The sequence below is a fragment of the Neoarius graeffei genome, chromosome 17, assembly GCF_027579695.1.
Source record: "Neoarius graeffei isolate fNeoGra1 chromosome 17, fNeoGra1.pri, whole genome shotgun sequence".
In the NCBI taxonomy this organism is placed as follows: Eukaryota; Metazoa; Chordata; class Actinopteri; order Siluriformes; family Ariidae; genus Neoarius; species Neoarius graeffei.
This window is the reverse complement of record NC_083585.1, coordinates 27,233,446-27,302,020: the sequence shown is the minus strand read 5'-3', so window position 1 is coordinate 27,302,020 and position 68,575 is coordinate 27,233,446. Positions and strand designations below refer to the sequence as shown.

Sequence of the window (68,575 nt, the reverse complement as noted above, 5' to 3'; positions counted from 1 at the left end):
GTGGAGTTTGCATGTTCTCCGTGTGGGTGTGCTCCAGTTTCATCCAAAGGCATGCAGGTTATAGCCCAAGAGCATTAGCTCAAAATTGAGTCCAACCCGGAACAAATTAGTAACAAGCTGAATTGTTCAGAATACCCTTAGGAATAACATACTAAAAGTCCCCGGGAATCCACCTTGTGCTCTCTGAGAAATTCAAGATGGCATCCAAAATGGCCACCGATTGGAGATTTTTCAATATCTCAGGGATAAAACATAATATAAATGCAATTAAAATGTTAAATTATATGTTCTCTCATACAAGCAATGCAAATTCACCATTGTCACACTGTTAAAATTAAAATTAACCAAGATTACAAGGTCATTAATGTGGAAATTACATGGAATTTGATGGTTGACATGATTGACAGATTAGCTTAGTAGGCTACCTACATACATGAACATAATGTAAGACAACAATTAGACATCAATTTCCTTAATATTTAGTGCATCTTTAAGCTTTGATAAAATATTAAAGGGAAATTAAATTTGAGAACTCTATCTTCTAAAACTACAATGGCAAGCTGTTTCAGTACACTTCTTCAACATTCCGGCGACTTTCATGACAAAAAGGTCTGCCTCAATAAAAGCTCTTGCTTATAAACAATGAGTAGACTTAAACACTTCTCAGTGCCTCAGTTGTAATGCTTGGACCTTTGTTGTACCATCAATGAAGTAGGGAATTTATTCAAGCTTGTTTAAGGGTGGAAAAAAATTAATCTTTGAGTTTCTAGCGCTAGTCTTTACTACTAGCAATGCCAGTGTGTTCGGACAAAAAATGACTAAACTCAGCATGACCTTTTAAAAATGACTGAACTCAGCATGACCTTTTAACATGCCATTTTTCATTTTACACCACCAATTTACTTTAATTAATATTAATGAAAATAAGTGCTCCAACCCCTAGTAATTGTGTTTGTTGTTTTGTGAACAGAATACGATGATATGGAGTGAACAAGTAACCAATGGATCCACACTCTATAATCGGTAGTGTACATTAAATAGCACATGTATCTCATCTCATTCTCATCTCATTATCTCTAGCCGCTTTATCCTTCTACAGGGTCGCAGGCAAGCTGGAGCCTATCCCAGCTGACTACGGGCGAGAGGCGGGGTACACCCTGGACAAGTCGCCAGGTCATCACAGGGCTGACACATAGACACAGACAACCATTCACACTCACATTCACACCTACGGTCAATTTAGAGTCACCAGTTAACCTAACCTGCATGTCTTTGGACTGTGGGGGAAACCGGAGCACCCGGAGGAAACCCACATGGACACGGGGAGAACATGCAAACTCCACACAGAAAGGCCCTCGCCAGCCCCGGGGCTTGAACCCAGGACCTTCTTGCTGTGAGGCGACAGCGCTAACCACTACACCACCGTGCCGCCTAGCACATGTATAGATTTACAATTATAAGTCTGTAATTATTATTGATTGTTGAAGTTGAAAGTTATAGAACAATGACCAGTTGTCTTCTTGTAAATAGGTTCATTATTTGAGGAACACTCAGTCGCCATGATTTATTGTGTTGGATTAGCTTCTTGTTATAATGAACAATATATGTAAATAAATTGTTATAATGGATTGAAGGTAATGTTTTGGAGTTCATGATGTTTTTGGTTTTAGTGAAACTCCCAGTGGCAAAAATATGACAATCTAACCAGACATGGCAAGCGAACACATTATACACAAATATACTGTTATAATAATGTGTACATTGTTATTATATAATGTTAATACACAATGTAATTAATACACACATGTTGGAATTTACTCTCCTACCCTACAAAACATATATTCTGACCTTTTAATTGCATTAATATTTTGTTTTGGGCTTGAGATATGGGCAGATCTCCATTTGGCGGCCATTTTGGACGCCATCTTGAATTTCTCAGAGAGCACAAGGGGGATTTCCGGGGACTTTTAGTATGTTATTCCTAAAGGTATTCTGAACATATTCTGAAATTTTCAGCTTGTTACTAATTTGTTCCGGGTATAACCCTATTACTCCTGGGCTATTAGGCTAATTGGTGGCTTTAAATTGACCGTAGGTGTGAATGTGAGCGTGAATGGTTGTGTCTATGTATTAGCCCTGCGATGACCTGGTGACTTGTCCAGGGTGTACCCTGCCTCTCACCCATAGTCAACTGGGATAGGCTCCTGCGACCCTGTAGGACAGGATAAGCGGCTACAGATAATGGATGGCTCTCCACGTGGCCCTAAATTCTCCGCTATTTTTTCTTGCTTCACCATGGCCCAATTCAAGTTACTGCGTCATGCATCACGTGGTGGGCTTTCCCCGTTCACGCAAGGCATTGTGGGATACAAATTTGAAACAGGAGAGAAAAATGGAGGATGTGAGTGTGCAAATGAAACATGAAAGACCGAAAGCGAGAAGAAAAAACGTTGTTATATATGAAGGAAAGGAAACGCAGGACCAAACTAATAAATATTGGCGGTCAGTGAGCACCTCGGTGTGATCAGCTGTTCGTTTAGCAACAGAATGATAGAACTGTCAGTGCACGGTCAAAGTAAACCTGCAGATGCGCACACACACGGACTTCCTCTGTCTGCTTGATGGCATGAAGCGAGTGATTTCAAGCACATTATTTGCTCCAATCCCCTCAGATTAAATAACTTCCCAGCCACAGAATGGCCTGATATCTTGTGAGATATTATAGAAATAAACATATATCACAATGACCAAATTTCAGAGGGAACTAAATTTCACTGATTTTATGAACTTGAAAGGCCGTCTCTCTTTAATGTATATTTTGTTAATGTACTGTACTGTCCAAAAGTTTTAGACACATGCAAAGAGATGCTGTAAATGCCTGCAAAAATAGTGAAATTAAATTTTCTACATTAGGAAATACCATAAAGAGTAGTAAATAGGGATAAATGAAACAAAGTCGATATTTGGTGTAGTCTCAGGTACAGTTTTATGAAAAAAATTATCTGGTAGGTTTTACTGAGCATCTTACAGAACCAGATACAGTTCTTCTGGACACTTTCACTGTCACACTTGCTTCTTAATTTTGCAGCAAAACCCAGCAGCCTGCTTCTTCTTCTTCTTTTTTTTTTGTCGGAAAAGTGGTCTCGTACATGATACGCTGCTTTCTTTACTGACATTCAAACATTTTTCTGTAACATATAATTTTCTGCTGGAAAACCTAAAAGGTTTTGATACTGACTCGTTCATGAACTCATCTCATCTCATTATCTCTAGCCGCTTTATCCTTCTACAGGGTCGCAGGCAAGCTGGAGCCTATCCCAGCTGACTACGGGCGAAAGGCGGGGTACACCCTGGACAAGTCGCCAGGTCATCACAGGGCTGACACATAGACACAGACAACCATTCACACTCACATTCACACCTACGGTCAATTTAGAGTCACCAGTTAACCTAACCTACATGTCTTTGGACTGTGGGGGAAACCGGAGCACCCGGAGGAAACCCACGCGGACACGGGGAGAACATGCAAACTCCACACAGAAAGGCCCTCGCCGGCCCCGGGGCTCGAACCCAGGACCTTCTTGCTGTGAGGCGACAGCGCTAACCACTACACCACCGTGCCGCCCGTTCATGAACTCGTCATAAAATAAAAATTTATAACAACTAAATAGCATGCCTAAGACTTTTGCACAGTACTGTACATATGGTTTCAATCTAAATCAAATAACACCCAAAGTGAAAGTTATAAATAGGCAAAAATTAATGCACACTGTATGGACATCTGACCATTACACCTGATGTGGTGTACCATTATGTGGTTCTTCCCCATACGGTTGCCACAAATTTGGAAGCACACAATTGTATAGGATGTCTCTATGTGCTGTAGCTTTGCAATTTCCCTCGACTGGGACTAAAAGGCCCAAATCTCTTCCAGTATGGCAACACCCCTTTGCACAAAGCAAGGTCCATGAACAACATGGTTTGCCAAGGTTGGAGTGAAAGAACTCAAGTGGCCTGCATAGAGTTCTGACCTCGACCCCGCTGAACACCTTTGGGATGAACTGGAAGGCCGACTGCACCCCAGACCTCCTTGCCTGCCATCAGTGCCTCACCTCACTAATGATCTTGTGGCTGAATGAGCACAAATCCCCGCGTCCACGCTCCACAATCTTGTGGAAAGCCTTCCTAGAAGAGTGGAGGTTATTATAACAGCAAAGGAGGGATTAATCAAGAACAGGATGTCCACAAAGCAGTAAAGCTGGGATGATCAGGTGTACACAAACATGACTATATAGAGCATTCGTTCAATAGGAGATACTGTATTCGAATGAAATGTAGACAGAGGGTGGAAGTAACAAAAAACAATTATTTTGTTATTTCTTTAACTATTTGTATATTGTAAGTAAGTCTGTTTTTACTTATCTGTACTTTACTTAAGTTTTACTTTTGAATTTTAATTACTGCATTTCAAAAAGATTCATTCATTCATTCATTCTTTTCATCTTAAGTAACCACTTTATCCTTGTCATGGTCATTGTGGATCCAGATCCTATCCTGGGAATGCTGTGCACGAGGTGGGAATTGCTGGGTTTCACGTGACGTCACATCCGACTCATTAGTTATTCGAAACTTTAGCTGGTGGTCTACCAAAGCTCAGTTGACAAAGCGTTTGTACGGAGAAGGTGCACTGCTAGCATGAAAAATGCCTTATGCTTGCGTTGTTTTAGGTTGTTCGAATTGATCAAACTGTGAAACTGATAAAAGTTTCTTCAGGGTTCCCCGTGAACTAATAAAAAAGGGTGAACGAACACAGGATTTCACAAAAAGACATGGAGAAAGGTGGCTTTTGAACCTCTCAGTGAAATCGAAGGGAGCAGAGTCGAAGCATGCTTGAGTTTGCAGTGATCACTTGGTGAAAGGTTTGTATTTCCCTTTCAGCTATGTCCTTAGTACTTTCCCAAGTACTTTTCTTGCTATGTGTGATTATTTTACGGTACTTTTTTTAGTCACGAAGCGCTAAAGTCCCCAGCTGTTTCTTTGTTTACTCCTCACAAAGTCCATGCAGATGAAGGTCATGACAAAATTCTTCCCCGGCTGTACAGTTACAATGCGCCGTGATCACTTCTCCGTCTTGTTTAATTAAGATCCAGGTCTTTAAAGGGGTTTCTGATGATCTTTGTGAATGATTTAGCTGAGAGATAAGAGCCAATACAAGTGAGAATCAAGCAAACTGTTGTTTGTTTATACTTCAACTTGCAGCGCTTCGTTGTAAAGACGCGAACAAAAAGCTTAAAAAAAACCCAAACTTACATGGGCAAAAAGAATACAGGATTCATTCAGCAGCGACTTGATACCGAGGTCCTTTACCCAGCCACATACAAAAAAAAGTTGTAAGCCTGCATACTCTTCCATGCGTTCATCTGTTTTGCGGTGTAGAAGGATGTCTGCAACACCAGATAGTTTGAGATGTCGGGGAACTCGACTGAAGGGTAGTTTTCGAGATCGTATGACAAATCCTTCTTTCCCAGACGGTAGGGGTCGATTCCATTGCACATAGCAATCTTCTGAATAGATCTAAAGCGAGCAGTGGCTTCTAGATTACGAGCATACTCTGATAAGTTATCGCTAGTTGTTTGCACTACGGCAGCTGTTTAGACCACCAGCTATTTCACTTCTGGTAAAACCGCTAAGAAAAGTCACGTGACTGAAACTGAACAATACACCCTGAATCGGACACCATTCACACACAAATTCAGACACAAGTTAAACCTCAGGGCAAACCTTTAGTTTAGCTAGATCACTCACTTACTTACTTAACCGCATCCGACGTGATCGGTGACATGAACGAAATTCTTCCTCCAATTCTCTCGATCCAACATCGCAGTCAATAACTCATCCCCTCTGAGACCAGTGTCTTCTTCCAGAACATTGATTAGAGTTGTTTTGGGTCTCCCAACGTTTCTTTTCGCATCTGGAGTCCATAAAAGAACACGACCGGTAGCTTCTTTGTGTCTTGCCACATGACCAGCTAATGTTAGTCTGCGTTGTTGAATGATGGCAGAAAGGCGAGGATAGTTACCATATAGTGAGTTGTTGGAGGTATGCGATTGCCAAGAGACATTTTGGACCTTTCTCAACATGCGAGTGTATGTTCCATCAAGCTTTCTCCTTAGAGACTTGGTTAATGTCCAGGATTCTGCACCATAAAGAAGAATTGACTCTACGGTTGTCTTGAACAGTCTCATTTTTGTTGATTTTCTAATTGGTGAGAGCTAGACTTTTGACAATGAGTGCAGTGCACCCCACGCTTTGCTGATCTTGGTGTCAGTGTCATGGGCTGTATTGATGTGGCCCCCAAGATATAGGAATTCGTCTACCTTGTCGATTTCCTGCCCATCTAGTGAATTAATTGGCTCCTGCAATGATAGATTTAGGTGAATGAATTTCGTCTTTTGGCATTTAGGTAGAGACCAATATTCTGGGATTGTTCCTCTACACGGTGAAGCAATTCTTCTGCTTTCTTGATTGTGTCTTCAAGAAGAGCAATGTCATCAGCATAAGTGAATTCCGGAAGGACCTCTGCTGGATATCTTCTGCTTAGTTGCCGTTTTAGTGTTAGACCATCAGAGGGAGTGAAAGCTTTCCTCAGTGCATAGCCTAGACAGATGATAAATAAGAATGGGGCTAGTGGATCTCCTTGCAGGACTCCAGTATCGATGTTAAAGTGATCCATATTGCCTGCTGGTGTTATAACTAAAGCAGATGTGTTGATATACATAGTTTTTATCGCTTCAACGATTACAGGAGGGATGCCATAAGCCAGAAGGATTTGCAGCATTTTCTTTCTGTCTATTGAGTCAAAGGCTTTCTTAAAGTTGATGAAAATCAAAACTGCCTCTTTCTTGTGATTGGAGATTTCCTCTACAATTCTTCTTAGAGCCATAATGTGAGATGTTGTAGATCGGGATTTTCTGAAACCATTTTGACCAGGACGGAGAAGTTCATCTACAACTGGTCTAATTCTATTCAGGATCATCCGGTTGTATATTTTGGCTGCAACAGCAGTTAAGCTGATACCTCAGTAGCTATCACATACAGTGAGGTCACCTTTCTTTGGTACTGGAACTATTCCCGAAATTCCCCACTCATCTGTAGAATAGAAATACATGAATTACACTTACCAACATGTTATTTGGGAGTTCAGAGGAAACCAGAGAACCAGGAGGAAACCCACACAGACACGGAGAGAACTTGCAAAGCTTTGTACAGACAGGAAGTTCAAGCTCAGGACAGAACCTGGGATCCTGGAGCTCTGAGGCAGCAATTCCACCCACTGAATGACCAGTTTGACTAAAATATAAACTAGAAATGTCTCTGCTTTCTACTCATTCTATTTCATGTCACATCACTCACTACATTTCTGTATAATCATGTATGTGTAAAGACATGAGGTGATTTTATTTTTGCATCAGACAGCTTTAATTAATCAGCTAAAACTACAGAAATTAAAGTAAATTATTGGCAAATTAAAAATAACAAGACCCATCCCTGTACACATCCCTGTAATCTACCTGTTGCTACATACAATATGTATTTATGAAGGCAATTTGTATTGTCACAGCTTGCTATTATGGGGGGGAGCCATGGCCTAATGGTTAGAGTTGTAGCTTTGGGACCAAAAGGTTGCCGGTTTGATTCCCTGGACCAACAGGAATGGCTGAAGTGCCTTTGAGTAAGGTACCTAACCCCCAACTGCTCTGGATAAGAGTGTCTGCTAAATGTCATTAATGTAATATTAGTATTCAGCTAGGTTGGATTGTCATAGCTAATGTTTGAGAGATTAATAATAAAGCTGTAGTTAATTAGCCTTAGCTATATAGTTCCCTGGGGAAAAAATTGCATCAATTTGGATATTTTTACTTCCCCAAATGTATATCACAAGGCTTGTTTACATGTAACAACTTTCTTGTTGCACACTTCATTCACATTCATCAAGCACAAATGTTACTGTAGTTATGACATGGGAACCAAATGAGGGCAGTAGTGTACATGACATGTTCTTATACTACGTTATAGTGTTAATCATGAAACATAAACATGTGCTTTTCTTATCATTCTTGCCATTTCTTGTGATGTCATTCTTATATCATCTACTGTAAATTGATGTATTTTTGATACTTTAAAAAAATACAGTATATATTCTGCAATTTTCAGAAGAAAATACAACCCCGATTCCAAAAAAGTTGGGACAAAGTACAAATTGTAAATAAAAATGGAATGCAATGATGTGGAAGTTTCAAAATTCCATATTTTATTCAGAATAGAACATAGATGACATATCAAATGTTTAAACTGAGAAAATGTATCATTTAAAGAGAAAAATTAGGTGATTTTAAATTTCATGACAACACATCTCAAAAAAGTTGGGACAAGGCCATGTTTACCACTGTGAGACATCCCCTTTTCTCTTTACAACAGTCTGTAAACGTCTGGGGACTGAGGAGATAAGTTGCTCAAGTTTAGGGATAGGAATGTTAACCCATTCTTGTCTAATGTAGGATTCTAGTTGCTCAACTGTCTTAGGTCTTTTTTGTCGTATCTTCCGTTTTATGATGCGCCAAATGTTTTCTATGGGTGAAAGATCTGGACTGCAGGCTGGCCAGTTCAGTACCCGGACCCTTCTTCTACACAGCCATGATGCTGTAATTGATGCAGTATGTGGTTTGGCATTGTCATGTTGGAAAATGCAAGGTCTTCCCTGAAAGAGACGTCGTCTGGATGGGAGCATATGTTGCTCTAGAACTTGGATATACCTTTCAGCATTGATGGTGTCTTTCCAGATGTGTAAGCTGCCCATGCCACACGCACTAATGCAACCCCATACCATCAGAGATGCAGGCTTCTGAACTGAGCGCTGATAACAACTTGGGTCGTCCTTCTCCTCTTTAGTTTGAATGACATGGCGTCCCTGATTTCCATAAAGAACTTCAAATTTTGATTCGTCTGACCACAGAACAGTTTTCCACTTTGCCAGTCCATTTTAAACGAGCCTTGGCCCAGAGAAGACGTCTGCGCTTCTGGATCATGTTTAGATACGGCTTCTTCTTTGAACTATAGAGTTTTAGCTGGCAACGGCAGATGGCACGGTGAATTGTGTTCACAGATAATGTTCTCTGGAAATATTCCTGAGCCCATTTTGTGATTTCCAATACAGAAGCATGCCTGTATGTGATGCAGTGCCATCTAAGGGCCCGAAGATCAAGGGCACCCAGTATGGTTTTCCGGCCTTGACCCTTACGCACAGAGATTCTTCCAGATTCTCTGAATCTTTTGATGATATTATGCACTGTAGATGATGATATGTTCAAACTCTTTGCAATTTTACACTGTCGAACTCCTTTCTGATATTGCTCCACTATTTGTCGGTGCAGAATTAGGGGGATTGGTGATCCTCTTCCCATCTTTACTTCTGAGAGCCGCTGCCACTACAAGATGCTCTTTTTATACCCAGTCATGTTAATGACCTATTGCCAATTGACCTAATGAGTTGCAATTTGGTCCTCCAGCTGTTCCTTTTTTGTACCTTTAACTTTTCCAGCCTCTTATTGCCCCTGTCCCAACTTTTTTGAGATGTGTTGCTGTCATGAAATTTCAAATGAGCCAATATTTGGCATGAAATTTCAAAATGTCTCACTTTCGACATGTGATATGTTGTCTATGTTCTATTGTGAATACAATATCAGTTTTTGAGATTTGTAAATTATTGCATTCCGTTTTTATTTACAATTTGTACTTTGTCCCAACTTTTTTGGAATCGGGGTTGTAGTTTGTTTAGGGCAAATTTTTCATTTCTGTCAGTTTGTCAGGGAAGCCATGGTCTAATGGTTAGAGAAGCAGATTTGGGACCAAAAGGTCACTGGTTTGATTCCCTGGACCAGTAGGAATGGCTGAAGTGCCCTTGAGCAAGGCACCTAACCCCCAACTGCTCCCCAGGCTGCTCTGGGTATGTTGAATGTCACTCTGGATAAGAGCGTCTGCTAAATGCTGTTAATGAAATGCATACTTTTTTTAATTCTGGACTACTCACACTCTTTATAAGAATATTCCCTTCGGATGAACCTTTAAAGATTCTCCATTGATACCTTTGACAAAGAGTTTCTTTATCCAGGTAGAAACATTTTAAAAAGTAAGGAAACCTCAGTCATCCCAAGAGCCCTTGTAGAACCCCTTTCGCAAAGACTGCAGTCTGATGAATTCTACTATTCAGTATCTCTTATCTATGTTGTCTTTTCATGTTTGTATAAAAAACAGTCCAAGCCGCAAGAGGTGTTTCACTCGTAACCTCTTCTTCTAATGTCCAATATCTTGTGTTAGTAGGCTTATATAATAGATGAATTAAAAGATATATCATGAATAAGCTTATTATTAATTAGATACCTTAATAAAATAGTATTATACCTGTTCTCTTGCTCACGCATGCAATTATCTAATCAGCCAATCATGTGGCAGCAGCAGGACGATAAAATCATGCAGATAAGGGTCAAGCGCTTCAGTTAATGTTCATGTCAAACATCAAAATGGGGAAAAAATGACTCGATGACTTTGATCATGGCATGGCTGATTTGAATATTTCAGGAACTGCTGAGCTTCTGGGATTTTCATGCTTGGCAGTTCTGCAGGCTGAAATACCTCGATGATGAGAAAGTTCAATGAAATAGCCAGACTGGGTTCGAGGTGACAGGAAGTCTACTGTAACTCAAATAACCACTCAAATTTATATACATTGTGAGCAGAAAAGCATCACAGGATGTACAATATGCTGAATCTTGAGGTGGATGGATTACAACAGCAGAAGATCACATCAGGTTTCACTCCTGTCAGCCAAGAACAGGAATCTTTAGCTACACTTGGCTACAGGTGCATTAAAACTACACACAGCAGGGGTACAGGTGTTCCTATTAAAGTGGCTGTGGAGTGTATATTAGCTTTTAGTGTTTGTGTTAATTTAAAGTATGTTAGAAGCTAGTATGTTAATATTCGACTTTACCAACAGACAAATTTCCTTTTTTTTTTAAATAAAAATCCAATGCTCATAAACCTTTCAGAAAAACTGAATACTGAGCAGAATACAGATTGCAAGAATAGTTCCATAAAGGTCTCATGTGTGATGTAAAACAAACAAACAAACAAACAAACAAACAAACAAACCACAAATATATCAATTTATCTTATCCTTTATTCTTATATGATTTGACTAATGTACAGAAGTTTATGTCCAAAAGAAAAAAAGCTTAAATCTTTTAAATATACAGAGTACCCTAAAGCACAATGAAAATGATCTTTGATGCCTTTTACATGCTATTCTTTTATCAACATATACAGACTTGCCAGAAGCTATATAAAAAAAAAATCTGTCTTTCTGAAAAGTCAGAGAGTTCAAAATCGCTTCATCAGGCATGGAATGAAGTTGTTTTTTTTTTTGGAAAAAAACCAAAAACAAGACACCTGTGAAGGAAAAGTGCTATCTGTTGGCAAGAGGCATTAAAAAAGCCCATCATTACACAAACAGATATTTCTACAAAATGAATTATGTGGTATTTTTCTTATTACATTATTGAATAGGACAAAAACATGACATGCCTTGATCCAATAAATAATGTATGTCTAGCATCTGGAACATAAATAGTAGCCCTTGATTTCTTTCTGCAGGCAGATTTGGCTATCATCAGCACTACAATGACTGCAGCATGAAATTACTCATTTAAATACAAGAAAAAAGATCAGAGATCCTAGATCATTGTGTAGTACCTTCGATCAAGTATTAAATCACCATGTACAAATAACAGTCATATCAGTACTAGGATGAAAGCCGAGATAAGAGACGATCTCATTCATTAAGACAATTCCAATAGTTTTAAAGTGAGTCGTGTTTTGTGCGAGATGTTCTGATTCTTTTCAACACTTCTGGGATCCAAATAACATCAAATTCCAATGCACGTGAAAATATTGCAACTAAAAAGCTTCTAAAATGCTCCCAGTTTCACCCATGCTAGCTCAACCCCTTTTACCAGCTACTTATGATACAGAAAAGAAGTCCTTTTTTATGACACAAGGTGTGTTTTTAAAGGTCTTAGCTCCAAACAGTGCTTATTGCCCAGCTCAAGTTTTCTTGCTCTACTGTGGAGTCAGAAAGACTCGACTGAAAGCTCAGCATCTTTGGTCGATATTGAAATGGATTATATGTTTTAGGTTGGTTACAACATGTCATCATGGGTCTCCCGGACTGGAGTTCGCCTGCGCTGGCGATTCCGTAAGCTGTAGAAACAGGAGGAGGCGGTGAGGGCGATGCGGCTCAGGCCCATGTTCAGACAGTGCACCTCAGATGTCACAGGGACGTCTGCAAACAGAGCACGGTCTCGTGACAGTTGTGAGAGACTGTCGCTGTTCTCGATGTCTTTCACAACGTTGAGGATCTCCTGTCTCTCGGTCTGCCGAGTCATTCCGCGGATATTCAGGATGGCAGATACATGCTTCTTCCTATAATGTGACAACAATATTTAATGTATGACCATTTTTTATGATTACTGGATGTGTATACAGTGTCTTGCAAAAGTATTCATTCCCCTTGGTGTTTGTCCTGTTTTGTCGCATTACAAAGTGGAATTAAAATGGATTTTTGGGGGGTGAGCACCATTTAATTTAGACAACATGCCTACCACTTTAAAGGGGAAAACAGTTATTTTATTGTGACACAAACAATAATTAAGATGAAAAAACAGAAATCTGGAGTGTGCCTAGGTATTCACCCCTCAAAGTCAATACTTGGTAGAGCCACCTTTTGCTGCAATTACAGCTGCAAGTTTCTTGGACTATGTCTATTAGCTTAGCACATCTAGCCACTGGGATTTTTGCCCATTCCTCAAGGCAAAACTGCTCCAACTCCTTCAAGTTAGATGGGTTGCGTTGGTGGACAGCAATCTTCAAGTTATGCCACATATTTTCAATTGGATTGAGGTCTGGGCTTTGATTAGGCCATTCCAAGACATTTAAATGTTTCCCTTTAAACCACTCCAGAGTAGCTTTAGCAGTCTGTTTAGGGTCATTGTCGTGCTGGAACATGAACCTTCATCCCAGTCTCAAACCTGTGGCTGACTCAAACAGGTTTTCCTCCAGAATTGCCCTGTATTTAGTGCCATCCATCTTTCCTTCAGTCCTGACCAGCTTTCCTGTCCCTGCAGATGAAAAACATCCCCACAGCGTGATGCTGCCACCACCATGCTTCACTGTAGGAATGGTGTCACAGATCATGTGACACTTTGATTGCACACAGGTGGATCTTAAATCAACTAATTATGTGAGTTATGACGTGAATTGGTTGGACCAGCTCTTATTTAGGGGTTTCATACAACCCCGATTCCAAAAAAGTTGGGACAAAGTACAAATTGTAAATAAAAACGGAATGCAATAATTTACAAATCTCAAAAACTGATATTGTATTCACAATAGAACATAGACAACATATCAAATGTCGAAAGTGAGACATTTTGAAATTTCATGCCAAATATTGGCTCATTTGAAATTTCATGACAGCAACACATCTCAAAAAAGTTGGGACAAGGGCAATAAGAGGCTGGAAAAGTTAAAGGTACAAAAAAGGAACAGCTGGAGGACCTTTAAAGTGGTAGGCATGTTGTGTAAATCAAATGGTGCTAACCTTCCAAAAATCCATTTTAATTCCACTTTGTAATGCGACAAAACAGGACAAACACCAAGGGGGATGAATACTTTTGCAAAAACACTGTAGTAAGCCTAATTATGCAATAATTACTTTTACATTTTGTTTCCAACCTTGTTCTGAGAGGAAAAATAAAAATGCAACAAGAGCAGGTCATATAGTAAATTCTGTAGTTTTTAGACTGTCCTGACCTGCACAAGAACTCTGGTACAACTCATGGAGTGTGTCTGAAAGCTGTCCCAGTTGCATAAAGTAACACGTATGGGCGCTGTGTGAGATGGCTGCCTCTCCAGTAGCTCTGTAGTTTTTAGCTCTTTAAACCTCTTCTTTTTCCACCTTTTTTTACTTTTCTGCTCTTCTTACAAAGACATAGTGTGTTTTACTATATAACGTGGATATATTTAACTCTAACACACAACCAGGAGCCAGTTTTCTCACTCATTCGAGAGAGGAGCTGCTGGCCCTGAAAACAATGGGACGAGCCGGGATACGACACCCCATCCCGGCCGAGCTGAGGAGGAAACCCGGGGGCTGCAAAGCTGGAGCTAAGTTAAAGGCTAGGCTAGCGGACAACCGGCGGCGCTACAAACCATCCATTCCCTCCGTTATCATGGGGAATGTGAACTTGTTGCCGAATAAGGTCGATGAGCTTTCCGCTCTGAACAACCAGCGGATTTACCGGGACAGCAGCTTATTTATTTTTACGGAGACATGGCTAACACACCTTGTACCGGATGCTAACACGGACCTGCGAGGATTCACTGCTGTGAGAGCCGACAGACACACTAACACATGCGGGAAAAGCAAAGGTGGGAGACTCATCATTTATGTTAACAACCGCTGGTGTAACCCGGGACATATCTCCGTAAAGACAGTTTTATGTTGCCCGGATTTGGAGCTGCTAGCCGTTAGCCTGCGGCCATATTATCTGCCGAGGGAGTTCAGTCATGTGATCACCATCTGTGTTTACATCCCTTCGAGGGCAGATGCAGCCGCTGCATGTGAGAAGATTCACTCTGTCACAGCAAGGCTGCAGACACAGCACCCTGAGGCATTTATCATCATTTCTGGGGACTTTACTCATGCTACTTTGGACTCTACTTTGGCTGCTTTTTATCAGGCTGTGGATTGTCCAACAAGGAACAACAGGACAATTGACTTGCTGTATGCTAATGTGAGGGATGCATACAGAGTCACACCCCTCCCCCCACTAGGGAAGTCTGACCACAACCTGGTTCTTCTACAGCTGAAGTACACCCCTCCTGGTTCAAAGGCAGCCTGCAACAACTAGCTCCATCAGGAGGTGGTCCCCTGAAATGGAAGACGCCCTCAGGGACTGTTATGACATCACGGACTGGGATGTGCTGCTTAGCCCACACTGTGAGAACATAGAGGGGCTGACACACTGTCTGACAGATTACCTTAACTTCTGTGCAGACATAGTCTCCCCCGCTAAAGGCCTCTGCATGCTCTTGCGACAAGGCTTTCGCAGATAGCTTTTCGCAGACAGTTGTAATTTATTGTTGAGCGGGGGAATAGGCGTGCGCGATGTTATTCACCGGCACAACGCAAGGGGGCGTGAAGTCGCTAGGAGTAGTTGGTGAGTGTGGTTAGTGGAGTGTTTATCCTCCGGTTACTTATAATGACTATAACTTTTTTTTTTTTATAATGACTAGAACTAGAGTCGTATAGATGTACGTACTTCCTCAATCAACCGCTCTTCATGCTGCTCCATCTTCGCTCGTGTTTTTAAAAATGCCGGTCGTGAAAACAAAACAAACCGGGAAAGTAGGGAAGCGGAAGTGCGTGTACAGCGGATGTAGAGTGGACCAATCAGAGCCCTCTTGTCTGCGACGCTGTCTGCGAGGCTTCTGCGGTGGTCACAATTTTTGGGAGGTGCGCGCAGAGCGTCTGCGAAGGTGGGGGGGCTACGCAGACACTGTCTGCGACACCGTCTGCGAGGACTGGGTTGTCAGCATAAATTGGCCTTAAGACTGTACGGTGTTACCCTAATAACAAGCCATGGGTAACACAGGAAGTCAAAGCTGTCCTCAACAGGAAGAAGGCCACCTTCAGGAGCAGGGATAGGGAGGCAATGAAAGCAGCACAGCAGGAGGTAAAACGCTGCATGAGGGAAGCTAAGGACAGCTACAGGAGAAAGATGGAGCAGAAGCTGAAGGAGAACAGCATGAGAGAGGTCTGGGAATGTGTTATACCATCACAGGCCACAATACAAAGACCAGAGTTGTTGGGGGACAGTGGAGAGGGTGAATAAGTTGAATGACTTTTTCAATCGGTTCAACCAGCCCACTTCCCCCCACCCTCTCCCTCACTGCAGCCATCTCTCCTTCTTCCCTCAACACACCTTCCCCCAGTCATCACAGCAGCCCCCTCCTCCCCCACCTCAACACAGACTCCTCCATGCATTACTGCAGACCAGGTCAGAGGTCAACTGAGGAAGCTTCACCCAAGGAAAGCAGCAGGCCCGGACAAGGTGTGTCCCCGACTACTGAAGACCTGTGCTGCTGAACTGGGTGAACCACTCCAATGCATCTTCAACCTTAGCCTGCAGCTGGGGAGAGTGCCCACCCTCTGGAAGACATCATGCATCGTTCCAGTTCCCAAAAAGAATCAGCCCAGCGAGCTGAACGACTTCCAACCAGTGGCACTCACTTCACATCTGATGAAGACGTTGGAGCGGGTCTTCCTCAGCCTCCTCAGACCCCAGGTATAACATGCCCAGGACTGTCTGCAGTTTGCGTACCGGGCAGGTGTCGGTGTGGAAGACGCCATCCTCTACCTGCTACACCAAGCCCACTCACATCTGGATAAGGGAAATGGCACAGTGAGGATCCTCTTCTTGGACTTCGAGTGCCTTCAACACCATCCAGCCACTATTGCTTCAGGACAAACTGAACAGGATGCGAATGGACCCCTGCCTGGTCACCTGGATCTCCAGCTACCTCACTGACAGGCCGCAGTACGTCAGGCTGAAGGACATCATGTCTGACACTGTGATTAGCAGCACTGGAGCACCCCAGGGCATGGTGCTGGCCCCTCTTCTCTTCACCCTGTACACCGCGGACTTCTGCTACAACTTGGAGCTGTGTCACATTCAGAAGTTTGCCGATGACACAGCCATCGTTGGGTGTATCAGTGACAACAGAGAGGAGGAGTATAGGAGCCTGGTGAGGGACTTTGCTGTGTGGTGCAACAGGAACCATCTGCAGCTCAACACCTTGAAGACCAAGGAGCTGGTCATTGACTTTGGGAGGTCCAGACCAAGGTCACGATCAGTTCTGATCGAGGGACTCAAGGTGGAGGCTGTGGATTCCTACAAGTACCTCGGGCTGTGGCTGGACAGCAAGCTGGACTGGACTTGCAACACCAATCACTTATACAGGAAGGGACAGAGCAGGCTATACTTCCTTAGGAGGCTGCGGTCCTTTAACATCTGCAGGAAACTCCTGTGGATGTTCTATCAGTCTGTGGTCGCCAGTGTCTTGTTTTACACCGTGGTGTGCTGGGGGGGCAGCACATCCAAGAAGGACACATCCAGGCTGGACAAACTGATCAGGCGGGCCAGCTCTGTGGTAGGCATGAAGCTGGACTCTCTGGTGATGGTGGCAGAGAAGAGGTCTATGGACAATCATGGACGATGCCAGTCACCCTCTGCACACCGTCATCAGCAACCAGAGGAGCCTGTTCAGTGACAGAATGCTCCTTCCCAAGTGCAGGACGAACAGACTTAAAAACTCCTTTGTCCCTCACGCCATCAGACTGTACAACTCCTCTCTGGGGGAGGGGTAACAGGAGGACAGAGGATGGGAAGGAGCAGTAGCCTAGCCTAACAATAAGCAATACCGGACAATGTGCAATATAATGTGCAACATAAAGTGTAATATCTCTTCTGCCGCCGCCCCCCCCTTCTCCCCCCTCCTTCCCCCCTTCCTCTCTTCCCCATATCTTATTCTTTTCATATTTGTATATGTAAATACTTAATTTATTTTAATTTATCTAGAAGTTTTCTCTATTTCTTTTCTCTGTTTATCTGTAATGATGCTGCTGGAATCTTAATTTCCCTGAGGGAACCCGCCCAAAGGGATCAATAAAGTTTTATCTATTCTAATCTAATGATGTACGTCATCCTGTTGTTTCTTTGCAAGTAGGTGTTCAGAATACTAATGAGACAAGCAATGATTTTCTGTTTGGATGCTTTTCCAAAATTTTATCCATGAAAATGCCTTTTGGTTGCTAGGTACATTTTACAGAGCCAAAACAATCATAGTCTGGATGAAATCAGGCATTCCTGCAATATCCACTGAATTGCAAAAATGATAGTAGCCTCTGGTCATCAACCCAGATGGTAAGCACTGAGGGATGGTCTATGACTAAATGGTCACGGCAGCTTTTTAAAAATTCACCAGTATGCATCCATCATGATTTTGTGCTGTTTCGTGTTATTTTATGTAAAAGAAAACAAAACACAAATCCACTATCCTATGCAAACACTGCTATGACTGGAAATACAAAAACCGGCTTCAGCCACGAATCCTGGGAAAATTTATATACCAGGAAAAAGGTGGATTGTGCACAAATTTCAGTCCTCTGCAATCCTATGGGACTTTTAAGCAGGTTAAGCCACAGGCCTTGGCAGGATGCCTATATTTTTGCTTTGTCTTTGTTGCTACACAGAGATGGACAACTCCTTGGGTTTTATGTGAATCTGGGCTAGCCAAACAGACTCATTAAAAAAAAGGAAAAAATTTCAGGAAGCCACTGAGGACTTGTTTGCTTTCATAAGGCCCTCATTCATCATCAGGTTGAATGGTTATGTTCTGCCAAATGACCCGAGATCCCTGTGCACAGACCTCCATCATATCGAGGGGGTTGCAAGGTATCTCAGTCATATGACAAGGCAGCTCAGTTGACACTTACCGTACGTCAGGGAATTCTTGGACAAGAACGCCAACCTCTATTTGGATCGAGGGTGTGTCTTCCAGCAGGATGATCTCTGATATGTGTGGAATGGCACTGTCTAGCCATGAGGCTGAAGACTCCTGTGGTAAAAAACAGGACAATATAGAACAATCAGACCAGATTCTTAAACATCTCTAAATATAAAATCTTAAAATGTTGACGCATTAAATATAAATGGAAGAACTTCAGTATCTTTAACCATGATCATGTAGTCATACCCAAGAATATCAATGAAAATTTCATCAATACTGATCTGGTTTTCTCTCACTTAGCCATGGATCAATAGGTCTGAGCACCAGAATAATCTAATGTTTATCCATAGTCTGGAAAAGCATTATTATATTACATTGATTACATTACATTAATGGCATTTAGCAGACGCTATTATCCAGTGTGACTGTGAGTTAGCCTAGTGGTTAGCGTGTCCGCCTCTTGACCGGGAGATTGTGGGTTCTACTCGTGGTTGGGTCATACCAAAGACCATCATAACAATAGTACATACTACCATCTGGCAAGGCACACTGCAATACAAATGTGAGTGGGAAAGTCAAACTCTTGCGGTTACCAGAGGACTAGCCCACCACTGTAACCCGAGCTGTATAGACGAGAGGCTGAGGGCTACTGAAATGGAGATTGGTGCCACACCCCAAGAGCTGGTTAATACCGGGACAGGAGACTGCCTGGGAAGACCAGATTCTGGCATGAGAGCGACTTTGACTTTTTTTTAATTATCCAGAGCAACATACAGTGGGGCAAAAAAGTATTTAGTCAGCCACCAATTGTGCAAGTTCTCCCACTTAAAAAGATGAGAGAGGCCTGTAATTTTCATCATAGGTACACTTCAACTATGAGAGACAGAATGGGGGGAAAGAATCCAGGAAATCACATTGTAGGATTTTTAATGAATTAATTGGTAAATTCCTTGGTAAAATAAGTATTTGGTCACCTACAAATAAGCAAGATTTCTGGTTCTCACAGACCTGTAACTTCTTCTTTAAGAGGCTCCTCTGTCCTCCACTCGTTACCTGTATTAATGGCACCTGTTTGAACTCATTATCAGTATAAAAGACACCTGTCCACAACCTCAAACAGTCACACTCCAAACTCCACTATGGCCAAGACCAAAGAGCCAGGACACCAGAAACAAAATTGTAGACCTGCACCAGGCTGGGAAGACTGAATCTGCAATAGGTAAGCAGCTTGGTGTGAAGAAATCAACTGTGGGAGCAATTATTAGAAAATGGAAGACATACAAGACCACTGATAATCTCCCTCAATCTGGGGCTCCACGCAAGATCTCACCCCGTGGGGTCAAAATGATCACAAGAACGGTGAATGACCTGCAGAGAGCTGGGACCAAAGTAACAAAGGCTACCATCAGTAACACACTACGCCGCCAGGGACTCAAATCCTGCAGTGCCAGACATGTCCCCCTGCTTAAGCCAGTACATGTCCAGGCCCGTCTGAAGTTTGCTAGAGAGCATTTGGATGATCCAGAAAAGGATTGGGAGAATGTCATATGGTCAGATGAAACCAAAATAGAACTTTTTGGTAAAAACTCAACTTGTCGTATTTGGAGGAGAAAGAATGCTGAGTTGCATCCAAAGAACACAATACTGGTACCTACTGTGAAGCATGGGGGTGGAAACATCATGCTTTGGGGCTGTTTTTCTGCAAAGGGACCAGGACGACTGATCCGTGTAAAGGAAAGAATGAATGGGACCATGTATCGTGAGATTTTGAGTGGAAACCTCCTTCCATCAGCAAGGGCATTGAAGATGAAACGTGGCTGGGTCTTTCAGCATGACAATGATCCCAAACACACCGCCCGGGCAACGAAGGAGTGGCTTCGTAAGAAGCATTTCAAGGTCCTGGAGTGGCCTAGCCAGTCTCCAGATCTCAACCCCATAGAAAATCTTTGGAGGGAGTTGAAAGTCCATGTTGCCCAGTGACAGCCCCAAAACATCACTGCTCTAGAGGAGATCTGCATGGAGGAATGGGCCAAAATACCAGCAACAGTGTGTGAAAACCTTGTGAAGACTTACAGAAAACGTTTGACCTCTGTCATTGCCAACAAAGGGTATATAACAAAGTACTGAGATGAACTTTTGTTATTGACCAAATACTTATTTTCCACCATAATTTGCAAATAAATTCTTTAAAAATCAGACAATGTGATTTTCTGGATTTTTTTTCTCATTTTGTCTCTCATAGTTGAGGTATACCTATGATGAAAATTACAGGCCTCTCTCATCTTTTTAAGTGGGAGAACTTGCACAATTGATGACTGACTAAATACTTTTTTGCCCCACTATACAACGTACAACATACCCAGAGCAGCCAAGAGAGCAATTGGGGGCGGGTTAGGCGCCTTGCCCAAGAGCACTTCAGCCATTCCTGCTGGTCCAGGGAATCAAACCAGTGACCTTTTGGTCCCAAAGGTTTTCTAACCATTAGGCCACAGCTTCCCCACATTGATGGTGTACATACTATTGTAACTAAGGTATCTATTGTAACCAAGTTGTCTAATATCTTTAACCTGAGTTTTTCCTGATTCTCAGCTTGACCTTAGAAGTCAGCCATTGCTTCAAAGTATCATGGCAGGATACTTCTTCATAAACAAAGCCATCCTGTTGTCCACATAACTGAAAAATGGATCTTTTCAGTGTGAGGGGTAATGGAAATGAAGTTTAAAAGCAGGACACTTTATGGCTATACATTGCCATGCCTCAGTGATTGCAGTCTCTCATTTGTTCAGAGGAACTGCAAATCTTACACTGACCTCAGATGACTCATGAATGATCAGTCACCTGACTCAACTGAATGCCATTATAGAAAATGATGCGTGTTTAGAAATGTGTGACTCTCGGAAATGGCTATTCATATTTTATTGAATGGGAGGTTCTTGTGTTTTGTGGGAAGTGCCATCACATCCTGCAATGGTCACACTTCCCCACATGACAAAAAATAAAACACCTTTGCGTGCGACTCACCAACTCTTTGAAGAGCGTTTTAAGATTCTTGCCCTCTTCTCGGAGACGGCCGGCCATCCTTTTCCTCATCTTGAGTGACGTACAGATAATTCGACCTCTCATAATGGCACGAATGTATTCAGTCATCACCCGCCGATGGACTTCTCCCACCAGGACCTGCAATGACAATGTGAATGAAACTGAATTCAATTAATGGTTTAAAGGAACAAATTAAACAATCACTAATCACTTCTCACCAAAATGATCATAGAAATGATAAGGCAAGGTGGAGACATGGCATGAAAAATATGTTGTTTAATAAGAGAGTGTAAATTGGTTCTTTATTTTCTACAATAAAATACTGTCTTTAAAGCAGCATAGTACTTTAAATGGGTTTTACAGCTGAATACAGTGATGCGTGTGGTGTTCTGGTAAAATATTTAGATTGTCAAAGGACCTTCCTGTATAGTTACTGTAACATTGCTGTAACTGTATACAGTATCGTTCACTTTACTAGGCAATACATTTATTATTATTATTATTATTATTATTATTGACTTGTCAGCAGACGTGGACAGTAATGAAGTACATTTACTTGAATACTGTACTTAAGTATGCTTTTTGAGTACCTGTACTTTACTTGAGTATTACTTTTTTTTGGAAACTTATGACTTTAACTTCACTACATTTGAAAGACAAATATCGCACTTTTTACTCCAATACATTTCTGTCAAGGTCCTCGTTACTCGTTACTATGAAGCAGCTTTGAAAGTGGATGTTTTTTTCTTTTCTTTTCTAAAACGTGATTGATTTTTTCACAGGTGACACTGAGATCCTATCGGTAATCACTAGGGTCACGTCACATCCATAGACTGTATAAAATCAAGTTCACTGATTTTTCAGCAGCATTATTTAACACGATCAGTTGATGGCAGAATGGAAGGAGGCGGTTCTTCTGGGGAATGCACACACTCATGGCTTTACCTAGAACCCATGTTTCAGTTTTCTGAAAAGATTAATGATTTGTTTAGTTTTAAATGTTTGCTTTGTTTGCTGAAAACGAACCACATCACAGCCTACAAAAACTTGCTGTCCAACCTGCGGAAGCATATTGAGGTACATAAACGTTTTATTCCGAGAGAAAGCTTGCAACGAAGTTGTCTGTGCTTTTAGAGCTAGCGATAATGTTGCAATAGCTATGCAGTCTGGTTAGTCAAATGACTTTCTATGGATTTGCCCGCCAAGTTGCCGTAGCCTTGTTCACGGCTAACGTTTACACATAGCTAGTTAACATGAACACTGTTAGTTAGCATGTAAAAACTGAGTTACGCTAACATGAATAACGTTAACTTATCTGAAGTCCTTTCAGAAATGTGTTTTAGCATAATCTTGCCAAATAAACAGAATGTAGAAATATTTATTTTCTAGTAGCATTAGCTACCCAATATGATTTCGAGTTTGAAAAGAGTTTGCTAGCATGTCAGGTGGAGCTTCACTGAGTAGCTACCTTAATGTTAAACCACCATGATGGCACAGCATGTGTTCATTGTGTGAATTCACAAAATAATCCGGGCGGCACGGTGGTGTAGTGGTTAGTGCTGTCGCCTCACAGCAAGAAGGTCCGGGCTCGAGCCCCATGGCCGGCGAGGGCCTTTCTGTGTGGAGTTTGCATGTTCTCCCCGTGTCTGCGTGGGTTTCCTCCGGGTGCTCCGGTTTCCCCCACAGTCCAAAGACATGCAGGTTAGGTTAACTGGTGACTCTAAATTGAGCGTAGGTGTGAATGTGAGTGTGAATGGTTGTCTGTGTCTATGTGTCAGCCCTGTGATGACCTGGCGACTTGTCCAGGGTGTACCCCGCCTTTCGCCCGTAGTCAGCTGGGATAGGCTCCAGCTTGCCTGCGACCCTGTAGAACAGGATAAAGCGGCTAGAGGTAATGAGATGAGATAAAATAATCCAGTCGGTTGCTTCAGAGGCGTTAGGTTTTGTAAGCATTGTGGCAATAATACAACGTGTTGACAGAAAATGTACTTTTAATACTTAAGTATTTTTAAAAGCAAATACTTCAGTACTTTAACTTAAGTAAAAATTTGACTGGACAACTTTCACTTGTATCGGAGTAACATTTGACCACCGGGATCTGTACTTTGACTTAAGTGATGAAGTTGGGTACTTTGTCCACCTCTGCTTGTCAGTCTGAATAAAACTTTTGATAAAACATTTAAATAACCAAACCAGTCAGGATAAGTACAAGGAGTGTAAACCAGGGGAAACTCTGTCTTGCTTAGCTAGCTAACCTTTGTTAGCTAGCTTGCAAATAGCCTACTAGTTTAAAGTAGTTCTAGAATTTTAGAACCCACTATTGATGAAAATGTAGTATAAGGGTATATATTCAATGTATGCAAATTAAAAATAAAAAATTTCCCCATCAAAGGGGTGTATTTGAGCGACAAAACCGAGCTTCTGGGAAGCATTTCCTGGAAATCCCAGTCGGGAGTCACGTGACCGATGACGTAGTAAATTGACCAGGATGGCAGCATCCAGTATAAACACAAGCGAAATGAGTGAATCAGACAGCGATTATTCAGACGAAATTGCGTCTGAAGACGAAAGTGAATCGTGTTCCAGTCGAGGTGAGTCGATGCACAACATTTTTTCTACTAAATCAGAGGTCTGGGCCGAAATGTGCGTCGTGATCGGCAGTATATTTGGGGCGAACCGATGGCGTTCAAGCGGCCTTTCCAACAACACGGAAATGACTGCAGCTGTCAAAGTCTGCTTTGTGTGCGTTCGGAGCTTGGGGAGAAGAAAAATGCGGGCCTGAATGGGGACAGTCACGGCTGTATCGTAGAAGTGCAAAGCAGGAACTCGTCCAGGGATCATGTAGTTCTTGTTTAGTTAAAGAACCCTTTAATTGTCCTAAAGGTTCGGGAAGCTCGTTCAAAGCGCGCCTCAAGATTCTCCCATGGACTATAAAAACCACTTTTCCCTTTACACTCACCAGCATAAATATGTGCACTAGCCTTCAACTAGCACCAGTCTGCCCTCGTCCGCTTTACTTGCCGGTTCCACTCAGCGAGATCGTATCCATTATTCTTATCAGGATCAGGGAACTGATGCAGAGATACTCCGTCTTTGTTGGTTTTAGAACAGCCGTACGCGACACACTTTTTTACCATCGTATACAGTGGAAATAATCCGTAGATCCGCGAATTGTCACTCACAGTCACAGTATGTACAGGAAGTGAGCTGTCTAGCTTGTCAATTTACTACGTCATCGGTCACGTGATCGCGGCGCGATGTTTTGCTAGTGGGCTATCGCAGAAAATCCTCTATAAAATCATTACGGATAAACATTTTTTAGTGATTTTTTTTTTGTAATATACTACAAATATTAGTATTCATTGTTACCTGCAAAGGCGATTTTCAAATTCTAAAACTACTTTAAACAGGTATTCCATACAGCTGGTGGTAAATATTTAAATGTAAATCCATCTAAACCTGTTTTCTCTGACTGATAATGATCTAGACTGATGTTACAGTCTGCACCCAGAGCGTGATCAAGCATAACAGCTATGAGATGAGGTAAAATTAGATTAGCTTCCTACGTAATAGCTAGCACCTGCAAACACGAAACATTCTAATACTGAACTAGCAAATTAGTTTATTTAGCTAGATACTCAGAAAAGCTACTGAAATGAAATACTCGAGTTAAGATTTTTTTTTTACTCTTTCAAATGTATTCAAGATTTATATTTGGTAATAAAAGAGTTAAAACAGCAGTACAAGTGTAAAATTGTTATTTCTTTATCAATGCATTGTCTTGTAAAAAGAGTTTTCCACAATGTACCATTACTGTACACAAACATGCTGAATATTAATTACAGTATCTACTTGGAAACTTTGCTGTCAGTAAGACACTGTAAATTTATCAAATTTGTCTTTTTTCTTTTCTTTTCTTCTTTCTTTCTTTCTTTCTTTCTTTCTTTCTTTCTTTCTTTCTTTCTTTTTGTTTACAGTGTTGGACATTTTGTTTGTAGCATTTCATATAAGATTTTAAGATAGCGGCGACACGGCGCGAGGACCTGGTATGGTAGGCCTTCCATCCTTTTAAACTTCTTGAAGTGCTCCCTGATGAGAGATACGATCTGCTCGAATGCCTCCGTGTTGCTCAGCCATTTCCGCTTCACCAGTTTATCAAAGAAAGGCTACAAAACAGAAGTTGTGGATCAGCAGTGATGAAACAACAACCACAACAAAAAAGAACTTTTCACTTTCGCTCACTTTCTTGATGGGCAAGTTTTTGTATGTGGAATTCCAGTGAGCAGAAAAGACTTCCTGACAAAACAACAACCCCAAGAAAATTTCCATTCTTAGGCAGTCAGGATGCATGATGAGACACTGTAGCCCATGAGGCCTGGCAGTGCCCAGCTCTACTGCGGTCTCTGAATATACTATGTGGCATTCGGCCAGAAACATCTTGTTTGTCTGTGTTTGTCAAAACAAGTTATTTTTATGTTTTATCCCTGACCTGTTTGTGAGCCAACATCCCTGAGAACAAACCACAAAGGAAGCGCTGATAAGATATTCTTTATATTCTTGGAACGAGTTGTGCAACTAACATGGAATCAGTTTATAATGTATGCGTGTATGGGTGTGTATGTACTTTTAGTGGAAACAAAATTGTTCCTCCATGAAGCAATTAACTGTACTACTAAAGAAGTTGTAGTATTTACTTTAAATACTCAATCTATCTATCTATCTATCTATCTATCTATCTATCTATCTATCTATCTATCTATCTATCTATCTATCTATCTATCTATCTATCTATCTATCTATCTATCTATCTATCTATCTATCATGTAAGATTCTTGAACTTGCATTTCAGTAATTAAAGTGCCCGTAAATCAGCAGATTTTGTAAGTGTGTCTGTCTAAGGAACATGGCTCTTTGAAGCGTGCATGTGTGTATGGATGTGCGTATGACATACTCACCCTGATGTGCTCAAATATCCTGTCATTCAGCACTCTCACACTCAAGTTCACAATCTTGTCCAAGGCGGTGTTAGCTCTACGGCCAGAGTCTTCGCTGACAGCAGGATCACTGTGTACACATCGCTCTACAAAGCTCCTGTTTGCAGTGCACGTATACACATTTTCCAATAAATAGATCTGCATATTAAAGAAGAATTGCCTAGAGTTAAAAAAAAATGTGTGTGTAGATGTACCTGAAAGGCGGACAGCAGTTGGCTAAAGCGATCGTCTTGGCAACATAACCATCTTCATTTTCCCCAGATGCACTAACAAAGACTTCATGGAACATTTCCACCTTCCTTTGAAAGCTGCAACAACAAACGGCACAAATAGGTTCAGCTATGATGATGATGATGATGATGGCTACAATGGCGCTATAGTTCAGGGTTAAAACATAGCAAAGTACATGCTTTTTGAATTGAATCCAATTTATGGACATTAACAGAAATCCAAGATGTTAAAAGGAAACATGCATCTATCTGCAGCAAGACAACAATCAAAAACATAAAGTCAAATGAACAGAAATATATTTTGAATTAAAGTTTTGTTATGACCCTCAGTTTCCAGGTCTTATTAAAGAAATCAGTGAATGACACTGGACAGAGTTATAACAGAAGAAGAATTTTCTCACCTGTACAGAAAATCTGCAAGGCCATTAAGACTGCACTGTGCTACTCGTGAAGCCAGACCTCGGTTAATTGCTGCAGATCGTTCAAGGTCTCCCTGCAGTCTCTGTCAATCAATACATACTGGAATAAAATAATTCTGTTCCACAGTAATAGGGATATGTGTATTATACAGTATGTTATATGCTAAAGTGATGTTCCAGTTGAGCAGAATATGTAAATTCTTCCTGTCAGCATTTCACACAGACTCAAGGTGATGAAGCGATTCCCACAAATGAAGTTGGGAAGACATTAATTTGTTTTTTTTTTTAATCAATTCGCCAATAGACCAACAATTAAAAATCAGTTCATTCAGTATCCGATTTAAAAAGCATGGTACATTCAAAGAATTCACCAATGTGTGTAAATTGACATGCAGTTATTTACTATATAAATGTACAGACGTGACAAATGAAAGGAAAAAACCCACATAAAGTATGTTGGTAAGAATTTAGCAATCCACAAGTTATCAGAACAGCTTCAGTTTGCTTTGATGTACAGAAAATTGTACAAGTCTGACAAGCTTATAGACTCGATCTCAAGTGATGAACACCATTCTTCAACAAGATATTCCCTGTTTGGTGTTTCGATGATGATAGTGAACAGTGCTTTCTAACATCTAATTTTGTCACTGATCTGTACATGCTATATAAAAATTTGCAGAGCTGATACAAATATACAAGATGGGTACTTCGCAGAGCAATAACTGAAATACTCTATGGCCACTAGAGTCAAGCAAAGAGCCTCCTAAAACTATATAATGGAAACTGGAACACAGTGGGAAGTTTTCATTTATTTTGGCCAAGAATATATATTTTGTACATTGCATTTAAGGTACTAACCTGAATAACTGCATTAGCGAGTGGGATCTGGTACTCCTCAATGTGCAGCGTTTCTGTCCATCTCTTTTCTTCCTCGTCTAACACCTGAGACAGCTCATTGGTTACTTTCCCCTGGAATACAATAAATAGCAAGTTAAATACGTTTATATTATTTTTAAAGTGATAAAGTGAGTAAATAATTTTGCCATTAACACAGATTATCTTGAATACACTCTGTGTGTGTGTGGTATGTGGTGGTGCGGTGGGGCTACATATTGAGGACCAGAATATGTTTTGTGGTGGGTTTTTTGTTTGTTTGTTTGTTTGTTTGTTTTACCAACAGATTTAGGACATTTTGGGGAATTGAGGACATTTTGGCTGGTCCTCACTTCTTCAAAGGGCTGTTTGAGGGTTAACACTTGGTTTTAAGGTTCAGGTTAGAGTTAGGTTAGGGTAAGGGTTGGGGTTAGGGTTGGGATTAAGGTTAGGGTAAGGGTTGGGATTAGGCATTTAGTTGTGATGGCTAAGGTTAAAGTAAGGGGCTATGGAATGTATTATGTCAATGATACAAGATAGAAGTACAAGAATGTGTGTGTGTGTGTGTTTATATACTACTGGGGACCACATGTCCCCACAAGGATATTAAATCTGACAATTTCAACCTTGTGGGGACATTTGGATCGTCCCCATAGGGAAATTGCTGGGGTTTTTTTTAAATATTATTATTATTATTTTTAACAAAAAGTTTCCTTTCATTACTGAGGTTAAGGTTAGGGTTAAGTTGAGGTGCAGGAACAACATTAATTAACTACAATAATAACTGTGTGAATGGAAGGTCCTAATAGGGATAGCGAAACAAACGTGTGTGTGTGTGTGTGATAGTATCTTTGAGGTAAACAATGACCTATAAATAACCTCTCAAGTACACTCAATTATGCTCCTTCTTTCTAGGACATGCCTGTGGAATATTTTGTCTGTAGTCAGTTCAACAGACACAGACTTCATTACATAGACTGTATCACACCTGCATTGACTCTCATTCAAGTAGCCTAATTAAGGGGAAAAGCCTTGTTATAACAGAGACCTATTGTGTGTTGCTCGTTGTGAACAGGAAAACTTTGACTTGACCCTGAAATGTCACAATCTAATTGGTCATGCAGGTCAAAACGACCAGTCAACCTCTAGACTGAACAGGACATGCCGTAGATGCACCCTTTTCCGTCCACTGGGATGAGGACTTTGCCCCTGGGGATCTGGAAAAAGGGAAACACATGGGATTTGGGGATTTTCTCTCTTACCCTGACATAGTTGAGGCAGTCCAGCTCAAGCTTGTCCACCATGTCTGCTGGCAGCAATGGGCTGAGCTGAGAGCGGTTGATGGGTGATGTTATGCTCACTGTTCCAATAACGTCCCTACAGCAACAACCGGAAGAGTTACTCAGAGATTTTGGACAGCACTTGTGAGGACACATTAAAATTTGACGGGATAGGCGTGGACGCATGTTTCCAGACTCTTATCAACAACAGCTTATCAATAATGCTATTTACTAAAATTCCTGCTGTAGGATGGGCCTCACATCAAGTGGCCCAGGAAATATAATTCAACCTGCATGACACCTTGACAAATGATAAAAACAGTTGAACAAAAATAGTAATCTACTGGAGCTAACCAAAACTTTTATTTACCTGTCATATATGTTGTAGAGCCAGTCTAGAAGGGAGTATATGTCAGTAATTTGCAGTTCTCCATTAGTGATGGTCTGCAACCGACTTGTGATGGCTTGATGGTAGCTATGTACATACACTTGGAAGGCATCATACTCCTCAGGGTACACAGACACAACATTCCGGCGGGCCGCTCCCAGATCCTCCACCATGCGAATTCGCAATTTATCCAGGTACGCTGCCAGCTCACCTGCCAGGACCACTTCAGACTTAGGCAAATTCTCATTAGCAGCCTCGACCACAGCCTCCTTCCATCGCTTTTTCAGCTCCCTGGGCCGTGGTCCACCTGGAACAGCACCCTCACTTTTGGTCCAGTCCTGATCAGCCTGTTCTTCCTGTTGGAGGACCTGCACCACCAGGCCTAGGTTAGGCCCGGCAGTAGGAGACTGCAGGGATTCCCGGACCACGTCCCACAGCTCCTTTTGCAAGGCCTCATACAGTAGCTCCACATCCTTAGCCTTACGCCGGCTGCTGTCTTTGCTGCTGGGGCTGATGAGATCTTCCGCACCCCCTGGCAGTGTAGTGGACACCTCCATACACTCCTGTTCTAGCTCTAGTATGTGCGTGTCTGCCAGGAACAAATCTCGCTTGGTCACCAGCTGCAGGATCTCCAACACTGTCAGAAAATCAAGGGACAGAAAACAGGAGATAGACAGAGTGAGGTTTTATTCTTTATAATACATAACAAGATCCTGTGGGAAAGTCATTCAGTAGTAGTTTCAGTCATGTACCGTAGTAAGAGCAGGGAATATACACACAGTGGGCAACTTCAGAGTGTATCTATACAGAGGATGTACCTGATCAAATATATAGATAATGTATATGTTTACATTACTCTGCTTTTATCATACATTTAACTGCAATAATCTTTACTTGATCAGACCATGGCAGAGCCATGACATGTCCATGTGCTTATCAGAAGCTCTTCTTTTGGTCTTTTTTGGCCTTTCACTGAAAATGATTTTTTTAGCTGCAACACACCCTACTAGACTAGTTCTTATGGACTTCTTCTCATAGTCAAAGCATTACCTTTGGTGCCAGATGATTTTGCCAGACGCAGAGCAAATATTTGACTGGATTTCTTTCTGTCCCTTAAGGAAATGACCTTGAAGATGTGGACATGTTTTTGGCTTTTCCACCACATTTTCTACCCTCATGCTGCCTTCGGATTTTATTATAACAGTTTGAGAATTACATCTTGAAAGTCCAGTTTGGCAGGCTACTGCTTGTTGATGATAGAAAGATTTGTCTGTCAATGTGATCTCACTAGTACCTCTGATGTGGTCGAATGAGAACCTTTTATATTTGTAATAAAATTATTGATGAAGTAGACCAGTTCTCAGTAAGACTGGTGCTCACGCCCATTACATCAGCCCTGATCCTCTCATTCGGGACTAGTGAATTTCCTTAATCTAGCTCAAGTAATATGTACTGACTGGTGATGACAAGATCAGACACAGTCATTAACTTTCACTTATGCATTTGACTTGGTTCAAATGGTGGATAAAATGAATCATTTATCCTTATTTTGGCCAGTAACGATGTACGTCCCTGATAAAACACACATGTTAATGAATGAAACCAGACATAAAGGTGGAGCAATTAAAATATGTTCCAGATAAGGCTCATCATTAACAGTGAATAATCAGAGCAAGTAGAGGTGGATGTACAAGATCAGGAGAAATCTATTGCAATATTATTGCAGTCATAGAAAGAGGTAAATGACCTTAAACAGACTACTAGGGTTTCTGCTATATGTGTATGAATGACCTGTGGTATGCCTAATATAATGTATCATGTATCGTATTTCCCCTTGCTCATGCTTTTCTGCTTATATAAACTCTGTTGGGGGAAGCCATGGCTTAACGGTCAGAGAAGCAGCTTTGGGACCAAAGGTCTCCGGTTTGATTCCCTGGACCAGCAGTAATGGCTGAAGTGCCCTTGAGCAAGGCACCTGACCCCTAACTGTTCCCCAGGCTACTCTGGGTATGTTGTACGTCACTCTGGATAAGCGCATCTGTTAAAAGCCATTAATGTAAGGTAATGTTGAGACATACAGGCCTGTCTAGTTGATTATTTAGCGCTGGCTTGCTCCTTGGGGAATTTTTAACCAGCATAATTTCACCCCTTGCTTCCAAGTTAGTTTCTTAGAATCCAGGGATCTTTGCATGGAAAGATAGGATTTGGATGATGGGTCCTTACTCAAAGAAGTCTATCAAATACATGTAAGCATTTCTAAATAAATTTGAGTCACTGATCAACTAGGAAAAGTTAGTACCATACTGTTATTCAGAATTCTTACTCAGGTAAATGGGAGTCCTCATACAGCTGAGTTGCTCAATTCATTTCTAAAAAAAAAGTTTTCATTTAGAGTAGAGGATGCTGGGGAGCTCAGTCGGCGCCCAGCTTATCCGTCCCTGTCCCATTTGAGGAAACAGTGTCAAACCATTCCATCACACGCTGAAACCCCTCTAGCACCACTACTGCAAATCATGACGGCTAGAGCTGATTCGCCAACCTATCGGAAGGAGGTCTAAATATATAAGACAATGCTGACAGTCCTACTGCTATCACACAGGAGGAGGAGGAGGGCAGGGAAAATGCGTGTGCTCCCTGTTCTTGTGCAAGAAAGTAGGAGCCACTTCCTCTGCTAAAGCCATCCGGGCTAAAGTCCTCCACCCAAGGACAAAAACGTCACTGAAGGGGTGGGGTACCTTAATCAATGGGCACCACTTTAAATATAAGCTTTATAGAAATACCAATCACCTCTAAGCACAGACCTGTAAAGTATGTCCTTGAAATGACATTGAGGCTCAATTGCCAGATGTTGAGAGAGTTCTCGGTTTATCCTGGAGTCGTTAAAATGTTAAAGACTGCCAAAGTGGAGAGTGAGGCTGAGTTCTGTATTTCAGAAGAACACTAGGTCTTTGTTTGCAAAGGCACTTGCTCTCTGACCCTGCTGCAAAGAGCATATATGTATTTTTATGCACTGATATATGACCCTTTTTTAACTAAAACAACAGTTATGGAAAAGTTACTGCATATTCTTCGAAGGCAACAGGGAATTGTGGGAAAACTGTGTTTTTGACATTGGTATTACATTTGTCGAGTATGACCAAGGTAATGAGTAAGCAGGCTATCCGGTAACATAGCTCAGCCACCTGCGTAATCCACATCACTTGCACACCTACTCTGTGTCCAAAGATATAGGGCATCACCCTATTAATCCCATAAACTACAAATTATTCAACTTCGCTGCATATTCACTAACAATTCAGCTGGCATGGCTCAATGAGGCTTTTGGAGGGGGGGATATCTGAAACTCCCTCTATTTTTTCAACTCCCTCTCCCCATCTCCATCACAGGGGTATGCAGGGTAGATAAATATTTTTCTTAAAAAGTGAGCAAGAGAGTGTTTTCACATCGCTCCCCCATTCTCTAAACCCCCACTGGCACAGCTGGATCAGACCTGCTTGGCTGGAGCGTCTAGTGTCCCTGGGCGAGACTGAGCCTGTCAGAATATCACTGGAGCTGAAGCATTGTGTAGAATCAGCCATTTGGACATGGACTGGCTGTTGGATTAAGTGCACATTAGCCACTCCTGTCACTGGAGAGCTTTTGGCTGGGTGCAGACTTGAACCCAGATCAGGACACACTGGTCTTTCTCCAAATTTCAATTACTGTGGACATGTACAGTGTCCAGTGAGTTGACATCTGCCCCACCTTACACTACCCTTGTGATATTCACCAATAATTAAATTTCTGATAAATGGAAGTGAACTAAATGTGTATGAAAGCTTAGCTTAGTAATGTGATTTTAGTCCTCTTAAGCATGAGGTAGGTGACTGCCAGTGGGGTGTAACCAGTCACGCTATCATACATTTATGAATATATTGGTTACCAAAGTTGTGCTTTGACACTGTTCCCATGGCGGCTGCTAAAGTATGGCTCAAAGCTGCAGTTATATAGTTTTATGGTTGATGGTCATTGGCTGTAATTGGATGAAGTCTGGAAATCATTTACTATTCTCTGGTGTAGCACCTCAATAAATGGTCGACTTATCAAACGTATTTAACCAGAGCCCATCCCAGTGAGCAAGGACAGCTGGTACTTTAATAAAGACCTTGCCTTGCCTTACACAATAAAACATAACACTGGTGACATGTTTCAAACAGAAGAGAAAAAAAAACATACAAATTATCTCCATATAGCTGTCAGCTTATAGAACACTTGGAGCTCCTCTGTCTGTGTGTGTGTGTGTGTGTGTGTGTTTGTGTGTGTGTGTGTGTGTGTGTGTGTGTGTGTGTGTGTGTGTGTGTGTGTGTGTACTAATTATTGGTGAGAGGGTAATTAACTTTTCTGTTCTCCTTCATATTACACAGTTCATCCATCGAGCCTATTCTTGAAGTCAAGTTAATTGAAAAATCCTAATTATTACATAAAAAACCCCTCAACATTTTGAAAATTTGAAATAATTTATCAACCTTTATTAACCCTCAAACACCCGGGAGATGTCAGCAGGTCCAAATGCAATCACTCTTGTGGCTACATGCCTTTTCCTATTCGTTCGACATATTTACTGAGCATATATATATATATATATATATATATATATATATATATATATATATATATATATATATACACACACATCAAAAGTTTGTGTATTTGTATTTTGGGAATGATAAGTGGTAAATAAATGATAATTAACCTGTTGTAATTATTATTTACTAGTAATTTCTTTGCCAAATAAATCAGCTAAATTCCAGTGTAGGCCTACCTGTATACTTGGTGAATAAAGTGAGTAATTTGATTTCAACATCATTCTTGGTGTTACACCACATTTTCCCATCATTCGGTAATAATCAAACCCATCATTTTGGATGCAACTAAACTTTCCCAGTGTTTCGCAGCTTCTTAGGAATTATTTAAAACACATGAAGAAAGAAACTGTTGAAAAAAAAAAGTCTTATAATTGTTTTGGTTTATGATAACAGATAGCATTGATTCTTGCAAATGGTAGTACATCTGTTAGTAATGTTCAGCACAATGTGAAGTAATGTGCAAACATACTTAATTAGTAAAATATGTCAAAGCTGCATTTTTTTTTTGTTATAAAAATGCCAGTAATGCTATGAGAATCGCTCTCCACAAACCCACCAAGGAATGTTCTGCCACTTGAAAACAGCTGCCACTTAAAATAACGTTTTCCTTTAACATAAGACTTACATCTGTGAAGCAGGAAATGTAGGGATGTACTCTGTAGTCTCTCAAGTTGCTTTTAAAGTCGCAAATGACCATTAAAATCAGTGGTATATTGAAAAAGTTTAATTTAATTTTCCAATAAATCCCAATGGAGCTTAAAGAGTCCTGTGGTCTGTTTTGCACAGTGCGGTAAAGTACAGAACTCCTAAGAGTGTGGAAACCAGCATGATCATTTGAAGGTCATTTGAAGGTTTTCCCTTGAACATAATGTGGTTAAACATACAAATAAAAGGGCATTTTGTGCTGTGTCAGCTGGGGAATGGAAAGCAGCAGCTTCAGCTTGTCCCCCTCCCTACACCAACTGAAAGAAAGCTGAGACTTAAGAGATGAATACCCAGTTCCCTTTTACAGAAATTCCTCTTTCCTTTGCTGCGTTCATATTGTATTTACATCGAAATGGTGATCTTTCAAAACTTTTAGTTTTGACAAGCCTGTATTCTGCTTTAGTGAAATGGTAAGGTGATATGGCCATATTTTGGTTCAGTGGCAGTATGAGTGAGTAGGCTTTTGAGGAGATCTGCACAGTAAATGCTTTGATTAAAAGTTGGAATGCATGGCACCGCTATCTGCTCTCAGTCATCCACTATTTAAATGCCCCCTCCAGCAAAAAATATCGGTGCATATATGTCTGAGAGATATTTATAACTGTCACCCCAAATGTAAAATCCTTATTAAAAGTTGATCATGTTAATTACATTAGTGGTTACATCCAAGTTCTATGTCAATGTGAATAATGTTCACTATACAATTTACAGTTAATTAATAAAACAAAGCATTCAGTTCTTGGTCCGTGACCATTCTGCACCTTGCCCAAACAGGCCCCCTGAAAGCCTGTTATCTGATCTGATTGTAGTGAACTGCACAAATACCTGCCGACAATGGACTACAAACATGCGGGTCCAGCTAAGCAATTAAGCATTTTACTTGTTCCTGCCTTCCCTCTTCAAGTGTACTTTGTAAATCAAATGAATGTGTGCACAAATGTGTATTTAGATTGCGTTTTGGCCATCAAACTCATGGTCATACAATCTGACACAGTATTTATGTTTGAAATAGTCTCATCTCATCTCATCTCATCTCATCTCATCTCATTATCTTTAGCCGCTTTATCCTTCTACAGGGTCGCAGGCAAGCTGGAGCCTATCCCAGCTGACTACGGGCGAAAGGCGGGGTACACCCTGGACAAGTCGCCAGGTCATCACAGGGCTGACACATAGACACAGACAACCATTCACACTCACATTCACACCTACGGTCAATTTAGAGTCACCAGTTAACCTAACCTGCATGTCTTTGGACTGTGGGGGAAACCGGAGCACCCGGAGGAAACCCACGCGGACACGGGGAGAACATGCAAACTCCACACAGAAAGGCCCTCGCCGGCCCCGGGGCTCGAACCCAGGACCTTCTTGCTGTGAGGCGACAGCGCTAACCACTACACCACCGTGCCGCCCTGTTTGAAATAGTATTTAGTAATAATAATTAGTCATTTATTTCTTTTATTTTATTTTCAGTCTTTAGAAACTGCTTTATCCTTGTCAGAGTCACAGTGGATCCGAAGCCTATCCCAGGACTACTAGACATGAGGCAGGAATACACCCTAGGTGAAACACCGTACTTAAAAAACGGATACCTAACTGATTCGCATAATTGTCTTGGAAGCAGAATGTCCGCTTACCTGAGAGTGGCTCTCTGGGTTTGACTACTGGCACTTCTTCTACTAGCTCTTCTTCAGGGCCAGGGGATGCTGAACGGTCAACCAGCGACTCCCTCTTCTTGCCCCTACCCACAATCTTCAAGAGGGACAGTCTGCGACTGGTTGAATCGGCATCACTCTCTGAGCACAGGTCTCCATTGGGCAAGCTCTCTTTACGAAGGTTCTCTCTACATCTTCCTGCCATCCTGTGGAGAAAAAGGAAAAAGATCAGGATGGTGGTTGGTTCACCATTTCATAACCTTGTGGAAAGCTCTCAACGCTGTCCTAACATGTCAAGGACCTAATCAAGCTTTATAAAACAGAATGAAGAGTTCTTGCAGATTACTGGTCAATCTATACCTTAGAAGACTTCCTTCTGAACTCCGTCGGCCCTTCTTCTTTTTCTCCCTGGGTGAGGGCATACCAATGGAGCCCTGTGGAGAAGGGGTGGCGCTGCCCTTACTCCTGCCTGACATGCGCAGGCCCTTGCCTAGCTTGCCCAGGGTCTTGAGTGGTGACACACCTTTGATGCGGTCAAGCGTCCCTTTAAAAGAACCACCCTTTCCTGACCCTCCACGCCTCACTTCATTGGCTTCGTTCTCATCCTCCTCATCCTCAAATGGGTTACGGTCCCGGGGAGCACCCCCATCCAGGAGCGAGCCACCATTGTGCCTGGGCCACTCCTCACCTAAGCCATTCTCCTCAAATGGGTTGTGATTGAGACTCATTTTGCGGAGAATCAGCTCACTGTGAGTGTTCTCCAACTCCAAATTCCCCTTAGCCCCCTTCAGCCGAGCTGGGAGGTTCTTAAGAACAGGCATGCTTCAGCCTGGAGGATAAACACTGAGGAACAATAGAAAACATTAAATCATTAGAAAGACACGTCTCTTACTCAACATAACTGAGCTACAGATATCACAGATCCATCTTGTTTCAATGAAACAATCTTTGTTTAGTTGTATAAGGCATTTTGAGCAAGTAACTATGACCTACAACCTCTTCCTTAACACTAAACATTGGGTAATAAAGTCTGTGAGATAAGATTGTTCTGTTTGCCACTATTTTATGGTGTGATAGATATTTTAGACACACCTGTCCTTGATCGTACTCTCTCTACATTATGGCTCTAATTTATTAACCAGTTCTGACTGCATTGGGATTAGTGATTAGCCAGTTAACCAAGCGTGTAGTCTAGGGGCTGCACTTACTTGAATATGTGTTGAAAATACAGTATGTGTTGAATGTGTTGTGAATTGACTAGGCATACTGTAAATATCTCACATGAGACTTAGTCTGTGGTACAACTTCTACAGATGTTCTGTTAGACTTCCATAATTCCACTTGGATAATTATGGCTGGTGACGTAGTTGAAGGGAACTGTGCTGAATCACTTCCTGCTAGTTAATTTGTATATTTGTGTATGAGCATATGGGAGAGGAGATGATCAACTTCATCATCTTAAGCTTAAAGTAATTGGCCAGTTTTAATGTATTACATGTAGTCATGAGTGTATAGTTGAAAATTGGACATACCGTACAAGCTTACAAGCTTGGATTAAATTAAATGCTAATAAACTGTTCAGAGTAAAAAGCCACAGTGTGAAATCATTAGCAAGTTATATGAATTCCTGAAGAAGGCCTATTGTTAGGAGTTTCCTAAATATAATAATAATAATAATAATAATAATAATAATAATAATAATATTTTTTCATACGACTTCCATGAACAATCTGAGAGCAGCGCTATGGGAAGGGTTAGAGATTATAAGGCACAGTCAGTGTGACCTTTAGTAACCGACTAATTGCTAACTCTTAGTTTGAGTTACTAATTGTTAACTGGAATCATTATCAGTAATTATCAAACAAGGAATGAAAGTCCACTGAAGACGAAGTTATGCAACAGTGAAAGTCATGGATAATTCTTGGTACAAAGCTTTTATACTGATTAGTAATTTTTAAAGTCCCTTGCTCAGTTAAGTTTCAGTACATCCAAGCAATTTGTAGCAGTTCAATGTGATTAGCATTAAGCAAATTCTTTTGCAAGAGTTAAGCGGGAAGTGGGTACAGCTGCTTTTCTGAAAATAGGGAAATGGAATGTTTGATTTATCTACAGCACCAAAAACCTAAATGGATCAAGGTGGAAAATGTAGTGACTCAAGAAAATTCAGTAATGATAACGGAATGTGACCAAAACATTTTACATGGCTTGAGTCCAAATGTTTACTGGTCTTATGGATTAAAGCTGTGAGCTGCCTGCTACACTTTTATAAATTATCCATACTTACATTTATCTCATACAATTGAGTAATTGAGGGTTAAAGGTAGACAGCCTTTCAGATTTTTCATGTGTAGATCATGAAAAGAATTTTCCCTGACACCCAATTATTTCTGTTTAGTGGACCGAAAGCTACTGAATTCGAATCACAGACTTCCAATTTTATTAGTTTTTAAAAAATAGAACAATTAATATAATTTATCTCCACGTGGCCCTAAATTCTCTGCTATTTTTTCCTGTTTCACCATGACCCAATTCAAGATACTATGTCATGCATCACGTGGTGGGCTTTCCTTGTTCGCGCAAGGCATTGTGGGATACAAATTTGAAACAGGAGAGAAAAATGGAGGACATGAGTGTGCAAATGAAACGTGAAAGACCAACTACAGTAACGGAAAGCGGAAGAAAAGACGTTATGTTATACAGTATACGAAGGAAAGGAAACGCAGGGCCAAACTAATAAATATCGGCGCTCAGCGAGCACCTCGGTGTGATCAGCTGTTCGTTTAGCGACAGAATGATGGAACTGTCAGTGCATGCTCAAAGGTAAACCTGTAGATGGCAGTAATGCAACACTGTGGATGCCAGCTGCTGTAAAACCCAAAAGAAGAAGAAGAAGGTAAACCTGTGCATGCGCACACGGACTTCCTCTGTCTGCTTGACTGCGCGATTTCATGCACATTATTTTCTCGAGAACCCCCTCAAATTAAATAACTTCCCAGCCACAGAATGGCCTGATATTTTGTGAGATATTACAGAAATAAACATAGATCACAATGATCAAATTTCAGAGGGAATTAAATTTCATGAAATCGAAAAGCCATCTAAGGGCCTTGCTCAAGAGCCCAACATTGGCAGCCAGGTAGTGTTAGGACTTGAACTCACAACCTTCCTATCAGTAGGCCATCATCTTACACATGTACCTGTTTACTTCATATACTTCACTTCCTACTTCTAATGAAATGAGTCAGGTCATCTTCAACAACCTGTCTGACTAATTATAAACTTGATAACAGAGCCCTTCTGGAATGCCGGGTTAGATTTTTGAGTGAGATATAAAGGCCACATGACCGTCTTCCCAGGCTAAGTCTATTTCCTGTATTGGACAGGTAGCAGATTACATCCTGCACGAAAACAAGAAGCCACTGATATTAGGAAAGGCTAAAAATAAGCCATTTCAATGAAAGCTATGTAATGAATAACAACGGTTACTTTGGATTGTAAAGTGTTGCTAATTGTTTTTGTTGTTTTTTTATCTACTGTAGTTTAATAACGAAGAATTATCTCTTCACTTTTCTACCACCTCACATTTTGGCTGCATTTTCTGACTTAATATCTAAACGTTATTTTGATTTATTGGTAGGTCTTGAGTTCCTGGAGTGTCCTGCTTGACCCTGGTTGAGATTGTTCCCTTTGGATGGCTCTGCTCATTGTTTTAGTAGGAACTACCCAGACATTTATTGCTAACAGATTATTTTATAGCATTATATCTCATTTGTGGCTGGCAGCTTATTGTTAGTTCAGATAGGAGCTCACCTGATCGTTTTACACATGTTCTCTTTCAGTGTATGCAAATTTTATGGACTGTCTTTTATTTTAAAAAAAGTAATATTCATTTAGATTACTGCTTTGCTTTTAATTACTTAGACATTATTTTGCTTTTGTATTGATGTCTCATTCAGCCCACTGATTTATTGACTTAATAATATTTTTGTATTTCTTTTAAGACAACAACAACATCATACCAGTACAGTGAATAGTCAATATGAAATATTAGTAAAAGGGGCAGGGGAGAAATATATGGAGGGATTAAGCAGGGAAAGAGAAGGTCTGGTTTCAAGATGTGCCACAAAACGTGCACTAACCAGGGCTCTGGCATTGGACTACAGGACCAAGAATGTTGGAAGGATCCCAAGAACGGCTCTGTATGACTTTCCCTGAGGGAAGGTTTAAATGTACCCAAGCCACAGAAGCATATCACCAGGCACATGTCCAGCACAATGAGATCAAGTGATGGCTCTTCGGTGCATTTTAATATTAAACATATTAAAATTCACTTGGATCACGTATACCGTGCCACAATTGAGTCCTGTTCGGCTCAGTAAGAAAGCACTTAGAACAGCATGTATCTTCTTGTTCCTAACCAAGTTTGCATATCCTTAATTTCTTTAAAACAACTGTTTTAGTGCAGTGGTTGCCAACTATTACAATAAAAAAAAATCCTGCAAAGTTTGATTAGCAAATGCACTGAATAACTGACTTAGATAGGTCTATGAAATCATTTAACTTTCCTTACATTCTCAATCATGGAATATGCCCTGCCATAAATGTGATTTTCCATGACACATTATATTGCAAGGTTATTGAGTAAATCTTTAACCTCAGTAGAGCAATGTTTAAATGCTATTAAGAAAATGCAAAACCGTAGAATGTTTCTTTTTTTTTTCCTGAACAAGGGAACGAAAATGTCTGGGTCAGCTCATTTAAATTTCAATTCCCAGAACTATTTTATCTCCAACCTAGGGTCAGATTCCTCTTTGTTTTTATTGCTAACTGCCACAAGAATCTGATTTAAAAAATAATCAAAATACTAAACTACCAACCTAGGTCAGAAAGATTAAAAGGGAAAACTTTCTGTCTGTCTTGATTCAGTGTAACTGTTAAGATCTTCTTAATACAAGCTTTACTGGAGACTTGCTGTGTTAAAGGGCAGGAACACTGACCTTGGCTGTACTTGAGAACTGCTGAGCAATCTAATCCCGGTGTCATTTTTTAGGCAATTTCTTTAATTCATTGAATTAATTTGTAATCAATTAACCTTAAAACTAGTTTTGGAATACATTATACTACCAATCTACTGAAGAATATTTATGGCTGGATATTTCTACACATCCTAACAGCTCCACATGAATGAAAGACAGTTTATGTTCAATAATACAGCAATAATACTGATGTATATTATGATTAATTTGTTTTTTTCTACCCAAGCTCATGCATCCTTCATTCTCCCTACCCTGACTCACAGATTCAGAAAACAGCTGATTCTCATGAGCTTCATTTAATAGAAAACTAGTCATAGGAGCTGTATACTTACAGAATCCATCCTGTTCATTTTCCATAACAAGAACACGAAAAAACTGCAATCTTCAAGTATCATACAAGGTTTTTTTTGTTTTTTATTTATTTAATTTTTATTTATTTATTTGTTTTGGTTTTTTTTGGACATGTCGTACCTCAACTGCCAAGCTTCTCCGTCAAACCTCTGGCTTTTATTTTGGTGGGTTGGACTTCACCAACTGATCCGATTCTTTTGAACGACTCTTTTAAACGACTGAATCATATCGAGTTTTGTTTTGTTTGATTCAGGACGCAGATATCGATATATAAAAATATTGTGAGAGTAAACGAACGACAAGTAGGGAAGGATAAAGTCAGAATGACGAATATTCTGGTGTTTAATTCATTTCCTCTCCCGAGTCGATTCACACCATGAACACAAAAGAGTCATAATAGAGTCACATTTCGGTTCTTTGGCAAGGCGAGCAGCTTCATGTTGTCATTAAAACAATTGTATTTAGGTACAAACTAGTGGAGGTGGACAAAGTACCCAACTTCATTACTTAAGTCAAAGTACAGATCCCACTGGTCAAATGTTACTCTGATACAACTGAAAGTTGTCCAGTCAAATTTTAATTTAAGTTAAAGTACTTGCTTTTAAAAATACTTAAGTATTAAAGGTACGTTTTCTGTCAACGCATTGTTGTATTATTGCCACACGCTTACAAAACCTAATGCTGTTACCAAACACAGAAATGTGAATTCACAAAATGAACACATGCTGTGCCATCATGCTGGTTTAAAGCTAGCTAGTCAGTGAAACTCCACCTGACATGCTAGCAAACTCTTTTCAAACTCGAAATCATATTGGGTAGCTAACGCTACTAGAAAAGAAAGATTTCTACATTGTTTATTTGGCAAGATTATGATAAAACACATTTCTGTAAGGACTTCAGATAAGTTAACGTTATTCATGTTAGCGTAACTCCGTTTTTACATGCTAACTAAGAGTGTCCAAGTTAACTAGCTATGTGTTAACGTTAGCCGTGGACAAGGCTACGGCAACTTGGTGGGCAAATCCACAGAAAGTAATTTGACTAACCAGTCTGCATAGCTATTCCAACATTGTCGCTAGCTCTAAAAGCACAGACAACTTCGTTGCAGACTTTCTTTTGGAATAAAACGTTTATATCCCTCAATATGCTTCTGCAGGTTGGATGGCGAGTTTTTGTAGGCCGTGATGTGGTTCGTTTTCGGCAAACAAAGCAAACATTTAAAACAAAACCAATCTTTAATCCTTTCAGAAAACTGAAACATGGGTTCATGGGCCATGAGTGTGCGCATTCTCCAGAAGAACCGCCTCCTTCCATTCTGCCATCAACTGATCGTGTTAAATAATGCTGCTGAGAAATCATTGAACTTGATTTTATACAGTCTTTGGACATGACGTGATTCTAGAGATTAGTGATTGGCTGTCTCAGTGTCAACTGTGAAAAAACCAATCACGTTTTAGAAAAGAAAAGAAAAAAACATCCACTTTTAAAGCTGCTTCATAGTAACAACGGCCTTGATAGAAATGTAGTGGAGTGAAAAGTACCATATTTGCCTTTCAAATGTAGTGAAGTTAAAGTCATAAATTTACAAAAAAAAAATACTCAAGTAAAAGTACAGATACTCAAAAAGTGTACTTAAGTACAGTACTCAAGTAAACGTACTTCATTACTGTCCACCTCTGCAAACTAGTGTTGCTGTACTTCTACAGCTATATTTAAAGTCTTATATAGGGTGAATTCAGATGTATTGTAAACAGTTTTTTATTTCCACAATGTCTAAACCTTCTTTCCATTATTGAAACAAAGACAAGAAAAATTGTATATCATACTGTAAAGTAGTGTGGCTTACCCTTTTGAATTAAGACCATTTTAATGATGTGTTTGGCCTTTTTTGGACAGATCTTTATTGGATTAGGTCTTTAGTTTCATACTTAACCAGAAGGGCACTCGGTAGAGCGCATATCTCTGCCAAGCCACATTATCAACATCAAAATCAAATCACTTGAACCTAGGTTAATACTAAAGCTGTGCAACAAATTTCACTGAAATCCGTTCACTACTTTTTGAGTTACATAAATCCAGGATCCAGATACATATTCATATTTGCATCAAAATCTAATCAATTGTTCCGTGGCCAATGGCCCACTTTCCCTCCAAATTTAATCAAAATCCATTCACTAAATTTGGAATTACATTGGGAACAGACAAACAAATCCTGGATACGCGTACATATCTGGATCCTGGATCCACATACATATCCGAATTTGCATCAAAATCTGACCAATTGTTCCTTGGCCCATTACTCACCTTTCCTCAAAATTTAATCAAAATTCTTTCACTACTTTCTGAGTTACTTTGGGAACAGACAAACAAACCGTGCCGTGCCATGCTGTGTGGGCGGCACGGTGGTGTAGTGGTTAGCACGGTCACCTCACAGCAAGAAGGTTCTGGGTTTGAGCCCAGTGGCCAGCGGGGCCTTTCTGTATGGAGTTTGCATGTTCTCCCCGTGTCTGCGTGGGTTTCCTCTGGGCGCTCTGGTTTCCCCCACAGTTCAAAGACATGCGGTTAGGTAAATATGGGACGGCCTTGGGCTGAGCTGCCCTCGAGCAAGGAGCAAGGCACCTAACTCCCAACTACTCCCTGGGTGCTGTTAGCATGGCTGCCCACTGCTCTGGGTATGTGTGTGTTCACTGCTTCAGATGGGTTAAATGCAGAGAGGAATTTCACAAGCATGTGATGAATAAAGTTGTTGTTGTTCTTCTTCAAACAAATGGAGGTGAAAATATAACCTCATCCAACAAAGTTGGTAGAGGTAATAATAGATTTAAAACATTATTTATTTGTAGACTACTTATGCATGGCATCAAATCACATTTCAATAACAAGATTGGAATAAAATCTTCTCCAATTTCCCTCTGGAAGACATCATGTATCGTTCCAGTTCCCAAAAAGAATCGACCCAGCGAGCTGAATGATTTCCGACCGGTGGCACTCACTTCACATCTGATGAAGATGTTGGAGCGGCTCTTCCTCAGCCTCCTCAAACCCCAGGTACAACATGCCATCCTCTGCCTGCTACACCAAGCCCACTTACATCTAGATAAGGGAAATGGCACAGTGAGGATCCTCTTCTTGGACTTCTCAAGTGCTTTCAACACCATCCAGCCCCTTTTGCTTCAGGACAAACTGAACAGGATGCGAGTGGACCCCTGCCTGGTCACCTGGATCTCCAGCTACCTCACTGACAGGCCGCAGTATGTCAGGCTGAAGGACATCATGTCTGACACTGTGATTAGCAGCACTGGAGCACCCCAAGGCACGGTGCTGGCCCCTCTTCCCTTCACCCTGTACACCGCGGACTTCTGCTACAGCTCGGAGCTGTGTCACATTCAGAAGTTTGCCGATGACACAGCCATCGTTGGGTGTATCAGTGACGACAGAGAGGAGGAGTATAGGAGCCTGGTGAGGGACTTTGCTGTGTGGTGCAACAGGAACCATCTGCAGCTCAACACCTCGAAGACCAAGGAGCTGGTCATTGACTTTGGGAGGTCCAGACCAAGGTCACGACTAGTTCTGATCGAGGGAGTCGAGGTGGAGGCTGTGGATTCCTACAAGTACCTCGGGCTGTGGCTGGACAGCAAGCTGGACTGGACTTGCAACACCAATCACTTATACAGGAAGGGACAGAGTAGGCTATACTTCCTTAGGAGGCTGCTTGTCCTTTAACATCTGCAGGAAACTCCTGTGGATGTTCTATCAGTCTGTGGTCACCAGTGTCCTGTTTTACACCGTGGTGTGCTGGGGGGGCAGCACATCCAAGAAGGACACATCCAGGCTGGACAAACTGATCAAGCGGGCCGGCTCTGTGGTTGGCATGAAGCTGGACTCTCTGGTGACGGTGGCAGAGAAGAGGTTTATGGACAAACTATTGAACATCATGGACAATGCCAGTCACCCTCTGCACACCGTCATCAGCAACCAGAGGAGCCTGTTCAGTGACAGAATGCTCCTTCCCAAGTGCAGGATGAACAGACTTAAAGGTCCCATGGCATGAAATTTTCACTTTCTGAGGTTTTTTAATGTTAAAATGAGTTCCTCTGACCTTCTTAAGTCACCCCAGTGGCTAGAAATTTCATAATGTGTAAACCAAACTATGCCCACCCTTTGTCAACATTTGAGAATGGCGCGTCAAAATGACGCGTTGATAGGCTCTTCCCTTTACTACATCAGCAAGGGAGATGATCCCCACGCCCCCCCTCTGGATTCCCACCCACTGTATGGATTGCCCGCCCAGCTCAAAAGTTGCCACCATAGATACGTCACTTCAATTTTGTAGTGAGGAGACCATAGAGGACACAACAACATGGCACCACCTAAGCGAGCGAAACATGGAAATTGCGCTGTACATGGATGTGACAACACAGAAAGGAGTCTGTTTTTACTGCCGACGGGAGAGCCCCTGAAGACGCAGTGGCTTAATTTTATTTATTCCAATAATACGCCATTGAGTCTACCTAAGACGGTGTATGTTTGTCGGAAGCATTTTCCTGATGAATGTTTCCACAACTTGGGACAGTACAGGGCAGGTTTTGCACATCAATTGTCACTGAAGCCTGGGTCCGTACCAAGCATCCCTGCCGCATCAGCCACAAACACCAAACAAGTAAGTGTATAACTGTTAAGTCGTTTTGCCGTGTTTTAAAATCGGTGCGTTAGCCTTGCAATGGCTACATTAGCTGTGCAGCTAACCGCTTCCTGCAGTTAGCCAGGTACTCTGCACTGAAGGTACTCCTGCTGAAGTCGGTGATTTACAGTTTGTTCAACTGCTTGCACTTCTGCTTTGGGGTCGGACTCCGGGTCAAAAGCGAAAGCTTGGACTGTTGCTTGACCTGCCATTGCTACTGTTCACACACAGGTAGCATGCCCGCAGCTTGGTCAAGCCCCTCCCCCCATGGCCTGCCCCCACCCTCTACCCTTCCCCGCCTGCATGCTTCTCATTAGCAAAATGACGCACTGGGAAAAGGGCTGAAATGGGGCTTTCTCCCAGGAGGCTATATCTACATGCCGAGGGTTCATTTCGAGAAAGGCTGCGGATATAACATCCGGAAACCTCCACGAGCCCGTTTAAAGCATCAACAAACCACCATGCCATGGGTCCTTTAAAAACTCCTTTGTCCCTCATGCCATCAGACTGTACAACTCCTCTCTGGGGGGGAGGAGGGGTAACAGGAGGACAGAGGACGGGAAGGAGCAGTAGCCTAGCCTAACAATAAGCAATACTGGACAATGCACAATATAATGTACAATATAAAGTGCAATATCTCTTCTGCTGCACCCCCTTTCTCCCCCTCCTCTCTTCCCCATATCTTATTAGGGCCCGAGCCCGAATGGGCGAAGGCCCTATTGCTCTTGTAAGAGTTCACTATTCTTCTTCTTCTTCTTCTTCTTCTGGGCTCGGGCCCTATTGCTCTTGTAAGAGTTCACTATTCTCTCTTCTTCTTCTTCTTCTTCTTTATTTTTCTCCGCTGTTGGGCCATTTTCAGGGCGCTTGCCATGGGCGAAAACGCACGAAATTTGGCGCCAGTTCCGAGAATTGCCACCGCTACTCAGAACCAAAAGCCCAAACTTGGCCGGGGCTCAGGGCCTCTATAGCGCCCCCTAAGTCGTTGTGATTTTGGCCTCCCGCATTAAGGTGCCTGGTTGCCATATAGTTTGTAGTAGTGGCATGCCATTTGGTACGCATATGTATCTCACTAAGCCGGGCAAAAATGTAATGCCAATGCATTAGCCACGCCCAACAGGAAGTGAGGTAATTTCACTTTTGTGCGAAATGCATGGCCACGAAGTCGGCGCAACTCCTCCTAGACCGTTCATAGGAATGTCACCAAAATTGATACACATCATCTACAGACATGGCTGCCAAAATTACTAAATACGTTTCACGTAGGATAAACCGTTCAGAAGTTATACGTCAATCAATTTTCACTTCAAAATTTTACATGCTTAAAAATTCATAACAAATCTTCCAATTGCTCAAAACTGCTCATACTTCACACGCAAATCACTCATTGGGCTTCTGACATGTTACCCAATTTCTGTGATATTTCGCCACTGGGGGCGCTATTTTTGGGCAAAAAATCCAATCTTTCCTCAAATTTGGTCAAACTTCACGGCCACCCTCTTACTACCTCCCATGTCATGTATACCACATTTTGGGAATTTTCGTCCATGGGGGGCGCTGTTTTTGGCCGACGCAATTTCTCCAAAACGGGTTTTTGGTAAATAATTCCATAATGCTTTTCCTTCACACCACTACCTTGTGATAGTACGTTGCTGTTGTAGACACTTATTTTTCCATCTCATAATCGCTCATGTACAGCATAGCGCCACCTACTGACATGGGAAAAACCAAAAAATGTATTCTTCAAAAATCTATATCTCATCTTCTATTTACTCAATTGTCATCAAACTTCATACGCTAACTCTTCATAGCTCACCTGACATATACACCAAATTTTGTGCACTTTCGCCCCTGGGGGTGCTGGTTATGGCAAAAATGATATTGCAGCTTCTGATTTGTCAAACTTGGCAAGCAAACTCTTTACAAGACCCTTATTGGGGCGCTTGCCATGGTCGACAACGCTCGAAATTTTGCCCCTTTTTCTTAGACTGCCACCGCTACTGAGAACCAGAAGCCCAGATCCAGGCAGGCCTCAGGGCCTCTATAGCGCCCCCTAACGTGCTGTGATTTTTGCCTCTCGCATTAAGGTGCCTGCTTGGCATATAGTTTCTAGTTATTATTATTAGGGCCCGAGCACCATGCAGTGCGAGACCCTATTGTTTTTGAAGGACTATTATTATTATTATTATTATTAGGCCCCGAGCACTGTACAGTGCGAGACCCTATTGTTGCCATGTGTCCAATTCTGTGCTTTGTCGCCATTGTGGGAGTAATGTCTCTTGCCGAAGAAGCTGTGGAAGGTATTTCGCGGGGACGCATGCCCCCGCCCCCCTTGGCCGCTGGCGCGAGGGCCCGTCAAGGCCGCTTGCGGCTTTAATTATTTTTATATTTGTATATGTAAATACTTAATTTAAATTTATCTATAAGTTTTTTCTCTATTTTCTATTCTCTGTTTATCCTGTAATGATGCTGCTGGAATCTTAATTTCCCTGAGGGAACCTGGGATCAATAAAGTTCTATCTAATCTAATCTAATCTAATCTAATCTAATCTAATCTAATCTAATCTAATCTAAACATCAGCATATTAAAATGTTGTATGAATGCAGCTGACCAAATTCAGGATATTAAAACGGTGGCCTTTGTGACATTCTATAATTAATTTCTTCCAGGAACAACAACAGGGGTTTAGAAAATCTTCAGTATTTTCATTCATTCATTCATTCATTCATTTTCTATATCCACCGTGGGTCGTAGGTGAACTGGAGCGAATCCCATTTGACGTTGGGCGAGAGGTTGCTAGTTTATTAGGCTAACACAGACAGACAGCCATTCACACTCACATTCACACCTATGGGCACTTTAGAGTAGCTGGTTGACTGCATGTCTTTAGACTATGGGAGGAAACCCGTACATGCACGAGGAGAACATACAACCTCCACACAGAAATGCCCCAGCTAATCAGCAGGTTGAAACCCAAAACCTGCTTGCTGTGAGGTGACAGGGTTAAAATACAGGACTGCACCACGGTGTTGGCCGGTTTAAAAATCTTCAGTACTTTCCAAATTCATAACCAACCTTTTCTAAAATTCAGAACAAACAAATTAATTAAAAATTACATTAGAAAAACACCACATCATGACCTTTTCCTCAGCATTTTCTGGGGTCAACTTCCTGTTTGATGCTGACCACACCCCTTTATCTGATGTTCGTCTTGTTTGTTCTATCAATAATCATGTTATTTTGATCAAGCAGTTCCACAGCAAGGGCTTAGTAACATAAAGTTTGACTATCATACCAGAAAGTAAGTCCTGCTAAGTTAAAGTGTCCCGATTTTCCTGGTATCTCAGTATACCTGAACTCACTCTAATATAAGGTTTCACGGCAGATTTAATTTAGTTATTGTTTATTCTGTGGTTGTTCACATTTATTTAATCCCATCTCAAAACTGCAGTGGATCATAAAATCGTTCTGCTCTCAGCTCTTGAAGCCATGTTGCATATTGGGAACATTTGATATCTGTCATTTGTCTTGATCCCAGCAAACCAGAAAGGGATCATGTTGATACAGATTGAACCACCCCAGCATGCATTTTCTGCAGCAAAGCACTTAGTGTGACTGTAAGTCACTGGAATCTGTGACTCCTCACACCTATTACCGTTTTTCAGTGTTTACGGTATTGGTGTTTTTTTTTGCCATGTGACAGTCAGTCTGGACATGGGCCCGTAGGAAGTCAGACTGTGCATCAACTGGTCACGAAACACAATAGAGATTATTGTGCAGTGCGTCACAACAGCTACATTTCAATCACATCAGCCTAAAAAATGACATTGTTTTGTGACCACAGTGGAGGAGTATGTGTGTTTCTCCAAACAGTCGCTTCCCCTAGAAACATGGCAGCCAATATGAGTATGAGGAAAATGACTTTTCCTTTTGTGATAGAGTAAACACTTGAGTAAAGCTCAGCTATGGATTTATAAACAATGGATGGACCCAAATGGCTGCCTTCTCTGATCTAATAGCAGACAGAGGTCACTTTTTTTTCAGAGGAAAAACAGCTTAACTCATTTGTACAGGGCAAAATCAACAGTATTAAACACTTATGATATTAATGTAACCTTTACAGAGTTCATTTGTGCCTGGACGGTATAGGTGTTAACTTGCGTTGGGCCTCAAATTGATCTTTAACTTTTCTCTAAAGGGAAAATGGAGATTATGTGTTTATGTACTGATTAACTAGTGTTTGCTGATCTCACACAAGGAAAACCTGCATGTGTTCATATTTCCTGGTTGTGAAATGATGTCTCTGCCATATGCCATGTGCCTTAAATAGTAATTTTTTTTTTTTAATCCATGCAATCATGTATGAAGAGTCACAAGATCTCCTAAAATGGTTATTTCCATTTAAATTTTACCAACTCGGAGTGAGAGCACATGATAAACAGCAGCTCCTTTGTCCTATGTCTCATACTTGATAATGAGTTACAGACCTTAAACTGCCTCTGTCAGTGTGGAAACAGAACGAGGGCATCACATTCGTGTTCCTGTTGCTTGTCCTGGAGCGAAAAGAGAGCGCCAGAGAACTGCAACTGGTGCCATATCTAAGACCAGCGGGTGATAAAGATGTGGAATTGTGCAGCAAACGCCTGAAGAGGAGGCTATTATTTCAGGAAATAACACTGCATAACAATAAGACATTTCATTGTTATGTGCACTCAGGGTCCTTGCGTCCTTTCCCTGTTGCTGGAAGTGAAGGTCACCTTGGCGTTGCCTCAAAATATTTTCCAGCACTTTGCTGAAAAGGACAGCGTGCTGGTGTGTGAGATTTACACAGCTAGATTTCTGTTTGTTTATGCTGATTTATTTCGGAATTTGAGATTTGTCCACACTCTCAGGGTGTTTAGATAGTAGTTGATTTACATCTAAGGAATTTAATCACCGAGGCAGCAGGCCTGTCTTGGGTAAAACATTAGGGACAGGTTCCAGACCAGAGAGTTTAGTATCTGGACTGTTAGAATAAAACATATATAAGGTAAAGTGAAAAGAGAATGAAAGTGCTACGGGGTACATGACCACAGTTTTACTGTATAATGATCTATTTATTTTATAACCCTGCCCCCAGTGTTTGTGTACATGTAAGTGTAATTTACTAGAAACAGTATTCCCTGAAGCTCAGTGTTTTTAACAGAAACAATACAAGATAATAATTCAAATAAAAATGGAAGATATTATATGTATGGAGTCACAGGAGTGCCATGAAAAGAATAAAACATAAATGTTGAAAAAGAATAAGAAAATGAGTAAAAAATAAAAGAAGAAGAAAATAAATAAAAACAAACATAAAATAATAGGAAAATAAATGCAGAAATAAAAAAATAAAAATAAAAGAATAAGAAAATAAACGCTTTTCTTTATTGCTTTTGCTATTCCCGATTGCTTTTATTGCTTTTTCTTTTTCACTATTGTTTTTTATTTTGTTTATTTGACTGGCCAAGCTGTCAATCAACTGGCTGTAGGCGGGCCTTCCTGCCCGGGCAGAGTAGTTAACTCCGGCACACAGGAATCCTACTTTGCGCAGTGTGAATGTGGTAGCGGAGTGAATTGGGGAGAGAAGCGGAGGATTTACTTCTTCTATGTGTATGCTGGCTGTTATCTGGTCTTATTCTTTTACAGTTTTAGTCTTTCTATGGCAATCCTATGAGAGTGTTCCATTTCCCTCACATTATTTCTGTGTGTGTGTGTATATATATATATATATATATATATATATATATATATATATATATAGATAGATAGATAGATAGATAGATAGATATAGTGGTTAGCGCTGTCGCCTCACAGCAAGAAGGTCCTGGGTTCGAGCCCCGTGGCCGGCAAGGGCCTTTCTGTGTGGAGTTTGCATGTTCTCCCCGTGTCCACGTGGGTTTCCTCCAGGTGCTCCGGTTTCCCCCACAGTCCAAAGACATGCAGGTTAGGTTAACTGGTGACTCTAAATTGACCGTAGGTGTGAATGTGAGTGTGAATGGTTGTCTGTGTCTATGTGTCGGCCCTGTGATGACCTGGCGACTTGTTTAGGGTGTACCCCGCCTCTCGCCCATAGTCAGCTGGGATAGGCTCCAGCTTGCCTGTTGGACAGGATAAGCGGCTACAGATAATAGATGGATATATATATATATATATATATATATATATATATATATACACACGTATACACACACACACAGTACTGTGCAAAAGGCTGGAAAACTACTGAAATGAAATGTTTCAACATTTTAAAAAATACTATAAACAGCGGTAAGCCATAATAAATTAAACAAAATCAATATTTGATGTGAGATGACCCTTTGCTTTAAAAAAAAGTAGTCTCAGGTACAATGAGTGCAGTTTTATAAGGAAATGAGCTGTAGGTTATACTGAGCATCTTACAGAACCAGCCACAGTTCTTCTGGACACTTTGTCATGCTCGCTTCTTAATTTTGCACCAAAACCCAGTAGCCTTCATTATGTTTTCTTTTTAAATCTGAAAAGTGGGCTCTTATGTAATATGCTGCTCAGATACAAATATATTTTCCTCATCTCATCTCATCTCATCTCATTATCTGTAGCCACTTTATCCTGTTCTACAGGGTCGCAGGCAAGCTGGAGCCTATCCCAGCTGACTACGGGTGAAAGGCGGGGTACACCCTGGACAAGTCGCCAGGTCATGGCAGGGCTGACACATAGACAACCATTCACACTCACATTCACACCTACGCTCAATTTAGAGTCACCAGTTAGCCTAACCTGCATGTCTTTGGACTGTGGGGGAAACCGGAGCACCTGGAGGAAACCCACACAGACACGGGAAGAACATGCAAACTCCACACAGAAAGACCCTAGTTGGCCACCGGGCTTGAACCCAGAACCTTCTTGCTGTGAGGAGACAGTGCTAACCACTACACCACTGTGCTGCCCTAATGCAAAAGTCATAAAATAGAAATCTATAACAAAGTTTGTATGAAAGAAACATAGAGGGCCTAAGACTTTTGCACAGTACTGTATATCTGACAATTTTACGATTTTAAGACATAAGAAAAGTTTTGATCCTCAATAAGATTAAAGTAGGTTTCTTTATGTCAGTACCTTTAAGCAATATTTTACTGTTCACATGCATTCATTAGCATGTAAATAGCACATTCATAACATCAGCTAATGTTGGCAGAAAAATCAGACAGCAGACATTCCAAGGTCTTTATGTCATACAGTTCTGTGTCCTGATTAACATGAACCATACAATAACATTTACTGTTCTCTAGCTTTCAAATCTGTGGAAATTAATCCATGTCCCCATTTGATGATGTAATTGTGAAACTACCCCGTGTAGCAGACAGCAGGGGATGCTTCAATCACAGCCCATTAAAATCCTTTCTTTGAGCCAAAGGAAATGCCCTGTAGTTGTGCCATCGCCCCATGCTGAAATAAGGGCAATATTAAGTGCCCTGAGAGCACAAGGCCTGATGGAGTAGTCTTCCGCTACCCTGCTTGCTCAGCCTAAAGTGATGACCAGCAGTGCAGGAATAAAGGGGTTATCCTTTATTATCCTTCATGCTGACTAGAGCTGGTAGCACCCAGGTGCTGTTGGATCCACTAAGGGCATCTGTCATAACTGGAAGGATGAGTTCTGGTTTGACGTGATAAAGTTACCCTTTTGCACTCAGGGGTGCAGGTTATAGCTAATTTTTAAAAGTTGTAGCGGAAATTGTCACTCAATAAGAACTAAATTTGTGGTGTTGAGGAAGGGGATATTATTACACATCCCTCTGCTTCCCCACAATTTACATTATGCACTTGAAGTTGGCAGTGATTTTGCTTAGTGGTATATCTTTCATTTTTGTATTATTTCAACACAGTCTTTTGGTAGTTAAATCAATGTTATTGTATCGCTATAAATATATCAGTTTCAGGCCATCTCCACTATCACCTCTCCCTGTGACAGAGTTTCCTGAACTATCCGCCTCACAGCAGATTAAGTTTTAAATGACTAAAGAACTATAGTTATGAACTGATAACTAATTATATGATTAGAGATAAAATCAGTATTCTTCTATCCACATTCACCGGATATGAGCAATCGTGTGCTCTGATTGGCTACTCTACCACTAAGATATCAGCTCATATACCGTGAGTAGAGAAAAAAAATGGCAGAGTGTTTTGCTGAACCTAATCAAGGATGAAATAAAAACTCTACTTGAAAACAAACCCCCTCAAATGTTTTAAAAAAGCAATAAAATATGGAATAAAAGTATTTGATGGTAAGAACATATCTTTTTTTATTTTTCAAGAATTATTATTATTATAGCATTTTCCACAAATTGCTACTGTCATTTCTCAGGTTTATTTACATTCTTCATCTTTAAGCATTAAAATTTGTTTAATTTTTTCAGACTGGTTCAAAAGCTCAAAGAAAAATAAAATTTGAATATTTTACTTCGTATGTATGCAATTTGTGATGTATCCGCTAAGCGGAAACGATTTTGTCGGACAGTTTGTATAAAGTTTTTATTTATCGAATTTGTAAAAAATAAAAATGCTCTGGTTCTTAAAATCCAGTGAATGTGGATAGATTAAAACAGTTATTCCACTCAATCTTGTCGTACGTGGCTTATAGCCGACTCGACACTATGAGCCTTGTCGGCCAGCTCATATAAGACTTGATTTCATGGAATGACTTAAATGTAATCTTACAACTTAGATTATTATATTAAATATTTAAGAAGTGTGATCTAATAGGCCCCAGCTTGCCTGCGACCCTGTAGAACAGGATAAAGCGGCTAGAGATAATGAGATGAGATGAGATTTAAGAAGTGTGATCTAATAGGCTCCAGCTTGCCTGCGACCCTGTAGGACAGGATAAGCGGCTACAGATAATGGATGGATGGATGTGATCTAATCCTCCCCCCCACACGCTACTATTGATCTAACTGGTTCATTTGGTTTCAATATACTCCTGTATAAAATAATCTTTCTGTATTTTAATGAATGTCCACAAGAACAAGGCAAATAAAATGCTTCTTTACATGCACTGATGACAATCTCATCTTTCCTTTTAAATGCATTATAGGCATGTTATTTCAAATACTGTGCCGAGTTTCCCAAAAGCATCGTAGCACAAAGATCATCGTTAAATGGTAGAGCAAGCAGCACAATGAACACTCTCTCTCCTAGTTAAGCTGCTCTTAGTGTTAAGAGGCATTTGGGAAACTTACCCCTGATGATTACAGAAAAAATGGCACTCCTTTCATTAGAACAACACTGCAAGCTAACAGGTTTCAACTAAAAGTACTGCAGTATTATGAGCCTTCATCTCGGTCATAGTAGGAACACTATTTTTTATGCACAGTTAGTATACTGTAATTCATTGACCTTCCACAATCAAGCATTCCATAAAACAGTAACGGTAATCTAATATCATGGATTTTCATGTATCTTACTGTTTTAAGCACTCTCTTGTAGGGCTCTACATAGAATTTTAACAGACAACCAAAGAAATTTTAACTTTGTTTGATTTTATTTTCCAATATTGTCCTCTGATTATGAACAAAGAGGTTTGTAGTCAGTTTTTATAACTGTTATATACAGTAATTCAGATACATCTTGTTTATTACTACCCTTGACTATATAAAGGTAATTTATGAAAAGAATCTAACTCTAATATCTGAAAGTATGATGTGTATCTATGGGTATGATATTTCTGCATATGTGCATGTCTTTCATAACAACCATTTTGGTCATGTTATGGTCTATGCATCATCATCATCATCATCATCAGCAGCAGCATGCTCGTGTAAACAAGTGGAGATTACACAGCTCCAAATGGACCGTTATGACTGTTATGGTCTATGCATCATCATCATCGTCATCATCATCATCATCATCAGCATGCTTGTGTAAACAAGTGGAGATTACACAGCTCCAAATGGACTGTTATGACTCACCCAATCATAAGGAAAGTTGACTCAGTAGATGCAGGCCAAGTGTTCAGACCTTACAAGTCATCTTTTACATCAAAAAGCACAGCTAAATCAACTAGCATTAAATGCTCACCATGGTCCAGACAGTGTTTCAGATAAAATAGGAGTTATTTGTGTACATGGACATCAGTGTGATAGACAGTCTTCCTGACATGTGTTAGTCGTTGATGTCTTGGTGCCTGAAAACAACACACTATTCTATTTTACCAACAGACTAACTAAGAAAACTCTCATTCAGCAGGGTTCGCATTGTCAGTTGTGAAAGCCAGTGACAGCACAGTAATAGCAGAAAGTCCCCAACATTTCGCTCTTACCTTAATCAATGGGTAGAGTGGTTGGTGTCTGATAGTCTCAAAGCTGCAACATTCTGGATCCTCGTAGGAGTCTATCTGAGTGTAGATCAGTATAGTGTATGTGGTGGTTAATACCAGAGTGACGAACTATATGAGCATGTCTGTCCCAATCTTAGGCACAGGAGCCTGGGGGTGGCTGTGGTCACTTCCTGAGCTGTTTTGCAGCGCAAAGCTGATGCTTTTTCCTCAGGAAGCCGGCCATCCCCTTTCCTTCTTACCAACCAACAAGTCCCCCCCCCCCCCCCCCCCCCCTTCCCCAGGGTGCTGACAGTATAGGCACTCTGATAATACTGATTAGTCTGGGAATACAGGGAAAAATGCATCAAATGGTTGCCCTTTTTACAATGCCACATATTTTTCTCATTTTGTTTATTTATTGTCTCTCACCAGTGGTTGATGGATAAGGAAAGTTTGCATTAAAGATTACGTACCAACCTAAATGTAATACACTGGAGGGAAGTAGAGTTGAATGGAACCAAAGCTGGAGATTGTTTCGGAGTCCTCTGGCCTGTTTCAGACCCCTTTTGTCTGCCCATGTGTTTGTTGACGCTTGTCCCCAAAACAAGCCTCCTGTGTCTGAAGGTGCTTTCCCACTGTCCCACTGGCAACATAGGCCTGACACGAGCCACTGGCCTACAGCATGATTGCCGGGGTCACTGGGTGCACCTGCGCTTTCTTTACAGGAGGTCTTTTGTTTGTTTTTCCACAGTAAGACACATCGGTACATTCGATCCACAGATCTATAGATCCAGTGCTCTGATTGTCAGAGAGTTATTTTTATCCATGAGCTCATATGAATTAGTATAGCTTTCTGTTTCAAAGATTTAGCAGAATATGCATTTTGAATTATTTTTATAAGCTTGGGCTTGTTCATGATAATGGCTAAATACTCTGTTCTTTCACAGCTGTAAATACAAATGTACATTTTTACACAAATAAATAATATTAAATAATGTAATTTTGTTCTGCAATGTTTCAAAATATCTACTACTGTGTAAATACACTCATAGTATAAAATAGTTTTTCCAGGGTCCACTGGAGAGTTAAGGTTTAGCCTCCTAACATGATTCTCATTTTAAATTTGACTTAAGGGTTCTAGATTAAACCTTAATGTTATAGAAATACTGGTTACACAGAGGTTAGCATTGACATCTCAAAGGTCTAGGGTCCCTGGTTTGATCTTAATGTCATGCTCCGCCCCAGACATCCACTCCAGACATGGATCTCTCACGCCAGCGCCGATCCGGATCCGGGACAGGAATTCCTTCTCACCTGCATTCCCTTCCTGGTTTTCACCGCTGCTTATAAATACGCCGTTCTCAGACTCATACTTTGCCAGAATGTCTCGTTTTGCTACTCTACCTGTTTCTGTGCCTCTCTTACTTCTCATGGTTTTTCTCTCTAGTAATTTTCTCTTGTTCATGGTTTTTGCACTAGTGTTTTTCTGGTTCATGGTTTTTTGCACTAAGAGTTATTTCTGGTTTATGGTTTTTTGCACTAAGGGTATTTTCTTGTTCAGGGTTTTTTGCGCTAGCATTTTTGTCTTTGCCTGTCTCATGTTTTTGTCAAGTTGTTTGTTCTCATTTTGCCCAGACTATTTTTGCCATTTGTTTTTTGTCTTGTTTGTTTACCTTTTGCCATGCCCTTTCTTCTCTGTATTAAATCATCTTATTTATTGGATTACTGTCTGTGTTCTGCTTTTGGATCCGAACTTCAGCATACCTCCACCCACCCTAACAGTACGTTCTGGCCAAAATGGATCCAGTGGAACTCACCCATCTGAGAATGGCCATCCAGCAGCAAGGGACTCTCCTCGGGACCCACCAACAAGACCTACAACAAATTACCCAGAACCTCGCCACCCTGTCCAACGCACTCAACCTTCTCACCACGCAGATGCAGCGCTGTCAAGCCGTGCCTACCCCTGCTCAGCTGTCTCCTACTTCAGCTCCTGCCACCGCCTTTCTCCATGAACTCAGACTTCCAGTGCCTCAGCCCTACAAGGGAGAACCAGGTACTTGCAGATTGTTTCTGTCTCAATGTTCATTGATCCTAGAGCTGCAACCTCTGGCCTTCCCCACAGAATGCTCCCGGGTAGCATATACAATAATGCTCCTCACCAGCAAAGCCAGAGAGTGGGGAACAGCGGTCTGGGATGCCAATGCACCCTTTTGTTCCAGTTTCAAGGATTTCTCTGAGGAGATGAGGCGAACTTTCGACTGCTCTCTGTCTGGCCGGGAGGCGGCAAGAGAGCTCATGGAGCTGCGGCAGGGGTCCCGGTCTACCTTGGATTACGCCATCGAGTTCCGGACATTGGCGGCTTCGTGCGGTTGGAAAAAGAATGCCCAGATCGACGCGTTCCTGCATAGCTTGTCTGACACCATCAAGGACAAATTGGTATCACGGGAACTGCCGTCAGACCTCTCCAGCCTCATGGACCTTGCCAACCGCATCAACGCTCGGATCCAGCAATGGAGGAGAGAGAAGAACCGCCCCAGCTTCACCTCCTCTCCACCTCTTGCCGCGTCAGTCAAACCCATGCAGGTAGACCGGGTTTGGGTGTCAGCGGAGGAATGACATCGCCGGTGGAGCACGGGGGCCTGCTTCTACTGCGGTCAGCTGGGACACATCTGCCGAGCCTGCCCGCTAAAAGGACGAGCCCACCAGTGAATCAAGGGGCCCTGGTGGGCAATGCTTGGTACCAGTCCCCCACTAATCATCCGTTACTTCCTGTCATCATTATCCATGACAACCAGCATCACCACCTCCAGGCCCTCATCGACTCGGGGCCGGACAGGAACCTGATCTGCTCCGCCACTGCCAAGCGTCTGGGAATCCCGCTACTTGCTCTTGACGTCCCTCTCATGGTCCTGACACTCAATGGCACCTGCTTGACCAGCATCACCCACCTTACTGCCCCGTTCACCCTAAGGATTTCTGGTAATCACTCAGAAACCATCCAGCTTCATGTCATGAACAACCCCCATGTACCTATTATCCTAGGATTACCATGGTTAATGCAGCACAACCCCCACCTTAACTGGGCTGACAACACCATCCTAGGCTGGAGCCAGTCCTGCCTAGCTTCCTGTCTGAACTCCGTTCTGCCTCCCACCAAACCACCGCAGCCTTCAGCCAGCGAGTTCCCCAACCTCTCTCACGTGCCTTTGGAATATCTGGATCTCAAACTTGTTTTCAGTAAGACCCGAGCAGTGTCCCTCCCTCCTCACAGACCCTATGACTGTGGAATCGACCTCCTACCCGGGACAGCGCCACCCAAAGGACGACTCCACTCACACACTCTCTCTCTCTCTCTCTCTCTCTCTCTCTCCCCCATCAAAAGGCAAGCCATGGAGAAGTATATCTCCAAATCTTTGGCAGCTGGGATCATCTGCCCTTCCTCCTCCCCAGCAGGAGAGGGATTCTTCTTTGTGGAAAAGAAGGACAAGTCACTCTGCCCCTGCATTGACTATCAGGGTCTCAATGCCATCATGGTCAAGAACCGCTACCCACTACTGCTCATGACCACGGCCTTTGAACTACTCCAGGGAGCCAAGGTATTCACCAAGCTAGATCTACACAATGCATACCATCTCGTCAGGATCAGGGAAGGGGACGAGTGGAAGATGGCCTTTAACACCACCACTGGTCACTACGAGTACCTCGTGGTCCCTTTCGGCCTGACCAACGCGCCCGCAGTCTTCCAGGCACTTGTTAATGATGTCTTAAGGGACTTTTTAAACATCTTTGTTTTCGTGTACCTGGATGACATCCTGATCTTCTCCCACTCCCTGGAGGAACATCGGGGTCACATCCGGCAGGTCCTCCAGCACCTGCTTGAGAACAAGTTGTTCGTCAAGGCAGAAAAGAGTGAGCTCCACCAAGGCTCTGTCTTGTTCCTGGGGTTCATCATCTCTCCAGCAAAGATCCAGATGGACCCCTCAAGCTGGAGGCAGTCGCTGACTGGCCCACCCCATCTTCGAGATGAGAGTGCTTCCTGGGGTTCGCCAACTTCTACAGGCGCTTCATCCGCAACTTCAGCACGGTGGCCAGACCTCTCTCAGCCTTGACCAAGACCAAGTTCAAGTGGGGGGAGGAAGCAGATAAAGCCTTTTCCAGTCTCAAGCACAGGTTTACCACAGCACCCATTCTCACCATACCTGATTCAAGCAAGCAGTTTATTGTCGAGGTCGATGCCTCCGAGTCAGGGGTCGGAGCCATCCTATCCCAGAGGGCCAACAACAACAAGGTCCACCCATGCTCCTTCTTCTCCCGCCAGCTATCCCCAGCCGAACGGAACTACGACATCGGCGACTGAGAACTACTGGCCATGAAACTAGCCTTGGAAGAGTGGAGGCACTGGCTTGAGGGGTCTGATCTCCCTTTCCTAATGGTCCTGGACCGACCATAAAAGCCTGGAGTACCTCAGGTCCACCAAACGTCTCAATTCCCGTCAAGCCCGTTGGTCTCTCTTTTTCTCCCAGTTCAACTTCACGCTCTCCTACCACCCAGGCTCCAAGAATGGCAAACCCAACACCCTGTCCAGGATGTTCTCTTCCCACCAAGAGGAGTCCAAGCCACCCGAGACCATCCTTCTTCCATGCTGCCTGGTGGGAGCCACTATTCTAGAGGTTGAGACTCTCGTGCAGAAGGCCCTGGAGCAGGGCCCTGGAGCAGGACCCCGGTGAAGGTAACTCCAACAACATTCCTCGTAACCGTCTGTTTGTTCCCTGTCCTGTGCAAACTCAGGTGCTGCAGTGGGGTCATGACTCCAAGCTGGCCTGTTATCCGGGAGCTGCCCGAACCCTGGCTCTCATCCAGCAGCGCTTTTGGTGGCCATCCATCAAGGAGGACATCCAGGAGTTCGTGGCAGCCTGCGACACATGCTCCCAGAACAAGACAGCCAATCGACCCTCTGCCGGTTTACTAAGACCCCTTCCAACTCCACATCGACCTTGGTCTCACGTCGCCCTGGACTTCATCACAGGACTCCCCAACTCAGGTGGCAACACATGCATCCTCACTGTTATTAACTGGTTTTCTAAGACTGTCCATTTCATTCCTCTGGCCTAGCTCCCCTCAGCCAAAGAGACCACAGAACTACTTGTCCACCACATTTTCCGCCTACATGGTCTGCCTACCGACATTGTTTCTGACCGGGGTCCTCAGTTCACTGAACAGTTCTGGAGAGCCTTTTGCAAACTCATCTGAGCCATCTGTAGTCTCTCCTCAGGCTTCCACCCACAGACCAATGGCTAGGCAGAATGGGTGAACCAGGCTTTGGAGGTTGCACTCAGGTGCATGGCATCCAGGGATGCCAGTTCCTGGAGCAAGCACCTACCCTGGATTGAATATGCACATAACACACTCCCTTTCTCTGCCATAGGTCTCTCTCTGTTTCAGTGCTCACTAGGCTACCAACCACCACTGTTCCCCAGCCAAGAGGAGGTCGTCACCGTACCCTCAGCCCAGCTCTTTATACGCCGCTGTAGGAGGACGTGGGCATTGGCCCAGAGAAGACTCATTCGCTCCGCATTCGTGTCCAAGAGGCAGGCCGACAAACGTCGCTCCAAGGCACCCACCTACTGAGTAGGTCAACGAGTTATGCTCTCCATGCACCACCTGCCACTTAGGACTGTCTCTCGCAAGCTAGCACCCAGGTTCCTTGGACCCTTCCTCATCAAGAAGGTAAATCAACCCATGTTCTGTTAGACTGGCATTACCACTCACCATGTGACGTGTTCACCCTACCTTTCATGTATCTCAGCTTAAACCTCTGGTCTTGAGTTCTTTGATCCCACCCTCCTCCCAGGCTCATCGATGGCGGCGAAGCCTACATGGTCAAGAAGCTGCTGAAGGTGCAGCGGTGAGGCAGAGGACTCCAGCACCTGGTGGACTGGGAAGGTTATGGTCCCGAGGAGAGAAGTTGGGTCCCCACCAGGTTCATCTTGGACCCAACCCTCATTTCTGACTTCCACCAGCAACACCCCGACGCTCTTCCTAAAGCGCCTGGAGGCGCTCGTTGAAGGGGGAGGGGTACTGTTATGCTCCACCCCAGACATCCACTCCAGAGATTATGGATCTCTTACGCCAGCGCCGATCCAGATCTGGGACAGGAATTCCTTCTCACCTGCATTCCCTTCCTGGTTTTCACTGCTGCTTATAAATATGCCATTCTCAGACTCATACTTTGCCAGAACGTCTCGTTTTGCTACTCTAGCTATTTCTGTGCCTCTCTTACTTCTCATGGTTTTTGCACTAGCGTTTTTCTGGTTCATGTTTTTTTGCACTAAGGGTTATTTCTGGTTTATGGCTTTTTGCACTAAGGGTCTTTTCTTGTTCAGGGTTTTTTGTGCTAGCGTTTTTGTATTTGCCTGTCTCATGTTTTATCAAGTTGTTTGTTTTCATTTTGCCTGGAATATTTTTGCCATTTGTTTTTTGTCCTGTCTGTTTACCTTTTGCCATGCCCTTTCTTCCCTGTATTAAATCATCTTATTTATTGGATTACTGTCTGTGTTCTGCTTTTGGATCCGAACTTCACCATACCCTCACCCACCCTAACACTTAAGCTGTGGAGTTTCTCAACATTGCCCGGATTTGAAGTCCACAGAACATCTGTGGAGTGACCTGAAGATGGCAGTTCACTATGGTCCCGATCCAATCAGATTAAGCCTGAGAAGATTTACCATGAAGAATGGGAGAAAACGCCCAAATCCACATGTGCAAAGCTTGTAGAGACTTACCCAAGAAGACTACACACTTCTACAAAGTTCTGGAAAAAAAAAGGGGGGGGGGGTGTCTGGATACTTAGCTTAAATAATTTATTTTATTTAATCAATTTAATTATAAATCAATCAACTATTGATAGTCAATAATTAATCTTACTTGTCACTTTGTAGGTATGGGTTATTTTGTGTAGACTGATATCCAAAAAGTCTATTTAATCCCTTTCAAATAACACAATAACATGTAGAAAATCTGAAGGGGTGTGAATACTTCCCAAAGCCACAGTATATGTAATTGATTCTATGAATAGTGGATAACTACCAGTGTTGGTGATTAACACCTAGAAATCTTCATGTACATGTGTGCATGCATGCTAAGACAGTAAACACTTCATGAAGTGAGCAAATGACATGGTATATGTAATAAATACATTGTCATATAGCCAGCTTTTCCTTCCTGCTGGATTGATACTGGTTCCAAATGGCAGGAAAGCCTGATGGCCATCTGGTGTTTATAGTCACAGCTCCATACGTACTTAGCGTTGTACTTCAACCCTACTAACCATCAGGGATGGTGAATCTCACCTGGATAAAGTATACCATGTGGAACCAGTCCACCTTAGACCTGACTGGAAAGGTGCTCAGAGATAATGACCGCACTCATCCCATTGTGAAGGGTGATATCAATGTACAGTGATGTCCAGGTAGCAGCAATGTCTCTGCATGTGTGTGCACAAACACAAGATGGTGTCCAGATGACAATCACAGCCCCTGGTGATCGTTCTAATGAAGGTGAACTAGAACTTCATAAAGGGAAACATGTCACAATGTGTGTGTAATACAGTGAATGCATGGGACATCTAATTTTGTAAAAGACGTCTTATGAATTTGTAGTTATACCTTTGGTGCCCTCTGTTGATTCTCTAAGAAACTGTATGAGAGAAAGAACTGTCATCATTATTATTATTATTCACATTTATAACGGCCATATCTTTTATATAAATACACTGCCAGAAATAGGGGTACAGTAGGGATCCATTTCTGTCCCCCAAGGTACAAGCCATACTAATATACTCCCTATGGCTCATTATTGGACCTCAAAGTAACTATGTGTACCTTTTTAAGGTTAAAAAGGTACATACTGTATATGTTCCCAATCAGTATATAAAGGGAAAAAAAATACCTTAAAGGGTCCTGCCCCAGTGACAAGCCGTTGTACCCCTAAAGGTACAGTAATGTACTTTATTTTATGAGTGTGTAGCATTGGTGTTTTAAATAACTATCTTTGTAAAATCTCACTGATCGAATTATTTGCCATGAAGAAAATATAAAAGAAGACCGTCAGAAAGGATTCACAGATTCAAGGCTTTTTTTTTTTCCTTAGAACATTCATAGACATTCTACAAATTATAAACTGAAATTCAAGCTCTTTTATTTAAAACCGTAAGCTCTGGCAGTTTCAACAAACAAATACACATACCAAATTTACAATATTATCTAAAACAAACCTTTTAAAAGAGAGTAATAAAGATGGTAGAATCCTGAGGGTGTTATTTCAAACACTGGAATAATGGGTCTGCTACAGTGTTGTAGTCGGGTCACTAAACCTCAAGTCCGAGTCCAGTCTCAAGTCCCCAGTGTTCAAGTCCAAGTCATTAAAGAAAATTTAAAGTCTAGTTGAGTCCACGTTGAGTCCAAGAACAAAACTCCAACTGCACCATTTGACGGTGGCTGTTTCAGCGCCATTAACATTAGTTTGTTCCTGAACATGACGTATGAGCAGGTGAATGTGTTTCTCTTAGTCAGGGAGTGTGAAATATTCTGTCAGAGATGGTTGGGAAACGGATGTAAGTGCAGAAGTTGTGTTTATTAATACAAGTGAAGACAGGTAAACAATCCAGAACGGCAAGCAAAACTGTAAAACAGTGAAACAGGCAACAGGTCGAGCGAGGCACAAACAGGCTATCGTAGACTCGGCAGAATCAAAGACAAGAAACAGGAAATCAGGGATCAGGAAACCAAACAAGGAAATAAGGCTTGGTCAGCAACAAAACTCAATACTTCGCAAAATAAGTGTTTCACAGTTTTTATATAGGTATGCTGATTGCGCCTTAATCCTGTGCAGGTGCAAGTTGTTTACAGCACGCGTGAGAGAGTCTGCTTGGTGCGCTCTGTCCAGAGCGCGCCCGAGAGTCTATCTGATGCACGCACCAAGGCGCGCAGGTGTGAGACTCTTGCATGAAATTAGTACAAAAATTAATGTAGATATAAATATCTTATGCCAAATTATTATGGCATGTTACAAAAAATAAAGAAAAATATCCAAGTCCTCGTCTCCAATTTACAAGTCCGAATGCTGTTAATGCATGAGTCCGAGTCATCAGTGCTCAAGTCCAAACCAAGTCATGAGTCCTTAAAATTAGGGCACGAGTCAGAGTCCTGGACTCGAGTACTACAAGCCTGGCCTACCATAAGATTGATGAATGCTATGATAACATAAAATAGCAAAGCCAGATCTCACTTTCTTCCAAAGACCAAAAGCTGGTCTTATTACTTAGCAATTAAACATCTTCACAATCAAGAGCTTGAGTTAATTTTCACATTGAACATCAGACTGGAGGAAATGTGATTTTAGTGACTGAACAGATTAGTCTAAGTATTTCAGAAACTGCTGATTTCCTTGGATTTTCACACACAACTTGATTGTGAAGAGTATGCACTGAGTGAACAGTGGTTCTGTGGGTCAAAACGGTTTGTTGATGAGAGAGTTCAAAGCAGAATCACCAGACCGGTTCAAGTTGACAGGAAGGCTAACTCAAATAATCACTCTTTACAACCACAGTGAGCAGAGAAGCATCTCAGAATGTAAAATACGCCGAAGGCCACGTTGGATTCCACTCCCGATAGCCAAGAAAAGGAATTTGAGGCGACAGATAAAAATATTAGAAAAATACAGATTTTTCCAATATTCACATTTGTTCCCCATTCTGATGTTAGATGTGAACATTAACTGAAGTGCATGATTTTATGCATTGTGCTGCTGCCACATGATTGGATAATGATAACTGCATGGATAGTCAGGTATACAGGTGTACCTAATAAAGTGGCCAGTGAGTGTATTTATGTTGATGCAAGTGTGAGCTCAAGCAGCTTATCATGCATCAGCAGCAATAGCCAATAAAATAATACATCATGACTTCAGTAAGAACGCAAGCCTTCATCAGAACCTTGTGTAAGTAAGTAAATAAATAAAACCCATATGTATTGTACATGTTTATGAGAATTAAAATGTAACACTGATATTACTTAACACTGATAAAATGTAACATTGATAACACTTTAAAATACATGTTCAGTGTCTTGCAAAAGTATTCATCCCCCTTGGTGCTTGTCCTGTTTTGTCACATTACAAGTTGGAATTAAGACGGATTTTTGGAGGGTTAGCACCATTTGATTTACACAACATGCCGACCACTTTAAAGGTGAAAATTGTTTTTATTGTGACACAAACAATAATTAAGATGAAAAAAACAGAAATTTGGAGTGTGCATAAGTATTCACCCCCTTTCCTACGAAACCCCTAAATAAGAGCTGGTCCAACCAATTCACTTCATAAGTCACATAATTATTTGATTAAGATCCACTTGTGTGCAATCAAAGTGTCACATGATCGGTCACATGATGTCTGTAAAAATCAACCTGTTCTGGAAGAACCCTGACTCTGCAACACGACTAAGCAAGCAACATGAAAACCAAAGAGCACTCCAAACAAGTCAGAGACAAAGTTGTGGAGAAGTATAGATCAGGGTTGGGTTATAAAAAATATCCCAAACTTTGAATATCCCAGGGAGCACCATTAAATCCATTATAGCAAAATGGAAAGAACATGGCACCACTACAAACATGACAAGAGAAGGCCACCCACCAAAACTCACAGACCAGGCAAGGAGGGCATTAATCAGAGATACAACAAAGACACCAACGATAACACTGAAGGAGCTGCAAAGATCCACAGCAGAGATGGGAGTATCTGTCCATAGGACCACTTTAAGCCATACACTCTACAGAGCGGGGCTTTATGGAAGAGTGGCCAGAAAAAAAGCCATTGCTTAAGAAAACACACTTGGAGTTTGCCCAACATCATGTGGCAGACTCCCCAAACACATGGAATAAGATTCACTACTCAAATGAGACTAAAACTTATCTTTTTGGCCATCATGGGAAATGCCACGTGTGGTGCAAACCCAACACCCTGAGAACACCATTCCTACAGTGAAGCATGGTGGTGGCAGCATCATGCTGTGGGGATGTTTTTCATCTGCAGGGACAGGAAAGCTGGTCAGGACTGAAGGAAAGATGGATGGCACTAAATACAGGGCAATTCTGGAGGAAAACCTGTTTGAGTCAGCCAGAGGTTTGAGACTGGGACGAAGGTTCATGTTCCAACAGGACAATGACCCTAAACATACTGCTAAAGCTACACTGAAGTGGTTTAAAGGGAAACATTTAAATGTCTTGGAATGGCCCAATTA

The 68,575-nt window shown here is 41.7% G+C and overlaps 1 protein-coding gene across 2 annotated transcripts; it reads right to left on the bottom strand.

Moving 5' to 3' along the window:
• Positions 1 to 11,218: 11,218 nt before the first annotated feature.
• Positions 11,219 to 57,415, bottom strand: exoc3l2b (exocyst complex component 3-like 2b). Of its 2 annotated transcripts, none has more exons than XM_060943921.1 (13): positions 57,280 to 57,415; positions 37,253 to 37,735; positions 36,875 to 37,098; positions 29,893 to 30,547; positions 29,505 to 29,619; positions 28,228 to 28,338; positions 27,352 to 27,452; positions 26,915 to 27,028; positions 26,682 to 26,817; positions 25,770 to 25,892; positions 21,709 to 21,864; positions 18,674 to 18,795; positions 11,219 to 12,537 (listed from the first exon to the last, which is right to left on the bottom strand). In XM_060943921.1, exons 2-13 carry the CDS (start codon positions 37,711 to 37,713, stop codon positions 12,255 to 12,257), a joined length of 2,601 nt encoding a protein of 866 aa, XP_060799904.1. In that variant the 5' UTR covers positions 37,714 to 37,735; positions 57,280 to 57,415; the 3' UTR covers positions 11,219 to 12,254. The 2 variants fall into 2 exon arrangements, with proteins under 2 accessions (XP_060799904.1, XP_060799903.1); XM_060943920.1 differs by lacking the exon at positions 57,280 to 57,415 and adding an exon at positions 42,261 to 42,394.
• Positions 57,416 to 68,575: the final 11,160 nt, after the last annotated feature.

Bases quoted from the DNA above. Each gene is read 5' to 3' on its own strand.
- exoc3l2b (XM_060943921.1), bottom strand. From the start codon at position 37,713: ATGCCTGTTCTTAAGAACCTCCCAGCTCGGCTGAAGGGGGCTAAGGGG. The intron at 30,548-36,874 runs GTAAGCGGACAT...ATTTTCTGACAG, and splicing joins ACCCAGAGAGCCACTCTCAG to TGTTGGAGATCCTGCAGCTG. The intron at 18,796-21,708 runs GTGAGTCGCACG...TTTTTACCACAG, and splicing joins AAACGCTCTTCAAAGAGTTG to GAGTCTTCAGCCTCATGGCT.